A 72,089-nucleotide genomic window follows, 5' to 3' on the forward strand; every position below is an offset into this window, starting at 1 on the left:
TCTCTGATCTTCCGAATTACTTGAGGTAGGAGGATAAATGGAGGGAATGCATACGCCAGGTTGAAATTCCATGGAGCTAGAAGGGCGTCTAGTATGTCTGGGTGGTCTGATGGAGATAGGGAGGCAAATGTTTTTATCTGCCTGTTCTCCTTTGTGGCAAAAAGGTCCACCTCGGGTTGTCCCCATAGGGCTACTATGTCCCTGAAGACCTTCTGATTGAGGCACCACTCTCCTTGCCGCAGAGTGTGTCGGCTTAGGAAGTCTGCCTTTTGATTGCTCTCGCCTCTGATATGAAGGGCCGAGAGGGACAAAAAATAGTTTTCTGCTAAGTTTAAAATTCTTGCCGCTGAAGACAGAGTCTCTGATCGAGTTCCTCCTTGTTTGTTTATATAGGCCACGGTGGTGGTATTGTCCGATAGTATCCTGACATGCTTCTGTTGGAGCTGCGGAAGGAAGTTGTATAGAGCATAGAACACTGCAGTCAGTTCTTTTAAATTGGATGAGTATTCACATTCCTCTCTATTCCACTTTCCCTGATGAAACTCATTCTCCATGTGGGCTCCCCAGCCCCGGGGACTGGCATTGGTGGTTACGATACAGGATGGAACTATAAGCCATGGAACTCCTGAACATAAATGGTCATCATCTAACCACCACTCTAGAGAAGTCAAGACTTCTTGTGACAGGGTTATTTTGCTCTGTAAATGCCCACTATGTCGCTTATCCTCCTGGAGGATCTGGTGTTGTAGTGTACGGACATGGTACTGGGCCCACCGGACTGCCGGGGTGCAAGAATTTAGTGATCCTAATAGTGACATTGCTCCTCTCAAGGATACCCGTGGTTTATCTATAGCTGCTCGTATTTTTTGTTTCGTGAGGGTGATTTTTACCTGAAGTAGTAGACATCTCTGGGTCAAGGAATCTAGTTGAAATCCTAGAAATGTCTGGAGAGATTGTGGATCGAGTCTGGACTTTTGGATATTGATGATCCAGCCAAGGCTCTGAAAAGACGAGATTGCGTCAGTCACGCGTTCGGCACATTGTTTGACTGAATTCCCAATTATTAGGAAGTCGTCTAAATATGGCACGATCAGTGTATCCTTTTGGCGAAGGTAGGCCATCACTTCTGCCATCACCTTGGTAAATATTCTTGGTGCCGTGGAAAGCCCGAAGGGCATGGCCGCGTATTGGAAATGACGAATCCTGCCCTCGACTTCCACTGCGACTCTTAGGTATTTCTGGAATCTATTGTGAATAGGGAGATGATAATAAGCATCTTTTAAGTCAATCCCTGCCATTATGCAATTTGGGAACAGAAGCTTTATAGTGGATCTAATTGATTCCATTTTGAAGTTATAATTTTTTATAAATGAATTAAGCTTCTTTAAATTAATAATGGTTCTAAATGTACCGTCTGGTTTAGAAACCAAAAACAGGGGAGAATAAAAGCCTCTACCCTCTTGTCCCTCAGGGACATCAACTAAAACTTTTTTAGCTAGAAGCACTCGAATCTCGTCTTCGAGAGCCTTTTGCTGAACTGAGGAATTAAGGCGAGTTATAACAAAGAATTCATAAGGGATCTGAAGGAATTCAATCTTTATTCCTTCCCTGATTATGTTCAAAATCCATGGGCTTAACATAATTTGTTCCCATTTGGTAACAAAAAATTTTAATCTACCCCCAACTGGTGGGTCTAAACTTTTAATTTTTATCTCTCCTATATGTTGGCCCTCTGAAGATGGTACCCTTCTGTTTTTCGTCTTTCGTGGCCCATCTATTCGTTCTGTCCGACTGTCTTCTTCTCCCGAATGGCCGTCTCTTAAAGGTTTTCCTATAAAACGGAATGGGAGAATCACTGAAGGCCTTTTTCCTCTCTTTTGCCTTGGCGAGAATTTTGTCTAAGGCTTTTCCGAAGAGGAACTCACCCTCGCATGGGGTTGCACTAATTTTGGATTTTGATTGTGCGTCCCCTTTCCAGCTTTTTATCCACAGCGCGCGTCTGGCGTTATTCACCAGGGCTGCCGACCTCGCTGCCAGTCTTAGGGTGTCCGCTGAAGCATCTGCCATAAAGGCAGCTGCACCTCTTATCAACGGGATGGCTGCACGCAGTTTCTCCCTTGACATTCTTTGTTCGATTTGCTGATCTAACTGATCTAGCCATACCAGCATTGATCTAGCAGTACATGTGCTGGCTATTGCAGGTTTGAATACCCCGGTGGTGGACTCCCAGGACCTTTTGAGCGAAGATTCTGCCTTTCGGTCTAATGGGTCTGCTAACAATCCTGCGTCCTCGACCGGGATCGAGGTCTGTTTAGAAGTGGAGGCTATGACAGCATCCACTTTTGGTATTTTAGTCCATTTCAATAGGTCTTCATCAGTGAACGGATACTTCCGTTTTGAGGCTGATGGGAGAAAACCTCTCTGGTCGTGCTTTTCCCACTCTCTTTTGATGAGGTCCTTAATTGCCGGTATCACCGGAAATGATCTCCTCTTTTTTTCTGCCAATCCCGCAAACATAATGTCCTGCGCGGTTTGGGCGCCCCTTTCCTCTTCACACCCCATGGTATTTCTGACCGCTTTTACTAGATTATCTACGCTGTCCAGTGGAAAACATGCGCGTCCTTCCATCTCCGAGGATGACGATGAGGACGTGGATGCGGAGCCTGAGTTTAACTCCTGTTCTTCCTCTGACTCTGAACTAACAACGGCCTGTCTCTTATGACTGGACTCTGAGGGAGTGCTGGCGCGGTTGATGGCTTGTATCTCCTCCCTAATTATGGCTCGGATATCTTTAGAAGATATCGTCGACCCCTGCCTGGTCTCTTTCATGCATTGTTTGCAGAGTTTTTTGGGGTAGGAGTCAGGGAGAGGCTCTGAACATAATGCGCATTCTTTATGTTTAATTTTTTCTTTTTTCGTTGACTGAAGTAGGAGGTCAAAGGAAAGGAGAGAGGGGGGAGGGGGGGGGAGAGGTTTTAGCTTAATAGGTAGAGTATATACTTTGCACACTCACCCAGTGAAGCTTAATACCGGGTCGGATGGCTGAGACGGTCTGGATCGGGTTTCTGCTGCCTCGCTCCTGCGGGCAGTCTCTGTCCTGGCGCTGCGGTCCCTGGTGGAATTGCCCCCAGCTGAATCCCCTGCGACTCCGTGGGGGACGACATGGTTCCCTCGTTGCAGCGCTGTTTTATCTTCTCCTGTCGTGCCCCCGGAAGTTGCCCTGTGTCAGGGCGCATGCGCTGCGTCATCGCCATCCTACCCCGGAAGTTCAACCATTACTTCCGGGGTATAGGAGCGTCGGGCGCCGGCCGGCTCCTGCGCCCCCGCTACTCACACGCAAGGTTCGCGCGCTCATGGCCTCACCTCCCACACTGTGTCACCACCGAAGGGGGGGGCCCTCCGGATGCCAGACCGGTCCGCTCCCTGGTAAGACCGGGCGGCCATACCCGGACCCGGTCATCACCATTTTGCCGCCAGACGAGGGGGGAACCGTCAAACGGAGTCTCCCCTGACGCTGCTTCCGGACCGCAGCCCCTGCCGTTCCCGAGGAGACCGCACAGGTGGATGCATGGCCCAGGTAAGATCCTGCAGGATCCTGCTCCATTTGGAACAGGAAACCAAAACTGAGGAGGAAAGGCGGACCGCCCCTTTTATCTTTCCTGTAGGGTTTCCTGTTCCAAATGGGCGGATCCGATACCTCCAAGTGGGTGCTGTCGTGGCGAAGAGTAAAACAAAAAATGTTATGTCTTTGGATGTAGGCATTTGTTTGCTGTGTGTGGTCTGCAGAACATTGTTTTCTATGTGTTGTGTGTAGTGTGATGTTGTGTTTCTGTGTTTGATGCCAAAATCTTACCAATTGTGAGCCCACTCCAGGTGTCTGTCCACCCCTTCCTTCTTCTGGGAGCTCCTCTTCATCTTGTGATTCCTGTTTTGAAATAAAAGGCAATGAATAGACATATATTACAGAGATGATGGATTTTGGAAATAAAAACTTACCGTCAAACGCTGGCGATGCGAGGGAGGGCTCCCAGAAGAAGATGTGCTGTCTTCCTGCTGGCCAGACTCCATGGCTGTGGGTGGTGTTCCTGCTGCTGCCATTGCTGCTGCTGCATCTCTTGGGCGGCTGTTGAATAAAGAGAAACAAAGGGCCAATGAATATCTTGATATTCCATGGCCCTAGTTTGGAGGAATGGGGGATTTGATAATTACCGTCTCTCATCTGCTGCTGGACTCCCCTCCTCAGCATGTTCCATTTGCTGCTCCATTTGGCGGCGTGGTGGTGCTGCTGCAGATGTCTCCTGCCTTCTCCTGCTCCTGGTTCTTGGCTTGGGTGGCATGTTGGGTGTGGCTTGCTTTTATATATGTCTTGTGGGCAGAGCTACTGAGCATGCTCAGACCAAAAAAAACGGATCCGGCTGTCGCCGGATCAGGCGCATTGCGGCGCTCATAGGCTTTCATTGTGTGAAAAAGCCGGACGCGCCGGATCCAGCGTGTCCGGCTTTTTCGCCGGAGACAAAAAACGTTACAGTAGCTGTTTTTTCCAGACGCCGGATCGCGACACATTGCCGGATCCGGCGAAAACCGGATGAAACGCATGGCCATCCGGCTCGATCCGGCTCTAATGCAAGTCAATGGGGGGGAAACCGGATCCGGCATTGCATTTCGCCGGATCCGGTTTTTGTCAAAAGCGCCGGATCGCGCCTGACGGCGAAAACCTGATGTGTGAAAGAGGCCTAAGATGCTCCAATTCCAACACTTAGCCTCTCTCTTCCCACTGCCCTGTAGTGGTGGCATATGGGGCAGTAAGGGGTGACATTGTATTGTAAGGTGACATTAAGCCTGGCTTAATAATGGAGAGGTGTCAATAAGACACCTATCCAGTACTATTCCTAAAGTTTGTAAAGGGTTAAATAAACACACACATGCAGAATAAAGTATTTTAATGAAGTAAAAGAACACGCAGTTTTGCCATCTTTATTGTTCTGCTAAATCCAAACGATGCCCTCAATCTCCTGTAAAAAATTAAAAACAAAAAACCAACAATATACTATACCTGTCAGAAAAAAAGTCCCACGCAGTAATCCATATCTGGAGGTTAAATAATTTACAACTGGGAGCGGTGCTAATGCTACCACTGAAGAATGATTGAGACGCTGCTGGCAGCAGCAACAGTGACGTCAGCGCAGCCTCCCAGCCTGACCCAAGGTGAACTCTTGAGCATGGGAAAGTGACAGTCCATTTTCCCACGTGCAGAGGTCATAGCAAGTAAGGCTGGGCAGAATCAGTCTCATCACTGCTAAATATTTATACTTTACAAATACTTACTACTTTGTATTTCTGTATCACAAAAATTCACAATAAAATATATTTAATTTTGTGGGTTCAACATGGAAAAATGTGGTGAGGTTCACAGGGTATGAATACTTTTTCAAGGCACTGTAAATGGTTATAATCCAAAAGATTGCAGATAATGAAGTCTGGATTTCACCTATATCAACCTTCAACTTAGTTTAACCTTTTCATGTTTGACAATCGCATTTATTACAACAGGAATTTGAGAGCATTTCTTCCAATGTTGACAGTGATGTCAGTTTCAAAAATATTAACTTGTCATATTATCCCTTAGAATCCAGGGCTCCTACCCTGGATTTATTTAAAATATTAGTGGTTGATGATTTAAAAATGTTGCATGATGATACCTTAAGCACTCAATAATTACATATAACATTTTATCTAAGTCCCAATATAAAGTCAGACATGAATTAACCCCTTTAACCCCCAAGGGTGGTTTGCACGCTCATGACCGGGCCAATTTTTAGAATTCTGACCACTGTCTTTTTATGAGGTAATAACTCTGAAACACTTCCATGGATCCTGGTGATTCTGACATTGTTTTCTCGTGACATATTGTACTTCGCAATTTTCCAATTTTGAATTTGTATGCCCTTAAATCACAGAGATACGGCACACAAAAAACTTAATAAGTAACATTTCCCACATGTTTTCTTTACATCAGCACACAAAATTTTTTTTTGTTAGGAAGTTATAAGGGTTAAATTTTGACCAGCGATTTCTCATTTTTGCAACACCATTTTATTTTTATGGACCACATCACATTTGAAGCCACTTTGAGGGGTCTATATAATAGAAAATACCCAAAAGTGACACCATTCTAAAAACTGCACCCCTTAAGGTGCTCAAAACCACATTCAAAAAAGTATATTAACCCTTTAGGTGCGTCACAGGAATTTTTTTAATATTTAAAAAAAAAAAATGAACATTTAACTTTTTTTCACAAAAAAAAAAACTTCAGGTTCAATTTTATTTATTTTACCAAGGGTAACAGGAGAAAATGGACTGCAAAAGTTATTGTGCAATTTGTCCTGAGTACGCTGATACCTGATATGTGGAGGGGAACCTCTGTTTCAGCGCTGTCATTTACTTAGGGAATTTTCGCTTGCAGCGAACAAAAACCAGTTCCGGCACGGATTTTCCATCAAATCATACAGTCCTTGCGGTTTATTCACGTCCAGCGTCGGACTGGCCCACCGGGGAACCGGTGGATTCTCCGGTGGGCCCTGGCATCTGGTGGGCCCTGGCACCTGCTGGCATACAGGGCCAGCAGTTGCCTAGGGCCCCCACTGCTCCAGGGGCCCCCAGCCAGTGGTGTGTCGCACACCATGCAGCTGCTATGGGGGCCCCCGCCAGCGGAGCAGCAGCGGGTGTCAGGAGGCAGGAGCCCATGTCCCCGCTGCTAAAGAGAAATGAATATTCACTGCGAAGCAGTGAATATCATTTCACAGTCTCCACCCCCAGAGGCCCCGCCCCCAGCCCAGTAAGCTGCTCTGCATCAGGGCCGGCGCCGCCCTCAGTCCTCTCTGCTCCTGGCTCACAGCCAGTGCGCGATGACGTCACTACATCGCGCACCCGCTGTGTGTCTGGCAGAGGGGACAGCTCCTGACACTGAAGCCGGGATCAGCGTGGGAGCGAGGAGTAGAGGTGAGTATTGTGGTTTGTTTTTTTTTTTATATCTCTCTCGCTCTCTCTATCTGTCTCTCTCTATCTATCTATCTCTATTTCTCTATATATCTCTCTCTATCTCTCTTATATCTATCTATCTTTCTATCTCTATCTATTATATCTATCTATTTCTATATCTATCTCTATCGCTCTATCTTTATATCTATCTTTCTATCTCTACATCTATCTCCATATCTATCTATCTATCTCTATATCTTTCTATATATATCTCTATATCTATCTATCTATCTATTATGTCTATCTATCTATCTCTATATCTATCTATCTTACTCTATCTATCTCTATATCTATTATCTCTATATTTATTATCTATCTAGCTACCATCTATATCTATCTATCTTTATCTATATATATCTCTATCTAATATCTATATCTATCTATCTCTATACCTATCTATCTATTTATCTATCCGTTATCTATCTCTATATCTTTTCTCTGTATCTATCTATCTCTATATCTATATCTCTCGCTATCTATCGCTCTATCTCTATATCTATATCTATCTCTATATCTATATATCTATATCTATCTCTATATCTATCTCTATTTCTCTCTATATCTATCTCTATATCTCTATAGCTATCTATCTATATATCTCTATCTCTATATCTATCTCTCTGTATATCTATCTATCGCTCTATCTCTATATCTATATTTCTATCTCTATATCTATCTATCTTTATCTATTTATCTCTATATCTTTTCTCTGTATCTATCTCTCTCTATATCTATATCTATCTATCTCTATATATATCTATTATCTCTATATCTCTCTATATCTCTCTCTATATCTATCTATCTATCTATTTATCTCTATCTCTATATCTATCTCTCTGTATATCTATCTATCTTTCTATCTCTATATCTATCTCTATATCTATCTATCTTTCTCTATCTATCTATCTATTTATCTCTATCTATTATCTATATCTATCTCTATCTATCGCTCTATCTCTATATCTATCTTTCTATCTCTACATATATCTCTATATCTATCTTTCTATCTAAATCTATCTATATCTATATCTATCTATTATTACTATCTATCTAGCTATCTCTATTATCTATATCTACCTATCTCTATATCTTTCTATCTTACTCTATCTCTATATCTATCTGTTATCTCTATATTTATTATCTATCTTTATCTATCTATCTCTATCTATTATCTATATCTATATCTATCTCTCTATCTATTTATCGATCTCTGTATCTATCTCTCTCTCTATCTACCGCTCTCTCTATCTCTATCTATCTTTATATCTATATCTATCTATCTCTATATCTATTATCTCTATATCTATCTACCTATCTATCTCTATATCTGTTTCTCTCTATATCTATCTCTATATCTCTCTCTATAGCTATCTATATATTATCTCTATATATATCTATCTATATATTATCTCTATATCTATCTATCTATCTCTATATCTATCTATCTATCTCTATATCTATCTATCTCTATATCTGTTATCTCTATATCCATATCTATCTCTATATCCATATCTATCTCTATATCTATCTATCTATCTATCTCTATAGCTATCTTTCTATCTAACACTATATCTCTATATCTATCTCTATATCTCATTATCTATCAATCTCTATCTCTATCTCTCTTTATCTATCTATCTATTGATCTATCCATCTATCTCTATATCTATCTCTATATCTATCTATTATATCTATCTATTATATCTATCTATTATCTCTATTATCTATATCTATCTATCCATCTATCTATCTAGCTATCTCAATCTATCTCTATATCTCTCTATATCTATCTTTCTAACTCTATATCTATCTATCTCTATACATATCTCTATATCTAGCTATTATCTCTATATCTATCTCTATATCTATCTTTCTATATCTATCTGTCTCTATATCTATCTCTATATCTATCTATCTATCTATCTATCTCTATATCTATTATCTCTATATCTATCTATCTCTATATATCTCTATATCTATTTTTATTTATAGCCATGTATCTATATATATTTATCTCTATATCTATATATGTCTATATTATTATTATTATTATATCTGTATATCTCTATCTATTATCTATCTCTATCTATTATCTATCTCTATCTATATATCTATCTATCTCTATATCTTTCTATCTATAGCTATCTATCTCTATATCTATCTATCTATCTATCTATCTATCCATTATCTATTTTCTATCTATCTCTATATCTATCTACCTATCGATCTATCTATCTATCTTTCTTTCTATATCTATCTTTATATCTATATCTATCTCTATCTATCTCTATGAATCTTTCTATCTATATCTATCCATTATCTACTTTCTATCCATTATCTGCTATCTATCTCTATATCTATCTATTTCTATATCTATCTTTCTATCTATATCTATCTAACTCTATATCTATATATCTATATAGCATTATACCCTATGAGGGGGTGCATTATTCCCTATGAGGGGGGCAGCATTATACCCTATGAGGAGGGCAGCATTATTCCCTATGAGGGGGTGCATTATACCCTATGAGGGGGTGCATTATTCCCTATGAGGGGGGCAGTATTATACCCTATGAGGGGGGCAGTATTATACCCTATGAGGGGGCAGCATTATACCCTATGAGGGGGTGCATTATTCCCTATGAGGGGGGCAGTGTTATACCTTATGAGGGGGGCAGTATTATACCCTATGAGGGGGGCAGTATTATACCCTATGAGGGGGTGCATTATACCCTATGAGGGGGTGCATTATACCCTATGAGGGGGGCAGTATTGTATTCTATGAGATGGCTGCATTATATTCTATGAGATGGCTGTATTATACTATGTGAGGGGGCTGCTTTATATTCTATGAGGGGGCTACCCCAACTCCTGCTACATAATTAAGACATGTACAACCTTATATTATACCCGGATATTAGCGTGTTTTACCACATAATTGGTGGTCTGGTATTTAACTCTATGCAGCTACATAGTGGGCCCCAAGAATGATTTTCTCTGGTGGGCCCAAGGTGTTCCAGTCCGACGCTGTTCACGTCTCATAAACCACAGCAGCAACAGAAAGTTCACTTAATAGCATTAGCAGCATAGCATCCATTATAATGCTTCACTCTTATTATCAATGTCCAGTACGCAGGCTCACTTAGCCTCACAATTATCTCACCCACGTCAGGGTTCCTCATGCGGCTGCAGCATTCCGCACACGTTCGTTCCCTCCAGGGAACTCTCAGGCACACATCGCCATTGCTCCCAGCCACTTCACACGTGCTGTCTCGGAGGAAGCTCCATCTCTGCAGGACCTTCCACACTGGAGCAACCAGGTCCCAGCATTCACCACATGTGACCTACCCTGGCCACATTATATGGTCCATAGCCACGCCCACCGGGTCACGTGACTATGACCTCATCACAGGTCCTTCACACACTCACATAGCTTTTTTAATACAGGCGTTTTCAGACACACCCCTGGGTGGGTTTGTAGGTAACTGGCCCGCCCAACTCCCAAGCTACCTAGAGACTTCTCCCTTAGACCTTGAAATAACACCTCAGCAATACCATTGCTGATCAATACGCATAACTAAGTCTCCATCTCAAAGCCACCCCCTTTGAGATACACAACCATCCTTCAGGATTCTGCCACTCATCCTCTCCCTTGGAACCTCAACACAGCGCCCCCTAGCAGACATAGTTGTTACTACACCACATACCTCGCCCCTCTGTTCAAACTTGTGGGGTTGAACACACAACATTACATCAGGCTCTCAAGACCGGGCACTCATCACACCTTGCCCTACAGGTCGAGAGAACCTTTTCCACCTATCATACGGCCTCCTCTCTACGTTGGGCCTCCCCCGCCCCCAGCGGTAAGAATATCGGTCCTGCTCTTTGACCCTCCAGTTACAGCCTGTCTGCGTCATCAGACACTGTCTAGTCACCACCTTCCTCTCTCTGTTTGTTCGGTTCCCCGACCAGCTCCCCCGGTTGGTATGGTCCTCCATCTTACTTGAGTCTACTGTCTGGCCTGAGTCTGACCCACTCAGCGTCTCAAGGGAACTAGGGTCTCTCAACGTCATCCTGCCAGTCGAACTACTACTTGTTGACATTCTTCGGCCATCTGCCCTGTCACTTCTTGGCGGAACTCTTCGGGTCCTTACATCTTGTTGGGTTGCAGGCGGCCGCCACCTGGTATTCCGTACTTCTTTATTAATTCGCCGGCGGTCCTGCCTCAACTGCTCAATCTCTTGCAGGTACCTCACTCGATACTCCAAGAGCATCCGAAAGTCTCTCAGGCTCTCCACGGAGCCAACCACCAGGATGGGAATCCTACCCACCTCACTGGATACTTGGTCTTCATCATCAGGAGGAATCCTCACTCTCACCACACCGGAGATATTCACAAGGTCTTGCACTACCTTCCCGGATCTTCCAATGATTCTCCCAATCAGAGCTTTGGGTACCGGCACCACATCTTTCCGCAAACCCAGCTGGTCCATAGCCTCCCTTGCTAATTCTAGGCATCGAGCAGCCTTCACATTACTCTGCCTGACCCACTGTTTAGTGTGGAGACACTGTAGATGCATCTCTTTCAGGACAGCTACTCGGTTTGATGTATCTTCTCTATCCGATACTACCACCAACTGCTGAGTCTCAGGTGCCCAGCGCACCTTACACGCTTTGACCGCTTGTTTGAAAGCCTCATGCACACCTTCCTCCGCACAGGCTTCTTGCATGTCCTCTGGTACGTCAATCACCAACTGGAAGGTTGTGGTCTTGCCCTCTTCCTGGACCGAAGGCTCTAGCTTTACCATGGACACTTCCCTCACTGCCATTGACCCGACCGGGTGACTGTCTTTTTCAGTTTTTAACTCACCAACTTCACCTGACTTGGTCACTTCATGACCCTTTGCCACGAGGGTTACTGGCCGTTCTGTCCTGTTATCACTTACGCTCACCCGCGGTAAGTCTTCGTCCAATTTCTCCCGCAGAAGACTTTTAACTACTACTCTGAGTTCTTCCATTTCTTCTGTAAGGGTCTTGTTCACACTGTGCCACGTTGACAGGTGACCTCTGAGGTTCAAGACTTCTTTCTCAAGCTCTTTCACTCTGTGCTCGGCCGTTTGTCTCATCACACTTTCACGTTCGAGATGTTCTTTTACTGTCTCTTTTATTGACTGTATCTCCTGCTCTAGTTCTCTTTTGGCCAGTATGTGTTGCACTACTACTTCTTTAATTATATCGTCAAAAGGTACCCCTGGGTTAGTCCCGTCAGTCGAGTGAACCCCCCAGTTACCCTCTGACTGTGTCTCCACTCCCGTTATCTTCTCGACCAGGTTACCATCAGTCCTGTCACGAGTTTCAGTCAGCACAGCACTAGAATCTGTCCTAGGGGTGGCTACTGGTAATAACATGTCACAGTCACACCACACCGTACGGTGAACCCCCAAGACACTCTCTTTCCGTGTGTCAGCTCTGCTCTTTTTGTTTACCACACCCTTCTCATTCACACTGATGTACCCTTCAGGTGACGTCAGGTTAGTAAATTTGTCCGATGCCATTCTTTCTCCGGTCGCCCCTACGTCTGGTCTGTCCACGTTAGGAGGCGTCAGCGTCTCAGTGTCTGCTAGCCCTACAGTAGACATGTCTCCATCCTCCTGGCATAGGTCATCAAACCTGACCAAGTCCCGGCCGCACTCCAAGGCATAAACTAAGTCTGGTGGTATACTGCCGCCTTGGCACTTACTGCCTCCGAACTCCTTAAACACTACTCTGTCTACCGCATAGTTCACTGTGACCCCATGTGCACAGTGAACCTGGACCATTTTCTCGGTCACACAGAGAGTGCGAGGAGTTCCTACCAGAGTCACCTGACTGTTTGAGTCTAACCGTCCCAATATCCCTTCCCGGTGTAGCATCACGGTACACACTTGCGGCCCGTCATCATTCGGAAAGAATATCCCACATTCTGGAAATGCCATACACATACACTGCTGTACTCCAGACATACCCACTGAGTCAACCAGTGCTGCCATTCCTTCAAACTTGGCCCCTTTCTGGACCACCACACCACTTTGGGTTGCCGCCCCCTCCTGGGACTCCACCCCTTTTTGGGTTGCCACCCCGCTTTAGGTCACCACCCCCTTCTGGGACTCCACCCCCTTTTGGGATCTCCCCATGTCCGTTATACCGGTCTTCTCAGACCTCAGTTCACACAACACAGTCTATGTCTTAACGATACCACACAAGTTCTTGTTGGCACCACCACTGCTCCTGCTGTCACCGATCACCGACAGCACAGGCTGCTGTTCACACACACAGCGGCTGGAATCACTGCAACTCCTGCTGCGCTGTCTTCGTGGACCCGCCGATCCACCGGAAGCCACTTGTCACCTTCGTGACCCCATTGAGCCACCTCAAGCTGCTTGTCACCTTCTTGACTCTCACTGAGCCACCGCCGGCTGAGTTGAGAAAAGAAGAAAAGAAAAACACCACAAAAAAACCTCAAAAACTCACGTGTCCTTTCTGTGTGCTATTCAGGACGTACCGTCTCCGCCTGAGACCGTCCAACACATAGGGCGCACCAGGTGCTATTCAGGGAGCCGACCCTCTCACCAGGTCCAGGGGCTTAGCGAGTGCTATTCAGGACATCCGTCTCGGCCTGAGACTGCCCAACACTTACGCCTCACCAGGTGCGCATTTTTGAAGGTGCACCGAGCACGCCGAAATGCAACATGCTGCGTTCGGCTCACACAGGCGCACCTTCAAAAGTGCGCAGCGCACGCCAAAATCCTACTAGCGCACGGCCAGCGCACGATCTGCGCACCCTATGCTAAAGATAGGGTGCGCAGATCACAAGCGTCCATGTGCGATAGTGGGTGGTGATGACCGGATGGGGCGGGCAGGGAGCTGGCAGGGGGCGGGGCTTAGCGGCGCAGTTCGCTGCGTGGAATAAACGCTAGTGTGAAACTAGCCTAATACCTTGAAATAACACCTCAGCAATACCATTGCTGATCAATACGCATAACTAAGTCTCCATCTCAAAGCCACCCCCTTTGAGATACACAACCACCCTTCAGGATTCTGCCACTCATCCTCTCCCTTGGAACCTCAACACAGCGCTCCCTAGTGGACATAGTGGTTACTACACCACAGCGCATGGCAGTGCTCAGAAGGGAAGGAGCGCCGTTTGACTTTTTCAAAGCAAAATTGACTGGAATTCAGATCGGACGCCATGTAACGTTTGGAGAGCCCCTGATGTACCTAAACAGTGGAAACCCCCCACAAGTGACCCCATTTTGGAAACTAGACCCCCCCTAGTAACTTATCTAGATATGTGGTGAGAACTTTGAACCCACAAGGGCTTCACAGAAGTTTATAACGTACAGCGGTACAATTAAAAATCATATTTTTTCCACAAAAATGATCTTTTCACCAACAATTTTTATTTTCCCAAGGGTAACAGGACCCTAAAAGTTATTGTGCAATTTGTCCTGAGTACGCTGATACCCCATATGTGGGTGTAAACGACTATTTGGGAGCATGACAGAGCTTAGAAGGGAAGCAGCGCCATTTGACTTTTTTGGCTGGAACTGAGATCGGACACCATGTCACGATTGGAAAACCCCAGATGTACCAAAACAGTGGAAACCCCCCACAAATGACACCATTTTGGAAACTAGACCCCCAAGGAACTTATCTAGATGTGTGGTAAGCACTTTGAACCCCCCAGTGCTTCATAGAAGTTTATAACGCTCGGGCGTGAAAATAAAAAAATCATGTTTTTTCAACAAACATGATCTTTTAGTCACCAAATTTTTTATTTTCCCAAGGGTACCAGGAGAAACTGGACCCCAAAAGTTGTTGTCCAATTTGTCCTGAGTGCGCTGATACACCATATGTGGGAGAAAACTACTGTATGGGCACACGTCAGGGCTCGGAAGGGAAGTAGTGACGTTTTGGAATGCATACTTTGATGGAATGGTCTGCGGGTGTCATGTTGCTTTTGGAGAGCCCCTGATGTACCTAAACAGTGGATACCCCCCACAAGTGACCCCATTTTGGAAACTAGATCCCCTAAGGAACTTATCTAGATGTGTGGTGAGCATTTTGAAACCCCCAGTGCTTCACAGAAGTTTATAACGACCGGGCGTGAATAAAAAAAATCGTATTTTTTCAACAAACATGATCTTTTACTCCCCATTTTTTCATTTTCCCAAGGGTAACAGGAGAAATTTGACCCCAAAAGCTGTTGCCCATTTTGTCCTGAGTACGCTGATACCCCATATGTGGGAGAAAACTACTGCATCGGCACACGTCGGGGCTCGGAAGGGAAGTAGTGATGTTTTGGAATGCAGACTTTGATGGAATGCTCTGTGGGTGTCATGTTGCCTTTGGAGAGCCCCTAATGTACCTAAACAGTGGAAACCCCCCACAAATGACCCCATTTTGGAAACTAGACCCCCTAAGGAACTTATCTAGATGTGTGGTGAGCACTTTGAACCCCCAAGGGCTTCACAGAAGTTTATAATGCCCGGGCATGAAAATAAAAAAATCATATTTTTTCCACAAACATGATCATTTAGTCCCCAATTTTTCTATTTTCCCAAGGGTATCAGAGAAAATGGACCCCAAAAGTTGTTGTCCAATTTGTCCTGAGTACCTGATACCTCATATGTGGGAGAAAACTACTGTATAGGCACAAGTCGGGGCTTGGAAGCGAAGTAGTGACGTTTTTGAATGCAGACTTTGATGGAATGGTCTGCGGGTGTCATGTGTGTTTGGAGAGCCCCTGATGTACATAAACTATTGAAACTCCCCACAAGTGATGCCATTTTGGAAACTGGACCCCCCAATGAACTTATTTAGATGTGTTGTGAGCACTTTGAACCCCCAAGTGCTTCACAGAAGTTTATAACGCCCGGGCGTGAAAATAAAAAAATCATTTTTTTCCACAAAAATTATATTTTTGCCCCCAATTTTTTCTTTTCCTACGGGTAAAAGGAGAAATTGGACCCCAAAAGTTGTTTTGCAATTTGTCCTGAGTAGGCTGATACCCTATACCCTATATGTGGGGGTAAAACACTGCTTGGGCGCATGGCAGAGCTTGGAAGGGAAGGAGAACCATTTGACTTTTTCAACGCAGAATTGGCTGGAATTGAGATCAGACGCCATGTTGCATTTGGAGAGCACCTGATGTGCCCAAACTGTGGAAACCCCCAATTATAACTCCAACCCTAACCCCAACACACCCCTAACTCTAATCTCAGCCCTAACTCTAGCCCTAGCCCTAACCCTAGCCCTAGCCCTAACCCTAGCCCTAACCCTAGCCCTAATGGAAAAATGGAAATAAATACATTTTCTTTTAATTTTATTATTCTTCCCTAACTAAGGGTGTGATAACGGGGGGTTTGATTTACTATTTATGGCGGTTTTTTATTTTTGGCAGCTGTCGCACGCTAAAAGACGCTTTTTATTGTAAAAATAGTTTTTGCATCGCCACATATTGAGAGTGTTATAGCTGCTTTTGTTCTGACCAAACGTCAGCTGTCCAGATCACCAGTGAGTCCGAATCGTGAGGTTTTTCGCCCTTTCTGTTCACAAGCGCTTGGAGACAAAGTGACACACACACTGGTCGTGGCTAAATCACTTTATCTGACGTAATGAAATATAAGACATGTTTTTATACCATTTAAAACAATATGTGACTCTGGAGCTCATTTGGCCCCCACCATCACCTCAGGGTCGTACGTACCTTGTTTACAATATACCCAGAACACGTTGTTGAGAACAAATATGATAACAAGTATAGTTTCCTTGAAGACAGAGACTACTAGTCTACATAAGAATAATTCTAGCAATAATAAGGCAAAAGGCAATTGAAGTCTTAAAGGCATTTAAAGGGATATAAAAGCAAACCATTAACTCTTCTATATCAATTTCCCCCTTTTGTAAATGGTATAACCTTTGCCACAGGGTCAAGTGATGTCCACAAAGGAGCTACTGTCTCATGGGTCTAGTACCCATAAGGGGGCTTCCTACCTGCTTCGCCCATCCACCCTCAGTGTGGACACTCACCTTCCCCATCAGCAATGGCTACCTGGGGTCTATGATACACTACAGAAGGTTCAGCCTTAGATTTTTTCTTTCCACACATACATTATTCAGTAGCTTAAGTAATACATATATTAGCGCTTTTACGGCTACATAAAACAATAAGCAAAACAACAAAATTTGCATACAAGTCTGCAAAATGCCAAAAATCCATCCTGCTAAGCCATTAAACCAATTTTCTGGATTTAGGAAAGAGCATGTGTTACCTCACCAGGAGTATCTGTTTGCACTGTGTTGCTTTAACCATTGGTCTCTACGTTCACCTATTTTGTCTATACCGGCCCTGATCTGGAGATTGCCAGCAGGGCCGATATAATTACAACAGGTGGGACCAATTACTGACACATTCCTCCTTCTTTTGCTGTCAGGTAATCTAGTACTATAGTATGCTGGATAGTAACTATGATTAATTGTCTCTGTATTGTATTAGTCTCATTTAGAACTTCAAGAATCTGGAAAATCTGATCGTCCAGGTAGTCGGTACCTTCCACTAATTTATCCCACAGTTGTGTTATGAAGGGGTATATTAGCATACTACTGAATATTTTGTTATCCCCATCTCTACTAGATGCGGCCTACCATTTGGCTGGGGCTTATTGTCTGCAGCCCTTCTATACAAAGTGTGAATTGGGACTGCTGATGTGTCTATTTTACTATGAGGAACTATGAAAGTGGCTGGTGTCAGTTTAGCAAGAGTGCAGACCCCTCTTATGTCTGGCCTTCCCACCTGTAGGCTCGATGTCCACAAACCAAGAATACTCCTTCAGGGAGAACACAAACGTGACCCGGGGTCTGTATACATTGGTATAAACTCAAAAGTCCTGACCTACTGCAGGCTTATGGGCACACCAAGTATTATTCATTGGTTTTCCCCTTATACCAGATGTACATTTACCCCTTTCTTTCCTTATTATTTTACCCATAGAAGCTCTACAGCCTTCAATACCATCCTGGTACATCGTCTTATTAACCTGTGTTTGATCATGAGTGTATATGCGGAAGCAATTATTGTCCTCACCACAGGTGTCTGCTCCAGTGTGTTGAAGACTGAACCACCGTCCATCATTGGGAATAGGGTCTGAGTGAGGGATTTCAGTCCTCCTCCTGGCGACCATATTTCCGACATCTGAATCATATTCCCGCCACCACATTTGTACCTTTAGGCCGCGTTATATTAAACTGAAACCAGCGATTAGCGGCCCATTCGACTATAGTCATTGAGGCAGATATATCACGGGGCACACCTAGATTGAGTCCAAGTCTCATTGTATATGCAGTGTGGGGTTAATACTTCCCATGTCTCCAGAGGTAAGGCTAAGAACGGCATAGTCCTCGCGGATACAGGGCTGTGTATACAGATCCAACAGTCTTTCGGTTTCTGTCCTTCCATGTCCTTTATAAGAAGAGCATGATGCCGAATAAGTTTGTTGTCCCAATCAGCATTTAAGAGTTTGTCCTGTGTCTCTGTAGAGTGCAGTAACCCTGTCACTGCCAGCAAGGTGATGAGGAGAACAGTCATTCTGCTGTTGACAGGACCTTCTTGCAGTGACTGGCGTGGATCCAGGTGGACTTTCCCTCAAGTTTTACTGAAGTGGATGTGGTCAGCTGGACTTGGAAGGGGCCGTCAAATCGTGGGTCCCGGATCCTTCTCACGTGCCTGCGTATAACCACCCAATCACCTGGATTCAGCTGATGCACATCTGCACTGGCATTAGGATCTGGAATGTATGAGAACACATGTTTATGCACCACATTAAGTCTTTCCTGCTAGGCCTGGACATACAACCGTGTTGCATTTGTAGCACCTGTGGGAAGTACAGACCAGTCTTTGGTGCACTACCAAACAGGACTTCAAAGGGAGACAAGCCTCTCTTTCTATTTGGAGTGTGTCTAACTGAAAAGAGTGCAAGAGGCAAGCACTCTACCCAGCTCTTTCCTGTGTCTGCCATGGCCTTTTGAATTTTCAGTTTAAGTGTCCCATTTAGTCTTTCCACTTTCCCACTACTTTGTGGCCTATATGGTGTATGAAATGTTTGCTGTACACCCAGGGCCTGCATGACTGCCCTCATTATTTCTCCCGTGAAGTGTGTACCCCTATCTGTTTCTGTGGCTTCTGGGACACCATACCTGCAGATCAGTTCTTTCATCAGTTTGTCTGTAGTCATTTTAGCATTTGCACATTTTACCGGATATGCTTCCGGCCAACCAGAGAAGAGATCTACACATACTAGGATATTTGCATACACTCCTACCTTGGTAGCTGTATGTCGTCAATCTGCAGTCTCTGAAACGGGTAGAGAGGCCTAGATGTCGCTTTCTTAGGGACTTTTACTGTTCTACCTGGGTTGTGCTGTGCACAGATGAGGCATGATTGTACAAGTTTCGCTGCGTAACTGAAACCAGGAGCGATCCAGAAGGCATCTACCATGGCACACATGTGACTTTTTGAGATGTGAGTGGGGCCATGAGCTGCTTGCGCCATGATTGGGAACAGGGACTTTGGTGGGCACAATTTATACTTATTCTCCCATACTCCATTTGAGTTCAGCTCAGCTCCCAGTCTCCCCCGGTGTACCTTCTCTGTTTGGGCAGCCTTTTGCGGGAGGGATTTCAGGACATCTAGACCCAATGTGGCTGGATTACGCTGACTCCCCGCCACCATCCACTGCTCTCTCTAGGCCACCTTGTGCTATTTTAGCAGCCTTGTTCGCCCTTCTATTGCCCTCTACCTCCACGGAGTCACCTTTGTGTGTGCTTTTACCTTGACAATGCCAACCTGGACTGGTAACATCAATGCCTCCATCAATTGTTTCACCAGCTCTGCATTTTTAATGGGCTTCGAATCTGTGAAAATATTAGCGACTTTACCTGCAGCGGCTCTACACGCCTCAGTGAGTGCCTTCAACTCTGCCTCCTACGCCGACATGTGAGGAGAGAGTGGTTCCGCTCGGATTACCTCATGTGAGGATACTACTGCATACCCAGTGTAGAATCGTCCATCCTGGTGGTATCTGGGGCCATCTACAAAAAAGAAACTCAAAGTCTGCATTAGGAACAGGTTTTTCATGAACGTGTGCAAACTCAACTGTCTCCTGACTCATCAGTTCTTATGCAGACATGTTCATGCGTCATGTCAAAGTATCCTTCCTCACTCACTAATACGGTCACCAATTCCCCCTTTTCTGAATCCACAGGCAGGAGGGTGGCTGGATTCAGAACGTTACATCTTTTGAGGGTGACATACTCAGGAATTAGTAGAGCACACTCAAGTCGGAGCTGTCTGGCCATAGACATGTTTTGGTTGAACTTGTACGAGTATGGCATGGATGTCATATGGGGAATAGATTGTCAAAAGAAACGTCAGTGTGATCTCACATGCCTTTCCTAGTAATAGTGCAGCTGCTCCTACCGCACAGACACAATCAATTGTATTTTGTGTGAGGTCCCGGGTCTGATGACAAGCAGTCATAAAGTGGTTGGAATATTTGTGAAGCGGACCTTATCCAAGGCCTACTGTAGGTCACTAAACCTAGGAAAGTACATAGATGCTGATGTGACCTGGGTAGAGGGAGATCTTGAATTGCCTGTTTCCTGTCAGGTGTGTGGTACCTTCGGCAATACAATGTCCCAACAAATGTCACCTTTTGTTTGTAATACTGTAATTTGTCACGTGAGACCTTGCAACCCATAGGGTCATCCACGTACTGTAATAGTACAATCAGCGGAAGAGGTGATTGCCACTACTCAAGGATCCCTGCCATTGCTGCTGAATAGATGGCAGGGGATTTCTTTCCTCCTTTGTTGGAGGACTGTCCAACAATATTGTTCACTTCTATGAGTAAAGGAGAAAGACACTGACAGTCAGGGTGCAGGGGTACAGAGAAGAATGCACCTGCTAAATCAATGACTGTGAAACATTCTGACATTACTGGGATCTGTGACAGTATTGTGTGTGTGTGTTAGGGACGATTGAGGTCACACTCACTGTATCATCATTAATAGCCCTTAAGTCATGAACCTTTCTGTAAGTGTCAGCAAACCCTTGAGTCCTTTTTTTCCTAATGGGATACAAAGAGGTGTCGCAGGGGGAAGATCTTTGCAGTCCGGGGGGGTGGGTATCTTTGCACCAGAACCCCTGCCTTAACATACTCTCTAATATCTCTGCTCGGGGTAATTGATTTGGCTAGGCTCAAGGGGTATTGCTTAAAGCAATTCAATCATGACAGGGGGAATGGCAACCGACCCACATCATTTTTCCCCACTTGCCCAAACAGTGTCTGGCACCTGTCCCATTTCTTCATCCTCAGGCATTTTGGTGTCAGGTGTTAGTTTCACCGTTTTTGTCATATACACCATTGCCACAATCTTACACAAATGTTTATCTGAGAGGGGACTTGTGACTGTAATACCCTCAGGAGAGTACTGTATGATGGCCGGGATCGCACTCAGCACATCTGCTCCCAGTAAATTCATAGGGGTATTGTCACTAACAATAAGTTTTGTAAGTACCACAATTCCAGCACCTCACTGTTTCTAGGTCCTTAGGTCCCTTATTACGTCTCCACTTTTTTCCTTGTGCTCCAGCATACATGACAGGTTGTCTTATCTTCCTTGTTTGCTCAACTTCTTTAGCTACCTTAAGGAGGTCTTTCGGATCTACATATCTCCATTCAGGTCTGGCTGCCTGTACTGCGTCTCGTAAGTCTTTGTTCATACCGTCAATGAATGCATTCACCAGTATTCTAACATCAAGTGGGTTTATGCAAATGTACCCCATGTCTGCCCATTTCAGCTGTAACTGTCCAAAGTACATCTCTACCCTCTCTCCTTTTTGCTGTGTCACATTAGTCAGGTGTACGGACTGCTCTGATTGTTTCACTATAGCCCATTGTTTTAGTGACTCACAGTACGTCTCCCCAGATCGTGCAGATTTATCATCCATGCCCCAAGCCGGATTCTTTGTCACATCTGTGTGTGTCTTAATTATATGTCCTAGTGCGTCACCTGCCTTTAAACTCACCAACCTCTCTAGGTCTGCCCAGGTACACTTATATGTCTGCTGTACTCCCTTTATGAGTCTGTAAAACGGGAATGGTTGGTCTTCAGGGTCAGGCAGCTGCTTCAGCAAAGCTAGCTGGTCAGAGGGGCTCCAGGGATAATACACCTGCATCTTTCTTATTCTAGTCGCACTTCTAGGTCCTGATGGGGTTGGTCGTCTGATGTCTACTGTCAGCTTACTCCTCAAGGGCCAATGTCCCCACTACCCACTATCCACACTATTATGTCAGCTTCTTATGATCTTGTCTGGACAGGATTTAGCGCAATTCGCTTAGGTCAGTAGCACAGGTCACACAAGTAGCTATTCAGTCTGGGTTTGTCTGAGTCTGATCACAGTGTTTACAAGTCCATCTGTTTTGTCTGGGTCTCTGGTTACACTTTGTCAATCAAACATTCATAATACACCTTTCATACTGCTGCACATTCTCAAGCATCATTTATTCACCTGCTATTTTCTTCCCTTGTCTGTGCCTTTTTGTACATCCAAACATTCACACTCTGGTATTTTTGCCTTTTTCAATATTTGTCCAACCTACCTGTTTCACTGCTTCCTTTCTGCTCTGTCTTTTACAATTTGCATAGCTGTCTTGGATCTCATTGGGGGCACCGACTGTACACAGAAAAAGTTGCCATGGCTTCAACCTTTTTCTGCCGACAGCTCACCTTTCTTCTGAAATGCCCTCCCAGTGTGCCTGGACCTCTGTCTTACAGGCCACACTTAGCAAGTCAGAGAGAGCCTGCCAAGGTGTAGCAGGAAGGCTCCTTGCCTCTCACCCGGTAGACCTACAGGATGTAACGGGAAGGCTCTCTGCCTCTCACCCGTTAGATCAGCTGGCTAGAATAGGATCAGGCCTGAATCCTTCCATCCCAGCTCCATGGATTGTTGTGGGAAGGCTATTTCAACTTTAGACAGCTCACCTTTCTTCTGAAATGCCCTTCTGTGTGTCTGGACCTCTGTCTTACAGCCCACACATAGCAAGTCAGAGTGAGCCTGCCAAGGTATATCCAGAGGAATCCTCGCCCTCACCTCTCACCCACAACAAAAAACCCGCTGACTAAAGTAAGAAGGCCCAGGTGTGATAGGCCTCTGACCTACTTTATCAGCCGTACAGTCGGCTACCTCCTCTGTTGATACACAATTTGCTATACAAATCAATCACACAACTAGAAGCAGGTTCAAACACATTAATGACCAAACAATCACTTACACTTACAATTCCCTTCTAAATTAGGCACCATATTTTACTTTTAACTTCCAACTTCAATTAAGTACTGTTGCTTTAAAATGCACAAATCTTTCAGCGTGTACCTTACGGATAGAATTACAGAGAATTTTGAGCACAGCTCACACTCAGCAGATTTAAGAGCGAAGGGAGAAGAAAAACTGCGCAGCGGTATCATTCCCCCCTCCCATCAGAGCGTCCTTCACAGAGTTCCGTAGTTCTTTAGACTTATCAAAATCAATTTCTACAAAGAAAACTCAAAATCACGGGATTTCACTGTAAGAGCAGATAACTGTATAATGAGATTAACCATGCCTTGCCCTTTTTCTGGCCAAATGCATTCAGGAAACTTTACAATGTAATGCCACATATAACACGAGCTATATCATTACTCAATTCATTCAGTCTCAGATGTAGATTTGAAATATCTATAACGCATCTGTCCGGGATTCCCCCACAACTAGAAAGGTAACAATCTCTTGACACAAAAATGATGTGTGATGATTCATTCATCACATTCAGGGACTTTTTTATACTCAATTACTCATCTCTCATCTTATTCAGAGGTTCTCATAGACATATATACAAGGATTCACACAGCCTGACTATCTTGCACTTTGGATTTGATTGACGCTTTAACCTACAGCAGTGTCCACTGACACTCCGAGAACACCAAAGCCAACTTCTTAAACAACAAGAAACATTGAAAACCAGAGCAACCAAAAACCACAGCCTCATACAAAACTGCACAGAGTCTATCCCAGACTTTGTGCTACACAGTGCACCAGTGCACAACCAGTTAGTATATTAGTATATTGCCAGATCAGTTTAACAGATAATACAGATGACAATTATTATCTTATTACTCTATTATTCAACTCTCATACAGACATACTCACCACTCACTGGTGATGTGGGTTCTTTTTGAACCGTGCTGTTACAGTCTTACCCAGAGATATGTAGACATCCTTAGAAAGGTTGTAGATGCAGAATCAATGTAAGAATAGATGTTCTCACCTGCTGCAGCCTGGATTCTGCATTTTCAACCTCCCAGGAAGCTCCCACATACGGATTCCGAATAGACTGGTTTCCACGGTCCCCGTCGGGCGCCAAAACTGTTGTAGCTGCTTTTGTTCTGACCAAGCGTCAGCTGTCCAGATCACCAGTGAGTCCAAATCGTGAGGTTTTTCGCCCTTTCTGTTCACAAGCGCTTGGAGACAAAGTGACACACACACTGGTCGTGGCTAAATCACTTTATCTGACGTAATGAAATATAAGACCTGTTTTTATACCATTTACAACAATATGTGACTCTGGAGCTCATTTGGCCCCCACCATCACCTCAGGGTCGTACGTACCTTGTTTACAATATACCCAGAACACGTTGTTGAGAACAAATATGATAACAAGTATAGTTTCCTTGAAGACAGAGAGTACTAGTCTACATAAGAATAATTCTAGCAATAATAAGGCAAAAGGCAATTGAAGTCTTAAAGGCATTTAAAGGGATATAAAAGCAAACCATTAACTCTTCTACTGTATATCAAGAGCTATAATTTTTCCATATTTTGACCCACCGAGTCATGTGAGGTCTTATTTTTTGCGGGACGAGTTGACGTTTTTATTGGTATCATTTTCGGGCACGTGACATCTTTTGATCGCTTTTTATTCCGATTTTTGGGACGCAGAATGAACAAAAACCAGCGTTTCATGAATTTCTTTTGGGGGGTGCGTTTACACCGTTCCGCGTGCGGTGAAATTGATAAGACGGTTTTATTCTTCGGGTCAGTACGGTTACAGCGATACCTCATTTAGCTTTTTTTTATTTTTTGTCGCTTTTATGCAATGAAAACATTTTTATATAAAAAATAATTATTTTTGCATCGCTTTATAACTTTTTTAATTTTTTTGCTGATGATGCTGTATGGTGGTTCGTTTTTTGCGGGACAAGATGACGTTTTCAGCGGTGACATGGATATTTATATGCGTCTTTTTGATCGCGCGTTATTGCACTTTTTGCTCGGCGGTATGATAATAAATCATTATTTTTTGCTTCGTTTTTTATTTTTATTTTTTAAGGGGTTCGCTAAAGGAGTTAACTAATGGGACATTTTTATAGGGCGGGTCGTTACGGACGCGGCGATACCAAATATGTGTAATTTTATTGTTTTGGTTTTTTTATTTCCAAAAAATGAATTTATTAGGGAATATTTTTTTTTTAATTTATTTAGCGATTTTTAAAAAATTATTTTTACACTTTTTTTTTAACTTTATTACATTGTCCCAGTGGGGACATACCTGTCATGTGACAGATCGCTGATCTGTCACATCACAGATCACTGTGACAGATCAGCGATCTGTCACAGGCACTGCACTTGGCTTCCTCGTGCCTGCGCTTTGCAGGCACTGAGGAAGCAAGCTCCCTGCAGGCCCCTGAAGGTCCCCGTCGCCATCTTGGATTCGGGGACCTGCAGGGATGGAGCCCCCCCGCAGCAGAGCTCCACATTGCGCTGCTGTGGGGGGCTCAGGGAAGCACGGAGGGAGCCCCCTCCCTGCCGAGGATTTCCTTTAACCACCGGTACACCGCGGTCGTGTTTGATCGCGGTGTGCAAGGGGTTAACGTGTCCGGGGGGGCGGTCTATGACCGCCCCTGACACATTGTGCCGGGTGTCAGCTGTGACAATCAGCTGACACCCGGCCGCGATCAGCAGCGCTCACCACGTGGGCGCCGCTGATCGCTATGACGTACTATCCCGTCCCTGGGAATTAAGTCCCAGGGCACATGGACAGGATAGTACGTCACATGGCAGAAAGGGGTTAAAAAATAGTAATTTTATTATTCGTCAGTCTTACAAAGATGGCTGTGAGGTACTTATGGATGCTCAAACAGGCATACTGTATCCTAGACAATAATGCCACACAGAAGACAATCTCACGATCTTACCGCCATTTTCAAAAAGGGTCTGAGTGTTTGGAGGAGGGCAATGCATTATGTGTTTACATAACAAAACAAAAAAATGCTTATTCAAAGTTCAACCCAGAACTCCCATTTCCCATGGACTACCCAAAACGCACAAAAATCTATTTCTACCACCACTCCGCCCTTTAATCTCAAGTATTGACTTCTTAAACTAATAAATATTAAAATTAATAAATGAAGGTCTCAGTGCATAGGTTGATGTGAACCTTCAAGCTTTGACTATTAGATGACCTGGTTTCTTAAGACAGTTCCTCAGCTGTTTTTTAACATGTGATGTCATTAAGCTTTATACTTGCGATCCTCACAATATGGCCATTATTGCAATACCATATTATCTGAATAGTTCCAACTCATATTCCAATTTATTCTTACTGCTACAGATTATGTGTTGCTCTATTCTATTATATTTTAATGTTTAACAACATTTTTTTAATAAACAGGAGGAACTCAATGGGGTCTACATTTTCCCCTTTTTTAGCCATATTTTTCATGACATAGTGGAATGAGCAGTGTTTATTTAATATCCAGAATCCCTTTGCCTCTTTTGTAGTCTTGTACGTCATCTATGTGGATGACCTTCTATTTGTTTGGTCATGTATCACGGCGACAGTGCCAGACTTTATCTCTTTTTTTGAATGATAATGCATTTAATTTAAGGTTTATATCCACTCAGCCCAGTACCACGTTCCAATTCATGGACATTGAATTATGGGGAAATGCTCGTTCAGGGACGTTCAAACAACACTTTTCAGAAAAAGCATTTCAGGCCAAACTATATGGCAAGCTCCCAGCTGTTCACACCACCTTTGCTATTCCCTAGAGTGAATTTTTACGAGCCAAACATAGCTGTTCAGAAAACCGCACTTTCATTTGCCTATAGAGGAAGGTTATACAAACAAGGCAGTCTATTAATCCCTCACAAAAGTCAATCTGTAAGTATTTTTTCTAACAATAGCAATAAAAAACTGAATTTTAGAACCAATGTACGTGATCAACCTATTACATTCAGTACATCTTATAGTCTGCAGTTTAGGAAAATTAAACAAATAATTATAAAATACCTGTGCTAAATCATGACACCACTCTTAGACAAATAGGTTAAAATGGTTGGAGATGTATGGTCGCTCTTTAGGCAACATTTTGTCCCCAAGCATATATACAAGCAAATAGACAGGGACCACCTGGCTTCCACAAAAGGGCTTTTCTAAGTGTGGAGGAGAGCAATGTAATGTCTGTTCCTCTATGGAAAAAAAACACATTCTCTATACCGCATGTTGGTGATAGCAACATTAACGCCTTTATCAATTGCAATTCCCACCATGTGATGTATTGCATTGAGTGGAAGAAATGTAATGTTCGCTACATTGGGTGTACCCAAAGCTCAAAAAGGCACAAAGGAGGGTTTATCTAACATTTACAGCAAGATCAAATCATATTCTGGTACAAACATTTTGTATAAGAACATAGCAGTAATACAAACTATATTGCAGTTATGGCATAGAGAGGGTTAAACTGCCAATTAGAGGAGGCGGTTGCCAGAAGCAGAAAACAATAATAGAATTTATTTTTTGACATTAAATATCCAGATGGCATGAACTTCAAAAACGGTTTTATTTCTTTTAATAAATATTGCACATTTTCTCTTATTTCCCATTTTGTTTTTTTTGTTTTGTTTTTTGCTTTCCTTGCCAATATGTCTGTTCACATGTGTTGTTCATCAGTAATTATATACGTGGTCCCTTTTGATAGGTCTTATGTCTTTTAGAAGATATTCCTGTGATTAATTACAACTAAGGGCGTACTACACACCAGAAATATGTCAGGTTTTTTTTTTCCATATGGGAACACTTTATTACTCTTTTTTCAATAAAGACTGAAGATTTCATCAGTGACTGGGTCCATAAAGTTTCTCCACCAGTTATACATTCTCTATCATAACTCGTCATTTGTTGTGAGAAAAGCATCCAGCGCTTTTTAAATGCTGTTATAGTATCTGCCATTACCACGTCTTGTGGTAGGGCATTTCACAGTCTGACTGCTCTGTAAGGAATCCTATTAATATAAGGAAGTGAAATAAACTCTGAATCACTTTTTCTTATAAGTATGTGCATGTAAAGAAAATAGATAATTGCACCCGAACTATAAAGTTCAGGGTTCATAACTTGTGACACGTAGTGTCCGTTACCCAACCCCGAACACTGACTTTTTACCAGATGTCTGGTTTACTGTTTGGGTTCAGATGCCAAATGAGGTTTGTTGAAAGGCACCAGTGCAGCCAATCAACAACCTTTTAGGCCGTGAGCACTTCTGGAGCCATCACAGCTATGCCAAGTAGTAGGACTGAATACCGCTACATGAATGGTGAGGCCAGAACATGTTGAGGCTGTGTTACATTGGATGGCTGACAGTGGCTCCAGTTCCTTTGCATTATCTTCCACCCAGTCCACTGCAGAAAGCACAGAGTTAGCACCTGCATACCATGGTCATCTGGCTTCCACCTTACCCCCTTGCAAATCAGCCACACAGTCTGAGCCCCAAGTCATGCAACAGTATCTTCTGCTTTTTGAGTCTGCTGGCTGGGGTTCAATGCCCATCCACCTGGCCCTGCCCCAGAAGTGGAAGACACTAAGTGCATTGAGACTTAACAACTTGTTCAGTTGGAGGATGAGTACATGAGAGGGCTAGAGAACACGGTAAGCGGACCACCGCAGCACATCTCTGATGATGATGATAACGAAACACAGGTACCAACTGCAGCATCTTTCTGCACTGTGTAGACCAGCAAATAGGGCAGGCGTGATGACAGGGTGGAAGATGATGATGGGGGGATGATGAGGTCCTAGACCCCACATGGAACAAAGGCCATCCTAGTGAAGTGCGCAGTTCAGAGGAAGAGGAGTAGGTCACACTGACCCAGCAGCACAGCAAAACAAGGAACAGGGTGCACAAGCCCAGCTGGCAGCCCCTAGCAGTACATCAGCTGCTACTGCCCACCTCACTTAGGAAATACTAGCACAAAAGCCAGCTCAAAGAAGCTCCCTGGCGTGGCACTACTTCAGGCACGGTGCTGACGACAAAAGACAGGTGGTTTGTGTTTTTCATTCCTGTCATGCTTTTTTTTTTACATATTTCCATTGGAGTTTTAATCAGTCTCTAAACCAAAAATCGAATCGATTCCATCCAATTCTAACATGCACATATTCTAATAGTTATGGTGCATTTTTCAATGTGGTTTTGACTAAAGTATGTACCTGTTCAGATGCAGAACTTATGATGTTGAGGTTTTTTTGGGGGTTTTTCTAGAGCTCTCATAAGATTTGAATCATAAAATAGATTCTATATATCCAATTTCAATATGTACATCTTTTGAGATGTACTAGTTATCGGACACATATGCTGTCAGGACTAAGAGCAGTTATTCTTGAAAAGTATAGACCCCTGTCCTTTTATTATGTTTGCATGTTTTGATTTTTTTATTTTTCCCTACTGTTAACTGTGTTGCTAATAAAATAATCTTTTAATACACTTACTGTACGTTTCCTGTGAATGCTGGATTTTTCCATTTTGCTGCTAAACCTACACCCAGAAGTCGGTCTGGAGCCTCCGTGCACCGCACCTCGATTCAAGGCATTTTTCAACAGTGGGTGAGCTGATATACAACTTTTCTATTTTTTTGCCCATTAAAATGAACCATGGAGATCAACATCCAACACTGTGGAGACACCATCACATGTTTCTCAACGCAGTGATTCTAGAGCAATGCCCCCATCCCTTATGGGAAATATGTAAAATATGCAAAACACAAGCTGCAGAGATACCATCACGTTTCTCAACGCAAGCAATGACTAGCCAGGTCTTTCCCCGGGAAGGAACAACCACGGGAAGGGCAGTCTCCAATGAAGGAAACCACCTATGCCAAAACATGGCATCCATCCACAGACAGCTGTTTCGGGGTATTGCCCCTCATCAGTGTGGAGTAGGAAACTGGCTGTTAGGAGTCAGATTTCTGCCCTGTCTACGCAGAGATCTAGACCCTTACATCCTGCAGTCTCCTGCTCTCCGTACACTGCAGGAGAGATTGCAGAGGAGATTGCTTTTCAGCAACTCTCCCGGAAGGCTGAGTTCATCATCCCATCCTCTGAGCATGCTCGTGGGACAATCTCTCATTGGAGCTCAGGAGTCAGGTCCTGCTCCTGATTCCATTGGTCCAGCTTAGGGTTATGGAAACTTCCGGAAGGTCCCGTCCGCTATAAAAAGTACGCATGGCCGTTCCGCCATGCGCTAGTATTTTCATACTTGCTGCTGTGTGTATGGTGATGGATGCTTGGACTGGTGACTGACTTATTAAGAAACCCCTTCCCTCTGATAATACGTCTGTGTGAGTGTTTGGGTATCAGCCACTAGCAGCGCTAGCGCCAGCGCGCTTAAGCACCATCTACTTCAGCAGCTAGCGTCCTGCATCGTGCTTGCGACATAGCGGTGCTTTCTCTGCGGCTCAGTTCACGCCGCGCTGCGGTAGCAGTCCTGTCGGGCATTCGCAGTTGCGACGCCACGCACCTTATTTTACGGTAGGTCTAGACGGAGTAGTCCTGGAATACCATGTCTGTATCGCCGGCTGTCTGTGACCTTGAACAGACTCAGCGTTTTGTATGCTTTATGCCCGCAGCTCTGTGAAATATAACAGAGCTTGCTACAGTGCACTAGGTGCAGTTAACCCTGTGCACACTACCGCCATAGTGCTCTGCCTCTTCTAGCAGCGTTTTTTCCATCTACCGCACGGTGGACCCCGAGTGGCGAAGGCACTCTATTTATATTTTTATTTGGTGCCTTCCGCCACTCCTAACACTGGCCAGTAGGAGCAATGCCTAGTAATTTGGCCCATAAGGGATGGGGGCATTGCTCTAGATTCACTGCGTTGAGAAACGTGATGGTGTCTCCGCAGTGTTGGATTTTGATCTCCATGAGTTCATTCATCCTCATTTTTCACAGTCTTCTACTAGGCATTGCTATTACTGGCCAGTTTCCTACTCCACACTGATGAGGTGCGGAGTTTCCTGAATACCTTGAGTGCTGTCTCTTGGCCTTCCGGCATCGCCACTTCGGTGGCTTAAGCCGGTCGCTGCTTTTGGGAGATAGCCAGGAGGTTTCGGGGAGGAGACCCTTGGAGTTGTGGACGATGGGAGTCCGACTTCAATTCTCTGGGATCGGTGATAGCCGGGTTAAAAATGGATTCAGGATTGACATCGCTGAAGATAAGAAGTTGCATTTTTCCCTGGGATATTTGGTCAACATGGTGTTTTATGACATCCTGAAGATTCGGAAGACCGATATAATATGCCTGCAGGAGTTTAGGAGAGAAGGCAGGTATGTACTGGTGCTATCTTCTATGGTGGCTTGCCAGAATTTGTTTACTGCCCTGAAAAATGGAGTGGCAAATCTTTTGCTGGAAGGTCTTACCTTTACTGTGCTGTACTCTAAAGGACCCGACAGCGAGATCGCTGTGTGTGACATCCAGCAGCAGCGATCGGCCCCCCCGCGGGGTATCGCTGATCGTGCTGGATCGTCCTGGTCCGATTTTTCATCGCTGGTCTCCCGCTTGCCAGCGCGCATCGCTGCATGTGGCAGCGGGAGCCAGCAATGAGCGACGCTGTACGCTGGTTACCAGTGCAAACATCGGGTTTCTAAGGGCTGCGGGGCCCTTAGAAACCTGATGTTTACCCTAGATACCAGCGTGCACTGCAGGCAGGGCGGGGGGTGGAGGCAGAACGGCACACAGACCGGAGTAGCTCTGCTCTCTGCTACTCCAGTCTGTCAGACCGGAGTAGCAGATGGCAGAGCTACGCCTGTCTGTCTGCGCCGTTCTGCCTCCACCTCCTGCCCTGCCTGCAGTGCATGCTGGAATCTAGGGTACACATCGGGTTGCTAAGGGCCCCGCAGCCCTTAGAAAACCGATGTTTACGTTGGTAACCATCGTGCTCGCTGGTCCTGATCGCTGGAGGGGCTGTCTATGTGACAGCTCACCAGCGATCAGTTAGCAATGTCCCAGCAATCCCATCCACGTCGGATCGCTGGTGGGATCGCTGGGACATGGTTATATGTAACGGTACCCTAAGGGAGATATCCCACTTGTAGTTTTCATGCACAACCCTTTTGTTTCCCTGGAGGACATTGCTTTATTTTTGAAAAGACATTGCATTTATGTTCAGTACTCCCACAGGGTCCTGAATGGAGAAGGGCTCTGGACTGGGAAGTACAAATTTTTTGTGAGATTTGGGATGGACCCCCAAGGCCCGGGAGGCATCCATTACCCCCCTCTTAATTTTTCAATTGGGAAAAATACTGTTTTTTTGTTCTTTCCAGATGCCCCGATGTATTGCAGGAGGTGTAAAAATTTCGGGCATACCCAGGATAGTTGCAAGGAGATGCCCACTTGCAGGAATTGCAAAGCTTCTGGCCATATGGCAAAAGACTGCACAAATCCTGTTATGTGTAATGCTTGTGGTGAGGAGGGCCATAAGTATCGGGACTGTAAGGCCAGGATCAGTCCTAGGTCTTACGCTGAGGTCTCAGGTGGGGCAGCTGCACCCCCTGCTGCTGTTGTTGACATTCCACAGGTTTCAGACCCGGAACTTATTGAGGAACCTGAAATCATGGATGCACATGAGGAGGCCCTGCCCCAAACGGAGTCTCCCAGCCCAGAGGTGGCAGTTTTGGAAGCTACTGATGTTGAATGTGAGCTCCCTCTTCAGTCTGATGTCTGTGGGGAGGGGGAGTTGGAGAGTACTCTTGGCAATACCCCCAGTGTATCTTGGTTTGCTACTGAGGAGGAGTTGGCCAGTTGTGGCTATCAAGGTGACTTCACTCTTGCGAGGTCCTCTGAGGATGAGGAGCCTGGAAATTCCTGTAAGAAGCCCAGAACGGATTGGGCAGACCCCGGTGAAGTTGGTTTAAGGCCGGTGAGTGAACGTAGTTACCATCAGAATGTCTTCTCTCCTGACACCAATGCTTTTTTAGGCATTCCCGCAGACGTAAACAGATTCAAGGAGTTGCAGTTCCAGATGGAAGACGAAAACGGCTGAAGAGGAAGTGGCGTGTTTGTCGTCATGTAAATAACACAGTCATGTTATGGCTCCCCAAGCTGGTTGGGGCATCGCGTCCCTGAATGTCAGGCAAATTAGATCCAAATTCAGGGGGGCAATCGTTCTAGATTATATTAAACAGATGAATGCTCACATCTTTTGTCTTCAGGAATGTGGGATTGTGGACGCTCCAAGCGATAAGGACTGGCCTTACGGACAGCATGCATGGTCTGGCTCATGTGTTAATAGGAATGATGGGGTAGGGATATTAATGGGTAACAGGGAGATTAGTTTAGATAGCTACACGGTGGTAGAGGTGGGTAGATGTATAATTGCACATGTTAGCTATAGGGGGTGGCGGGCTAGAATTATTAATGTGTACTGTCCATCAGGACACGACAGGAAAAAGGAGCGTCTGGCTCTTTTGGAAAAATTAAGTTTGTTTCTTCCGGGCAAAATGCCTACAGTTTTAGTTGGAGACTTTAATTGCACCACAGAAGGGAATTTTGACATAACTGGTAAAAAGTTATCCAATCTTATTTCTGATTTTTCCCTTCTAGATGCTGCTGCTCTGAAATTTGGCATCCCACCACCGCCAACGTACCATGCTGATAGGGGTGGTATTGCATCCAGGATAGATAAAATGTTGTTTTCCAAAAATATGTTGTGTATGAATTTTGAACAAAATGCTGTACCTTTTTCTGATCATGAGTGTTTGAGAGGTGTGTTTAGTGCGATTGATGACCGTGTGTATGGGGGTGGGGTTTGGAAGCTGAATGTAAGATTGTTAGAAGATGAGGATGTGATGAATGAATTAAAAATAAAGTATAAAGAGTGGAGAGTGTGTAAGAGGGATTTTGCGTGTGTACTGGAATGGTGGGACTGGGTTAAGGTGTGTTGCAAAAAATTCTTCAAAAAGTGGGGCTATAAAAAAGCTTCTATTTATTGGAGTAGATTTAATGAGTTAAACAGGCGCTTAGACTGGTTAAGGAAGTGTGGAGAAAGTGGCATGGATGTGTCTGATCTGCTGGCTGAGACAAAGAGTGAATTAAAGAGTGTTATGGATGAAAAAGGGAAAGAAATCATCTATCGCACCAAAATAGAACATCTTGAGAAAGATGAAAAGTGCACAAGGTTCTTTTTTAAGAAAATGAATGGGAGAAAGGCTGATATGGATAAAATCCTGGATAGGAATGGTTTGTGTGTGTCAGGTGACAATGTGATAAAGGAGGTGAATAGGTTCTATAGCAAGTTATATGAAAAAAAATGGATTGATTCTGGTCTTGTTTCAGAAGTGCTGAATGGGTTAGAGAACAAGTTGGATAGTGGAGAATGTGATATTTTGAATGAGGACATAATTATGGAAGAAGTAGAAAATGTGATGAAGAGTGCTAAAAAGAATAAGACTCCAGGTAAAGACGGATTGCCGGTAGAATTTTATGTGAAGGCGTGGGATTTTCTGGATGCTGATTTGACTGAGATATGTAAGTATATGTGGGAGAGTGGTAAGTTATGTGAATCAATGAAAGAGGGGGTGGTTGTGCTTGTGCATAAGAAAGGTGAGAGAAAGTGTTTAGAGAATTGGAGACCTATAACATTGCTGAACGCAGATTATAAAATCTATAGCAAATTGTTGGCAAATCGTATGCGTGAGATGATTGGTAGTGTTGTGGATGAGGATCAAGTGTGTGCTGTGCCTGGAAGAAGTATGAGTGATAACTTATTGTTATTAAGGGATTTGATTGGAGACTGCATGGGAAGGAAACGGAAGTGTATGGTTCTGTCAATTGATTTTGAGAAAGCGTTTGATAGGGTCTCGCATGTGGTTTTGTTTAAAGTTCTGGATAGAATGGGATTTCCTCAAAAATTTGTGAATGGGATAATGTCTTTGTATGATTGTGTGTCAAGTGAGTTTCTTGTTAATGGGTGGTTGAGTGAGAAAGTGAATATTAAGTCTGGTGTAAGGCAGGGGTGTCCCATGTCCCCTGTCTTGTTTGTATGTGTGATTGAACCTTTGTTGTGCTTGGTGAGACGTGATAAAATGATGCGAGGTTTGTTGGTACCTGGGAGTGGTGGGAAGCATGTGAAAGTTCTTGGATATATGGATGATGTTGTGGCTGTGAGTGAAAGTGTTGCGTCTATGAGTAGGGTTAAGTTGCTTCTGGAGTTTTTCTGTGGTGCATCTGGCCTTAGAGTGAATTGGAATAAATGTAGTTTTAAATGTTTTGGGGATGACAGGGTTAAAATAGAGGGGGTAAAGTGTGAGGAGGGTGCTATCAAAGTGCTGGGAGTATTATTTAATAAGGACTTGGAAGGTAAGGAGAGCTGGGAGGAGTGTGGATTGCGCATAGAGTGTAAGTTAAATTTTTGGCGACTGAGAGACTTGACCTTGAGTGGTAAGATTTTGGTCATAAAAGCGGTGATTCTTCCGATTTTGCTTTTTATTGCAACAGTTTTTCCACCATCATGTAGGAAAATAAAAAGAGTGGAAAAGTTAGTTTTTACTTCTTTCTGGAGCAGTAAAATAGAGAAACTTAAGAGAGAGAGTCTTTTCAAGGCGTGTCACCATGGTGGCATGGCCTTTCCAAACATTGAGATTTTTCTGGGTCTTCAGTATATCAAAACTTTTGTTATTTTGCTGAATAAAGGAAATAAGGGAGCGTATATGGCAAGTTATTCTGCTGGTTGGATGTTATATGGCTTATGTTGGAGAAAGAGGGATGCTAGAGTGCCTGTTGCTTTCAAGTGTCCGGTCTGGTATGAGGTGATTGAGAAGTTTGTGAGGAAGCATGATTTGCTGAGTGTACCGATGAATGATTTTAGAATGGCTAAGAATGTGATGAAAATAATACGTAAGAATGGTGTGGAATGTAATATTGTGGGGTTGAGAGGGAATGAAGTTTCGGTTGAATGGAAGAGTTTGGAAATGCATGGGATGTCTAATAGACAAAGGGATATTGTATGGATGTCCTTGCACAATATTTTGCCTGTGCGACAGGTTCAGAAGAGACGAGGTCTGACCAGAACTGATGTGTGACCAAGGGAAGGATGTGGTGGATGTGAAACTGTGTGGCATACTATGTGGGACTGTGATTACGCGTGCAGTGTGTGGAAGTGTGTAGGTGGGTTGTGTAAGGAGTTAGCAGGTGTGAGTTTTATTGACTGGCGTGTTGTGATGTTTGGAATTGGTGCATGTGGTCGTGTGAAAAATAGAATCCTATGGTTAATTATGACTTGTGTGATGCAGAGTTTGTGGGATGTGAGGAATTTAGGAATTTTCAAAGAGAAGCATGTATCTGTGAATAAGTGTGTCGGGCTGATCCTTTCTAGATTATACTTGATTTATAAATTAGATGGCGAAGGCGGTGGTGGTTCTGATGCAGAGGGTGTCTGGAAATTTAAAAAATGGCAGCACCTGATCAAATATCAGTGAATTTTAGTGATGTTTATTGATGTTTAGGATGTCTTTCTGTATACCCTTGGTTTGTTATACTAAAATAAATATGAACCATGATGATGAGAGTTGAAACAACGACGTTTAAGTTGATGAGCTTATATTGAGTTGTTTATAACTAACCTGAATGGTTTAAAAAAAAAATAAATAGAAACAGCTGTCTGTGGATGGATACCATGTTTTGGCATAGGTGGTTTCCTTCATTGGAGACTGCCCTTCCCGTGGTTGTTCCTTCCCAGGGAAAGACCTGGCTAGTCATTGCTTGCACTGAGAAACATGTGATGGTGTCTCCGCGGCTTGTGTTTTGCATATTTTACATATTTCCCATAAGGGATGGGGGCATTGCTCTAGAATCACTGCGCTGAGAAACATGTGATGGTGTCTCCGCAGTGTTGAATCTTCATGAGTTCATTCATCCTCATTTTTCACAGTCTTCTACTAGGCATTGCTCCTACTGGCCAGTTTCCTACTCCACACTGATGAGGGGCAATACCCCGAAACAGCTGTCTGTGGATGGATACCATGTGTTTGGCATAGGTGGTTTCCTTCATTGGAGACTGCCCTTCTCATGGTTGTTCCGTCCCGGGGAAAGACCTGGCTAGTCATTGCTTGCATTGAGAAACATGTGATGGTGTCTCCGCGGCTTGTGTTTTGCATATTAAAATGAACCAGGCATGGATCTCACAGGACTTATCCATACCTTTTGGCTGACTGGACAACTATACCTGCCGCATCCAGCCAGTGTTCATGTCTATTTGCCATTTATTTCATTTGAGTGTCTCCTCCACAAATAAAAAACAAAAAAAAATGTGTTTGCTACCTCCTCCTCCACCTCTTCCACCTACATTGCCATATCCACCTCCTCCACCTCCTCCAGTTAGACCACCGCCCCCTGGTTGCAGCTTGTTAGCTTATTTTTTGTTCATTCTATGTTATTTTAAGTCAGTTCCCTAAAAAAAACACCCCAAAAGTAAAAAATAAAACAAGAAACCAAAAAACCCCAAAACACAAACTGTTGGAATACTTTTCCTTTGCCTCTTCCTCCTAAACCGCCACATCCACATGTTCCTCCACTTGGACCTATGACACCTGGTTCTAGATTTCTAGTTTTAGTTTTGCTAATTCTAGGTTATTTTAAGTCAGTTCCTTAAGAGAAAAAAAAACTGAAAAACAGAAAAAAAACACAAAAACAGTGTTGTATTACTCCTCCCTTTCCTCTCCACCTACACTGCTACGTCCACCTCTTCCTCCACTTGAACCTACGCCACCTGGTTCTAGATTGCTAGTTTTAGGTTTGTTAATTTTAGTCTGTTTTAACCCGTTGATGATCACCGATACTCACTAAAATGGCGTCTGTTAAGGGCCTTATTCCCTCATTGCAGTTTTCAAAACGGCAATCAGGAATAAGGGTATTGCCCCCAGTGTTGGAAATTCTCCAGGGTTTCAGCTACACAAACATGATCAGGGCTGGTGTTTCCAGTTCACTATCACATGATTGCCGTTATTCATGAATAACGGTGATTACATAAAAAAACAGTGCTATTAAAAACATGTCTCTCTTCTGAAATGATATACATGTGAAAAGGGTTTACATACAAAATACAAAGTACAAAGGGGGAGAGGAGCCTGCCACCGCTGGCTTATAATTTACAGGTTAAAGGAGAAGGAGACATTAGGTCAATGGTTGCAGCAGTGTTGGTGGTAGTGGAGTGATAGCAAGGTCACTGCAGACTGTAAGCTTTCCTAAAGATAAGTTTTCAAGTTCTGTCTGAAGGTTCCAAATGTGGGCAACAATCGGTCGGATGTTTTGGGGCACAAAATTCCAGAGGATGGGGGATATTTGGAAAAAATCTTGGAGTTCACTGAGTAAGACACATTCAAGAGAGGAAGGAAGTATTGTGAAGACTAGAGATTACATATGGGGTGATATCGGGAGTAGTTTGGAGACGTATGGGGGAGACAGATTTTGGACAGCCTTGTCGGTCATTCTTAGCAGTTTAAAATTGATTTGTTGCAGAATTGGAAGCCAATGAAGGGATCTTCAGAGAGGAGAGTGTTATGATTGAGTCACCGAGGAGGAAAAAACAAAAATGCAAGCTCAGCCCAGAAAATCAGAGAGGTTGGAAACTAGCGGATTGCAGACCCCTAATCCTATCACACAACTAGCAGTAGCCGTGGAGTGTTCCTACGGTGATCCTAGACACCTTGTCACAGCCGGAGATCTAAATAAGCCTAAAGAGAGAAAAGGGAAAAACTGACTGCCCCAGAGCAGACCCCAAAGCAATAGGCAGCCCCCAACATATAATGACGGTGAAGGAAGATGAAAACACTAACACAGATAGAAAGATAGGATGAGCAAACGATGGGGCCCAAGCTAACTAAAAAGGACGGGACAGAAAAGCTGCTGTCTGCAATCCGAGAAAACCCTGCTAAAAATATTACCAACACAACTGATAAGCAAAAAGAACCCTGAAGTCACTAGACTTCAAACCCTATATCAGCACTAAGAATATTCTGAAAGCAGAGCAAAAGAGAACACTGATCAAGGAATAAGAATCCAGCACACCCCCAGCCGGGGATGGCTGAACTCCAAAACAAGGTAAACAAAGCCAAAACTAATAAGTTCAATAGCAGAGCAAAAACTTATCTTTGGGAAGCAGGAATCAGACTGGTCTCCAAGAATCCAGCAGAGAAATCACCAGCCACTTAGAAGGGCGTCGGCTGCCTTATACCCAGTCTGAAGTTCCTGTTACCCAGTCACAATCCACCTGATCAGGTGTTTGGTTTCTTTCATCCAAATCAGCCTCACTACCTTCCTTCACCAGAAGAGGGAGATCCTTGGACACAAAAGGTGAATGAACAGATGAGCTCACAACAGTACCTCTCCCTTGAGGAGGGGGTCACCCAACCCTCATCCCAGCCACCAGGCCGATCAGGATGAGCCCGATGAAAAGCACGCACCAATCTTTCGGCATGAATTTCAGAGGCAGAGACCCAGGAATTATCCTCCTGACCATAACCCTTCCACTTAACCCAATACTGGAGTCTCCGTCTAGCCAGACGGGAATCCACTATCTTCTCTACCTCATATTCCATGTTACCTTCAACCAAAACAGGATCAGGAGGTGCCGCCATAGGAACCACTGGTTCAACAAACCTTTTCAACAAGGACTTATGAAACACATTATGAATCTTAAATGTGACAGGAAGAGCCAACCGAAAAGAGACCGGATTAATAATCTCCAAAATGTTGTAAGGTCCAATAAATCTAGGTTTAAACTTTGGAGAAGCCACCTTCATAGAGATATTCTTTGATGACAACCAGACCATATCACCCACCTTAAACAGGGGACCAATGGTCCTATGCCGGTTAGAAAACTGCTGGGCCTTATCCTGGGAAAGAGATAACTTATCCACCACTTGGTCCCAAATCTGCATTCTTTCCACCACAGTGTCAACCCCTGGACAGGCAGAAGACTCCACCTGCCCTGAAGAAAATCGAGGATGAAACCCAAAGTTACAGAAAAAGGGTGACATCAAAGTGGCAGAACTAGCTCTATTATTTAAAGCAAATTCGGCCAAGGGTAAAAATGAGACCCAATTATCCTGATCAGCAGATATAAAACATCTCAAATAAGCCTCCAAAGTCTGGTTTGTTCTCTCCGTCTGCCCATTGGTCTGAGGGTGAAATGCAGAGGAGAAGGACAACTGAATTCCCAACTTGGAACAAAAGGTCCTCCAGAATCTAGAGACAAACTGAACTCCTCTGTCCGATACAATGTTCTCAGGAATCCCGTGCAAGCGAACCACCTGTTGCAAAAACAAGGGCACCAACTCTGAGGAAGATGGCAACTTAGGGAGTGGTACAAGATGGACCATCTTAGAGAATCTATCACAAATCACCCAGATAACAGTCATCCTCTGAGAGACAGGCAGATCAGAAATAAAATCCATTGAAATATGGGTCCATGGCCTCCTGGGCACCGGCAAGGGCATCAACAACCCACTAGAACGAGAACAAGGCTTAGATCGGGAGCAAGTCCCACAGGACTGCACAAAATTTCTGACATCACGAGACAAGGCAGGCCACCAAAAAGACCGACTCACCAAATCTCTAGTACCAAAAATACCTGGATGACCAGCCAACGCGGAGTAATGAACCTCAGACATCACTTTCCTCCTCCACTGGTCAGGAACTTACAACCTACCACTGGGACAATGCTCAGGCTTATCCTCCTGAAACTTCTCCATAGCACGCCTCAAATTGGGCGAGATGGCAGAAAGAACCACCCCCTCACCTAAGATGGTAGCAGGCTTGGTCACAATAGGAGAATCAGCCAAAAAACTCCTAGTGAGGGCATCAGCCTTAACGTTCTTAGTGCCCGGAAGAAAGGAGACCACAAAATCAAAACGTGTGAAAAACAAGGCCCACCTGGCCTGTCTCGGATTCAAGCGTTTAGCCGACTCAAGGTAGATCAAATTCTTGTGGTCAGTGAGGACCACAACTTGATGTCTAGCTCCCTCCAACCAATGTCTCCACTCCTCAAATGCCCACTTCATGGCCAACAGTTCTCGATTCCCCACATCATAGTTGCGTTCCGAAGGAGAGAACTTTCAGGAAAAGAAGGCACAGGGGTTCATTTTAGATGTTACAGGATCCTTTTGGGACAAAACAGCTCCTGCACCAGTCTCTGAAGCATTCACCTCCACCTGAAATGGAAGTGAGACATCGGGTTGTCGCAAAACCGGAGAAGAAGTGAACCTCCGCTTCAGCTCCTGAAAAGAAGAAACAGCCTCTGGAGACCAATTCAGCAAATCAGCACCCTTCTTAGTCAAATGAGTCAATGGTTTGGCAATAACAGAAAAATTGGCTATAAACTTACGATAAAAATTAGCAAACCCAAAAACTTCTGGAGAGCCTTCAAAGAAGTGGGCTGAACCCAATCATAAATGGCCTGTACCTTGGCCGGGTCCATTTCAATAGTTGACGGAGACAAAATAAATCCCAAAAATGAAATCCTCTGTACACCAAAAAGACATTTCGATCCCTTAACATACAGGGAGTTTTCCCTCAAAATCCGGAACACAGTCCGAACATGTTCCACATGAGAGTCCCAATCCCTGGAAAAGATCAAAATATCATCCAAATAGATGATCAGAAACTTATCCACAAAGTCCCGGAAAATATCATTCATGAAGCACTGGAAGACAGAAGGGGCGTTAGTGAACCCAAAAGGCATCACCAGGTACTCAAAATGTCCCTCCGGAGTATTAAACGCTGTCTTCCATTCATCCCCATGCTTAATGCGAATAAGAATATACGCCCCCTGATGTCAAGTTTGGTAAACCAGCAAGCACCTTCAACTCTAGAAAATAGGTCAGAAATCAGGGGTAACGGATACTGATATTTAACAGTAATTTTGCTAAGGGAGCGATAGTCAATACAGGGCCTTAATGAACCATCCTTCTTGGCCACAAAAAAAAACCCAGCACCCAAGGGTGAAGAGGATGGTCTAATATGACCTGTTGTGAGTTCATTTTTCCCTTCATTACTGAGGCCCGAGGAACTCCCTCTTCTGGTAAAGAAAGGTAGTGAGCCTGATTATCAAACACCTGAGGCTGATGATGATGACTGGCTGAGTGGAGTTACTGACTGGATATAAGGCTGCCGACGCCCTTCTGCCCTGCGGGTGATTTCTCTGTGGGATCCTTGGAGACCAGTCTGAATTCCTGCTCCTCTAAAGCTAAGTTTGCTGCTCGGCCTTTTGCTTTGTGCTTTGACTTTGTTTTGCTTTGTTTTTCTGGATTTCTGCCATTCCCTGCTGGGGTGTGCTGAATTCCTTTAGCTCTGTCTTCTGAAAATACCTGAGTGCTGATTTAGTTTTTGAAGCCTAGCTGCTTCAGGGCCTTTTTCATATCAGCTTGTTGGCTTATGTCTTTGATAGGGTTTTGGCAGATTGCAGACAGCAGCCTTCCTGTCCTTTCCTATCTAGGTAGTTTTGGGGCCCCGTCTTTGCTCAGTCTATCTTTCTGTCTGTGTTAGTGTTTTCATCTTGCTTCACCGTCATTATATGTTGGGGGCTGCCTATTGCTTTGGGGTCTGCTCTGGGGCAGTTTAGATTTCCCCTTTCTTTCTTTAGGCCTATTTAATTCTCCGGCTGTGATCGAGGGGTCTAGGGCATCGTAGGAACCCCCCACGGCTACTGCTAGTTGTGTTGATAGGTTCAGGGGTCTGCAATCTGATAGTTGCCAAATTCTCTGGTTTTCTGGACTTAGCTTGTATTTCTGTTTTTGCCTCCTACGGTGACTCATTCATAACAGAATCACCCGCCATACCGCAGATCCTAGGGTACTCAGTAGCAGGAAAGAATTGTAAAAAAAAAAAAGGGTGTATATTTTTTCCTCTATATCTCTGAGGCCGTAGGGGGAATTTTTTTTTCTCTCAATGGAGATAAAGCAATTGTCTGATCGTGTGGAGCAGCTCGCTGCGGAAGTGCGGGGGATTTCCGCCTACCTTGCTCATTCACATGCTGCTGAACCAAAGATTCCTACACCTGATGTATTTTTTGGGGATCAGTCTAAATTTTTGAATTTCAAAAATAATTGTAAATTATTTTTTGCCTTGAAGCCTAACTCGTCTGGGAGCTCCGTGCAGCAGGTTAAAATTGTCATCTCTTTGCTGCGTGGCGATCCCCAGGATTGGGCGTTTTCTTTGAAACCAGATGATCCTATTCTGACTAATGTGAACGCATTTTTTCAGGCCTTGGGGTTGTTGTATGACGAACCTAATGCCATTGATCAGGCTGAAAAGACCCTGCTGGCATTGAACCAGGGTCGTGATTCTGCAGAATTGTACTGTCAAAAATTCCGAAAGTGGGCAGTACTTACTACCTGGAATGATAATGCCTTGGCTGCTCTCTTTCGGAAGGGGTTGTCAGAAGCCGTAAAAGATACTATGGTGGGATTTCCTGTTCCCTCTGGTCTTGACGATTCTATGTCATTAGCCATTCAGGTTGATCGGCGTTTGCGCGAACGCAAAGCTGCACGAGAGGTGTTGCCACCTGTTGAACAAATGTCTGAACCTATGCAATGTGATAGAGTTTTTTCCAGAGAGCAGGGTCAGGAGTTCAGAAGGCGTAATAAGTTGTGTTTTTTCTGTGGAGATGCCTCGCATATTATTTCTGTCTGTCCTAAACGAGAGAAACGCTTTGCACACACGTTTTCTGTTGGGGGTGTTCAACCCAAGTTTCTTCTGGCTATTACTCTGATCTGCTCCCTGTCCACATTTTCCGCCAAGGGTTTTGTGGATTCGGGAGCAGCCCTAAACCTAATGGACTTGGATTTTGCGAAACGTTGTGGATTTCCGATGACACCTCTGCAGACGCCTATCCCTTTGAGGGGGATTGATGCTACTCCTTTGGCTAAAAATAAACCTCAGTTTTGGACCCAGGTGGTAATGCGGGTCGCCCCAGACCATCAAGAAAATTGCAGATTTTTGGTGTTGCATAATCTGCATGATACTATTGTTCTGGGGTTTCCCTGGTTACAAATTCATAATCCAGTTTTGGATTGGAAATCTGTGTCTGTGGTGAGTTGGGGTTGTCGGTGTGCCTTTAGTGAGGCTCCAGTGTTTTCCACCTCTCCTCAGTCGCATGATGTTCCTGATTATTTGGCGGACTTTTATGATGTATTTAGTGAGAATGAGTCTGCGTCTCTGCCTCCTCATAGGAGTTATGACTGTGCAATTGAACTGAGCCCGGGGTGTACATTTCCCAAGGGTCGGCTCTTCAATTTATCTGTACCCGAGCACGAGGCTATGCGATCCTATATTAAGGAGGCGTTGGAGAAGGGTCATATTAGACCATCCTCGTCACCCTTAGGTGCCGTTTTTTTTTTTGTAGCCAAAAAGGATGGATCATTAAGACCTTGTATTGATTATCGTGCCCTCAACAAAATTACTGTTAAATATCAGTATCCGTTACCCCTGATTTCTAATCTATTCTCCAGAGTTAAAGGTGCTTGCTGGTTTACCAAGCTTAACCTCAGGGGGGCGTATAATCTTATTCGCATTAAGCATGGGGATGAATGGAAGACGGCATTTAATACTCCGGAGGGACATTTTGAGTACCTGGTGATGCCTTTTGGGCTCACTAATGCCCCTTCTGTCTTCCAGTGCTTCATGAACGATATTTTCCGAGATTTTGTCGATAAATTTTTGATTATCTATCTGGATGATATTTTGATCTTCTCCAAGGATTGGGATTCTCATGTGGAACATATTCAGACTGTGTTCCGGATCTTGAGGGAGAATTCCCTGTATGTCAAAGGATCTAAATGCCTTTTTGGAGTACAGAGGATTTCTTTTTTGGGATTTATTTTGTCCCCGTCAACTATTGAAATGGACCCGGCCAAGGTACAGGCCATTTACGATTGGGTTCAGCCCACTTCTTTGAAGGCCCTCCAGAAGTTTTTGGGTTTTGCTAATTTTTATCGGAAATTTATAGCAAAATTTTCTAGTATTGCCAAGCCATTGACTGATTTGACTAAGAAGGGTGCTGATGTTTTAAATTGGTCTCCGGAGGCTGTTTCTTCCTTTCAGGAGCTGAAGCGAATTCACCTCCGCCCCGGTTTTGCGGCAACCTGATGTCTCACTTCCATTCCAGGTAGAGTTGGATGCTTCTGAGATTGGTGCAGGAGCTGTTTTGTCCCAAAAGGATCCTGTAACATCTAAAATGAATCCCTGTGCTTTCTTTTCCCGAAAGTTCTCTCCATCTGAACGTAACTATGATGTGGGGAATAGGGAACTGTTGGCCATGAAATGGGCATTTGAGGAGTGGAGACATTGGTTGGAGGGAGCTAAGCATCAAGTCGTGGTCCTCACTGACCACAAGAATTTGATTTACCTAGAGTCGGCTAAGCGCTTGAACCCTAGACAGGCTAGGTGGGCCTTGTTTTTTACACGTTTTGATTTTGTGGTTTCTTTTCTTCCTGGAACGAAGAATGTCAAGGCAGACGCCCTCTCTCGGAGCTTCTTTGCTGATTCATCTGTGGTGACCAAGCCTGCTACCATCTTAGGCGAAGGGGTAGTTCTTTCTGCCATCTCGCCCGATTTGAGACGTGCTCTGGAAGAGTTCCAGGAGGACAAACCTGAGCGTTGTCAGAGTGGAAAGTTGTATGTTCCTGACCAGTGGAAGAAGAGAGTGATGTCTGAAGTTCATTGCTCTGCTTTGGCTGGTCATCCAGGTATTTTTGGTACTAGAGATCTGGTGAGTCGGTTTTTTTGGTGGCCCTCCTTGTCTCGTGATGTCAGGATTTTTGTGCAGTCCTGTGGGACGTGCTCCCGGTCTAAATCGTGTTCTCGCTCTAGTGGGTTGTTGATGCCTTTGCCTGTCCCCAAGAGGCCATGGACCCATATTTCAATGGATTTCATCTCTGATATGCCTGTCTCTCAAAGGATGACTGTTATTTGGGTGATTTGTGATAGGTTCTCTAAGATGGTTCATCTTGTACCACTCCCTAAGTTGCTGTCTTCCTCTGAGTTGGTGCCCCTGTTTTTACAACAGGTGGTTCGTTTGCACAGGATTCCTGAGAACATTGTATCTGACAGAGGAGTCCAGTTTGTGTCTAGATTTTGGAGAACTTTCTGTTCCAGGCTGGGAATTCAGTTGTCCTTCTCCTCTGCTTTTCACCCTCAGACCAATGGGCAGACAGAGAGAACAAACCAGACCTTAGAGTCATATTTGAGATGTTTTATTTCTGCTGATCAGGATGATTGGGTTTCATTTTTGCCCTTGGCCGAATTTGCTTTAAATAATAGAGCTAGTTCTGCCACTTTGATGTCACCTTTTTTTCGTAACTTTGGGTTTCATCCTCGATTTTCTTCAGGGCAGGTGGAGCCTTCTGCCTGCCCAGGTGTTGACACTGTGGTGGAGAGAATGCACCAGATCTGGGACCAAGTGGTGGATAAGTTATCTCTCTCCCAGGAAAAGGCCCAGCGGTTTTCCAACCGACATAGGACCATTGGTCCCCAGTTTAAGGTTGGTGATATGGTGTGGTTATCATCAAAAAATATTGCCATGAAGGTGGCTTCTCCTAAGTTTAAGCCTAGATTTATTGGACCTTACAAGATTGTGGAGCTTAGTAATCCGGTCTCTTTTCGTTTGGCTCTTCCTGTCACATTTAAAATCCATAATGTGTTCCATAAATTTTTGTTGAAGAGGTTTGTTGAACCTGTTGTTCCGGGGGTGGCACCCCCAGACCCTGTATTGGTTGAAGGTAACATGGAATATGAGGTAGAGAAAGTACTGGATTCCCGTCTGGCTAGACGTAGACTCCAGTATTTGGTTAAGTGGAAGGGTTATGGTCAGGAGGATAATTCCTGGGTCTCTGCCTCTGATATTCATGCCAACAGATTGGTGCGTGCCTTTCATCGGGCTCACCCTGATCGCCCTGGTGGCGTAGTTGAGGGTTCGGTGACCCCTCCTCAAGGGGGAGGTACTGTTGTGAGTTCATTTTCCCCTTCATTACTGAGGCCCGAGGAACTCCCTCTTCTGGTAAAGAAAGGTAGTGAGCCTGATTATCAAACTCCTGAGGCTGATGATGATGACTGGCTGAGTGGAGTTACTGACTGGATATAAGGCTGCCGACGCTCTTCTGCCCTGCGGGTGATTTCTCTGTGGGATCCTTGGAGACCAGTCTGAATTCCTGCTCCTCTAAAGCTAAGTTTGCTGCTCGGCCTTTTGCTTTGTGCTTTGAATTTGTTTTGCTTTGTTTTTCTGGATTTCTGCCCTTCCCTGCTGGGGTGTGCTGAATTCCTTTAGCTCTGTCTTCTGAAAATACCTGAGTGCTGATTTAGTTTTTGAAGCCTAGCTGCTTCAGGGCCTTTTTCATATCAGCTTGTTGGCTTATGTCTTTGATAGGGTTTTGGCAGATTGCAGACAGCAGCCTTCCTGTCCTTTCCTATCTAGGTAGTTTTGGGGCCCCGTCTTTGCTCAGTCTATCTTTCTGTCTGTGTTAGTGTTTTCATCTTGCTTCACCGTCATTATATGTTGGGGGCTGCCTATTGCTTTGGGGTCTGCTCTGGGGCAGTTTAGATTTCCCCTTTCTTTCTTTAGGCCTATTTAATTCTCCGGCTGTGATTGAGGAGTCTAGGGCATCGTAGGAACCCCCCACGGCTACTGCTAGTTGTGTTGATAGGTTCAGGGGTCTGCAATCTGATAGTTGCCAACTTCTCTGGTTTTCTGGACTTAGCTTGTATTTCTGTTTTTGCCTCCTACGGTGACTCATTCATAACAATGACCCTTCTCCAACGACTCCTTAATATAAGAACGCATAGCCTCATGTTCGGGTACAGATAAATTAAAAAGTCGACCCTTGGGAAATTTACACCCCAGACTCAGCTAAATTGCATAGTCATAACTCCTATGAGGAGGCAAAGACGCAGGCTTACTCTCACTAAACACATCATAAAAATCAGACAAATAGTCAGGAACCTCATGCGACTGGGGAGAGGTGGAGAAAACAGGAGTGTCACTAAGAGCACACTGACAACCCCAACTCACCACAGACACAGATTTCCAATCCAAAACTGGATTATGGATTTGCAACCAGGGGAACCCCAGAACGATGGTATCATGCAAATTATGCAACACCAAAAATCTGCAATTTTCTTGATGGTCTGGGGCGACCCGCATTACCACCTGGGTCCAAAACTGAGGTTTATTCTTCGCCAACGGAGTAGCATCAATACCCCTCAAAGGAATAGGCGTCCGCAGGGGTGTCAAAGGGAAACCACAACGTTTAGCAAAATCCAAATCCATTAGGTTCAAGGCTGCTCCTGAATCCACAAAGGCTTTAGCAGAAAATGTGGACAGGGAGCAGATCAGAGTAATTGCCAGAAGAAACTTAGGTTGTACACCACCTACAGCAAATGTGTGTGCAAAACGTTTCTCTTGTTTAGGGCAGACAGAAATAACATGAGAGGCATCTCCACAGAAAAAACACAGCTTATTACGTCTTCTAAAGTCATGACGTTACGCCCTAGACAAAACTCTATCGCATTGCATAGGTTCAGACATTTGTTCAACAGGTGGCAGCATTTCCCGTGTAATTTTACGCTCACGTAAACGCCGATCAACCTGAATGGCTAATGACATAGAATTATCAAGACCAGAGGGAACAGGAAATCCCACCATTGTATCTTTTACGGTTTCTGACAAACCCTTCCGAAAAAGAGCTGATAGTTGACATCTGTGCCAGAAAGATAAATTTGAGTGTCATCAGCAAACAAATGGTACTGGAAGCCATTTATGAGTTGTCCCAGGCCAAAGGGGTAGACGGAGAAGAGTCGATGTCCCAAGACAGAGCCTTAAGGTACACCAAGGTAGTAGGGGAATGGTAGACGCTAAATGTACAGTTAGTGACCATTTTATAGTCATTATCCTGTACAACATTGATTTGTGTCACAATGTTTAAGAAGTGCCAGGAAAACGAGTGCCCAAATATACCACAGAAAAATGTATATTTTGACTAGATTCTTGAAGGAAGTAAGAAAGATCTACACAACACTGCTTTTAATACAGTACATTTATATGCTGTATACTGCATTCTGGTTAATGAACCCAGAATAAAGCTCCACTGAATCTAACTCACAGAGACATACATGCGTGAGTTTTTTTATCTCCAAACCTAATTGAATTAGGACAAGTAAAATTCTGAATTTTCTATATAATGATTTCAGAAATACTACTTCCATTTAATGCAATATGATGGCATTTTAATACTGATGATTTTCATTCTGATTCCTTTGTACTGTCACATATCTTATTGTGAAGTGTGTAAATATTAGGAAAATATGTTTTTATTCAATTCTCACATGTACCTTTGAGCGGATGTGACACTAGACTTTTGCTTGCAGTCCCAATTAATCGTTACTGCCAGGGATAATGGCTGCATGTAAATGACTTGTAGTACTCATTTATAATTGTAATTAATCTGACATGTAAAAAAAAAACCTGCATTGTCAGACAGGCCGTATTGGACTGATTGCCAAATGTAAACTTGAGTCTTTTTCAGTCATCAGCATAGAAATGACTGGCCTACCAATGTCCTTCTCATTGTTAGATAAGAACAAAGGAACATTCGTATCTGTGCAAGTACCGGTAAACAAATCGTCATAATCGGATCTCAAGTCTGATCCGCATAACATCACAGAGTATAATGTATTATGTTTCTATAGTTTTATAAATACCCTTTCTGGCACCCACATTGCAGGCAGCACTTCTCATCAAGTATTGTGATAAAAAAAAAATTCTTGCTCTAAAATGCAACAATGGAAACTCGCTAAGGTCATTGTTTTAAATACTTGAAAGCAAGCATAAAACACTGTCTTCCATAGATTCAATGTTTGACATACTGTGCTATGCAGATTGATATATTTGCATATAAATATGGCCCCTGCGATTCAAGAAAACAAGTTTCACCTTCAGTAAATGATTCTTTGAGGGAAGGACAGAGTGTTAAATTAAGCAGTCAGATTTATTTAATGCAATAATTTTATTAATGATCATATACTTCTTATGTGTCCCTCTACAATGTTAAGCTGGGAGATTCTGTCATTGCTCAGATAGCAATACCTGTTCCAGCGTGTCTCCTGATTTGGACTAGCTGCCTCATATAAGGCTGGAAGGGTTGCACATGCTAAGGCATTTTGTTGCAACTCTGTAATTTACTACTGTTGCTTGCCACTCAGGCCGCATGCCACACGAGCAACGCATGATATGCAGTGCACAAATGTAACAGGAACCCTAAGGGCTCAAACTCTCGGCACGGTGGCTCAGTGGTTAGCGCTGCAGCCTTGCCGTGCTGGGGTCCTGGGTTTGAATCCCACCAAGGACAACATCTGCAAGGAGTTTGTATGTTCTCCCCGTGTTTGCGTGGGTTTCCTCCGGGCACTCCGGTTTCCTCCCACACTCCAAAGACATACTGATAGGGAATTTAGATTGTGAGCCCCATCAGGGACAGTGATGAAAATGTGTGCAAACTGTAAAGCGCTGCTGAATATGTTAGCGCTATATAAAAATAAAGATTATTATTAATATCTGTGTATAAATCGGATGGGTGCAATTGGCTAAAAAATCATATTGCTCTCTGACTAATGTTATTCACTGATTCACTGCTCATCTGCAATTTTCTTCTCAGCTAGAATCTGGATGAGAAAAAAATTGCAACATGCTGTGATTGACCATGCACAGATCTACTCAAAAGTTTACATACCCCGGCAGAATTTTTGCTTTTTTTCAGAGAATATGAATGATAACACCAAAACCTTTTTCTCCACTCATGGTTAGTGGTTGGGTGAAGCCATTTATTATCAAACTACTGTTTTCTCTTTTTAAATCATAATGACAACCCAAAACATCCAAATGACCCTGGTCAAAAGTTCTCATACCCCATTTCTTAATACCGTGTATTGCCCCCTCTAACATCAATGACAGCTTGAAGTCTTTTGTGGTAGTTGTGGATGAGGTTCTTTATTTTCTCAGATGGTAAAGCTGCCCACTCTTCTTGGCAAAAAACCTCCAGTTCCTGTAAATTCCTGGGCTGTGTAACATGAATGTGACGTTTCAGGAGCAGACAACATCTAAGAGTTGGCCCTCTGGGTCGCGGATCTGGAGCCCCTGGGCCGAGCACGCCAGGTGATGACCGACCCCGATACAGGAATCGTTAGGGGCAGGACCACAGAGGTCAGAACCGCAACAGCCAGTACCAAGAGGGGCGGCTCACAGGAGGCACGGATGGGTGTATGGGAACTGGGTACCAGGAACACAAGGAGTGTATACGGAAGTGCGCCAATTACAGATAGTGCGAGACAGGTAGCCGTGAGCACGTATGGCATATAGCGAGTAATACGTCCGGAGGTAAACAAAGCAGGACACGTGCCAGGAGCACAACAGAGTACTGAATGGAGCAGCAGTCATGCCAGGAGGTGTTACAGAGCACAGGGACAGAGAGTACCAGGAGGTACGACAGAGCAAGGGACAGAGACAGGATACTAGAGTGTGCCAAGAGGCACTACTGAGCAAGAAGCAACGTAAAAGTTCAGAGCAAGTGCTAGGAGCAAAATAGAATACCAGACAGAGCAGAGGACCTAAGAACAGCTCACGGCCTGACTGGGACTAAGCAGACCCAGCCAGGAATCACAACAATAATCAGGCACCTTCCATAGGGGTGGATGGCCTGATATAGCACATGACCAAGACAGGTTCCGGGTCAGATCCTAGACAGAAAGCACATGACCACTACAGCTTCCGGGTCAGGTCCTCCATTACCATAGAGGAGACTGACCCGGAGACAGCACTGACAGGAGCGCGCAAGTGCAAACGTGACGTGGAGGAGGAGCCCCTAGGACGAGAGCTGCATGTGCGCACCTGACGGAGGCCCCGGAGGGACCGCCGTACCGGAGGGAGTGACGTCGGGACTGAAGCCCCGCCTCCTGGTGAGTGCGGCATGACATTGAACTGCGCTCAATGATATTGAGGTCAGGAGACTGAGATGGCTACTCCAGAACCTTCACTTTGTCCTGCTGTAGCCAATGATAGATCGACTAGGCCTTGTGTTTTAGATCGTTGTCATGTTGGAACATCCAAGTATGTCCCATGCACAGCTTCCTAGCTGATGATTGCAAATTTGCCTCCAGTATTTGCTGATAATGCACTGCATTCATCTTTCCTTCAACTGTGGCCAAGTTTCCAGTGTCTTTATAGCTCTCACATCCCCAAAACATCAATGATCCACCTCTGTGCTTTACAGTAGGAATGGTGTTCCTTTCATCATAGGCCTTGTTGACCTCTCTCCAAATGTAACGTTTATGTTTGTGGCCAAAAAGTTCAAATTTGGTCTCATCACTCCAAATTACCTTGTGCCAGAAGTTTTGAGGCTTGCTTCTGTGCTGTTTTGCATATTGTAGGCAAGATACCTTGTGGCATTTGCACAGTAATGGCTTCCTTCTGGCAACTCAACCATGCAGCCCATTTTTCTTCAAGTGTCTCCTTATTGTGCATCTTGAAACAGCCACACTGCTAGTTTTTAGAGAGTCCAGTATTTCAGTTGAAGTTGTTTGTGGGTTTTTCTTTGCATCCCGAACAATATTCCTGGCAGTTGTGGATGAAGTTGTTGGTCTACCTGACCGTGTGTCATGGTTAGGACATGGTTAATGTCCTGTTCTCACAGGGTTAACTTTTGCCGGCCTCTCTTTGGATCTGGGAGGGGTATTTATACTCACTCCAGACTAGCATTCTGTCAGTTATACTGTTATTCTGGCTGTGTGTCTGACCGACCCCCCTGGTGTGCGTGTATTCTGCATTGCTTGTTTGATTCCCGTGTATGACCCGGCCTGTTCCCTCACTCTGTACTCCGTCTCTCATTTTGGTATTATTGTCTTTTCTGGTTCTGACCTCCTGGCTTGGATATTGTTACTCCGTTGCAGTTTGTCCCTATTGTACCATCCATTGCCTGTTCTGGTTTTCTGATCTATTGCTACATCCTGACTATTCGCTCTGTCTAACCCTTTGGTACTGTCCTGCTATCTCGTGCATTGACCCTGCTTGATCTGGTTTCTGTCTCTGTCTATGCCCCTTGGTAACATTGTCCTGTAGTTACCTTTCTAGGAGTTTCCCTGCCGCTCCTAGCTCTGTGGAGCTTAGGCCACGCCCCCAGCAGTCACGTGCTTCAGGTCCTGGAGCATGCATCGTCACCGCTGCTGCCCGCTAAACAGGTATCTTTGAGCACTGTTTTTGTACTCAGGACATGCGCACTGGCTCAGTGAGCAAGTGTAGTGCGGTGTTCCTGACATTATAGCTGACCATTTCAGTTTTTTTTCTCTGAAGAAAAAAAAAAAAGTGTGTTATCCTCATGGATCCCATACAAGCTTTGGCTGATCAGGTCAAGCATCTGACCCAAATGTTCCACAAACCTAATGTGGAACAGCGCATGATTGCTCATACCCAGCCACAGTTGGTGGATACTGTGCAGGGGGCTGTCACTGCAGGGCCTTCTAGTGCTGGGGATAGAGATGTGTCATTAGCATCCCCCGAATCTCCGGTCAAATTGCCAGACCCTTTCTCAGGGGATAAAAGGGAGTTCAGGTCGTTCAGAGAAGGATGCAATTTTTTTTTTCTCTGAGGCCCCGCTCCACCGGGGATGAGTTCCAGAGGGTGGGGGTTGTCATTTCTCTACTTTGGGGGGCTCCACAGGCATGGGCTCTCTCTCTCTTCCTCTGCCCCTGAACATATGTCTGTGAATTTGTTCTTTGAGGCTCTGGGGCACATTTATGATGAGCCTGATAGAGTGCTTCTGGCAGAGGATATGGTGATGAGTGTGACACAGGCGAGGCACTCTGCTGAATGGTTCTGCTCAGAGTTTAGATGTTGGACCGCCGAAGTATCCTGGAATGACGCCGCCCTGAGGGGGTTGTTCCGCAGGGGCCTGTCTGACCGTCTGCAGGATGCTCTGGCATTACATCCTCCCCCTGATACCCTGGAGGATGCCATGATGCAGGCAGTCTGTATGGACCGGAGACTCCATTGTACCCCAAATTGTGTGACACTGCACCTGTATCTGAGCCAATGGAGGTTGGGTCAGTCTCGGTTAAGAAGAAAGAGAGAAGGCACCGTAGAGACAACCTACTTTGCTTTCACTGTGGAGCCTCTGGACATTGGAAAAGGAATTGCCCCTCCTGCCCTTCTTCAGAGAAACCATCAGAGAAACGACTGAGTCTGGGCAACAATCGAGGAGTTTGTCCAGACTCCCAGGTACATTTTTTTCATGTACAAAGATGGTGCTCCAGGTTGAATTGGAACTTGCTGGCGGTCCTGTTATGACTACCGCCTTTGTTGACTGTGGTTCCTCCATTAATCTGATTGATGCCCAAGTTGTGACTCTTAATAAGATAGGGACAGTCAGGTTAAAAGACCCTGTTAAAATTGTGGCTGTTGATTCATCCCCTCTTACCCGGGATGGAATTTGTTTTATGTCTGAAGTTTTTCCTTTGAAAATGGGTTCCACTCATGTGGAGAAGTTAAGTTGCTTTATTATGAATAATCTGCCTGCAGGACTGGTATTGGGAATGCCCTGGTTGCAACGCCACAATCCTCTCATTGATTGGGTGAAGGGGGAGATTATCCGATGGGGATGTAAAGATAATGGTCTGTGTTGTAACCCTGTTCCTTTTGTCAATCCGATAAGATCTGTATCTGTGTCGTCTGTCGGTCTGGAGGGTATTCTGGAGTACCTGAGAGACTTTGAAGACGTATTTTCTGAAAGCGAGGCTGAGGCGTTCCCACCACATAGACCATTTGATTGTGCTTTTGATTTAGTACCTGGAGCAAAATTACCCAAGGCTCGTTTGTTTAATTTGTCCGGGCCTGAGCGCCAAGCTATGAAAGAGTACATCAAAGAGAGCCTTCGCAAGGGGCATATTCAGGCCTCGGTCTCACCCGTGGCAGCGGGGTTTTTCTTTGTAAAGAAAAAAGATGGTGGGTTGCGACCGTGCCTCGACTTTTGGGAACTGAACAAAATTACTGTTAAGAACACGAACCCTCTCCCGTTGATTCCTGATCTATGCAACCAACTCACGGGGGCCAAATGGTTTTCTAAGCTCGATCTACGAGGGGCTTATAACCTTATAAGGATCCGGGAGGGGGACGAATGGAAAACAGCGTTCCTGACAACTGAGGGGCTGTTTGAAAACCTGGTTATGCCCTTCGGCCTCACTAATGCTCCTGCTGTTTTTCAGAACTTCATTAATGTTGTTTTTTCTGACTTGATTGGGCGTTATGTAGTCATCTACTTGGATGACATCTTGATATACTCTGAGGACAGTCAGTCACACTTACACCATTTACGTACGGTTCTTATGAGACTCTGGGAGAACGATTTGTATGCTAAGCTGGAGAAGTGCTCATTTTTTATGCAAGAACTGTCTTTTCTGGGTGTAATTGTATCCGGGGAGGGATTCCGCATGGATCCAGGGAAGGTTCAGGCCATTACCGATTGGGTGCAGCCTCATGACCTGAAGGGGTTGCAGCAATTTCTGGTCTTCGCTAATTATTATAGGAAGTTCATTAAAGGGTTCTCGCAGGTGGTGAAACCCTTGACGGACCTCACTCTTAAAGGGGCAGATGTAAAAAATTGGTCCGTGGCCGCAAAAAATTCATTCCTTACACTAAAGAAGTGTTTTACCACAGCCCCTGTGTTGGTACAACCCGATTCGTCAAGACCTTTTATCGTCGAGGTTGACGCTTCGGAGGTGGGGGTGGGGGCAGTATTGTCACAGTGCCCCTCTACCCTGACTAACCTCAAACCCTGTGCCTTTTTCTCTAAGAAGTTCTCTTCAGCCGAGAGAAACTATGATGTCGGTAACAGGGAATTGTTAGCGGTTAAATTGGTCTTCGAAGAATGGAGGCATTTTTTGGAGGGGGCCGCTCATCCCATTACGGTCATCACTGATCATAAAAACCTGGCCTATATCGAGTCTGCTAAGAGACTGACCCCCAGACAGGCTCAGTGGGCACTTTTTTTTTTCTCGATTTCATTTAACCATTATGTTCCGACCAGGGTCTAAAAATTTAAAGGCAGATGCCTTATCCCGAAGTTTTGATTCTTTGTCCCCTCCAGAACCTCCTTCCTCCATTCTTCAACCGGGAGTGGTTGTAGCTGAAATCTCCTCTGAGTTACAGAGAGAGATTCTGGAACCACAAGCACAAGCTCCCAGAAATAAACCCCCAGGTAAATTGTTTGTACCCGAACAATTCCGTCTCACACTTCTTCAAGAATTTCATGATTCTGTGTTAAGTGCACACCCTGGTATTGCAGCTTCCCGGGGGGCAGTAGCTAGGGGTTTTTGGTGGCCCTCTATGGGTACTGATATAAAAAGGTTTGTAAATTCTTGTGGGGTGTGCGCGCGCTCTAAAAGCTCTCAGGGCCGGCCGGCCGGGGAATTGGTGCCTTTGCCAATTCCGGATAAACCATGGACACACCTGTCTATGGACTTTATCACTAATCTTCCATCATCCAAGGGCAACTCAGTGGTATGGGTAGTGGTTGATAGATTTTCTAAGCAAGCTCACTTTGTGCCATTACCTGCGTTACCATCTGCTGAAACCTTGGCCCGCTTAGAACTTATGTTCTTAGTTTTGGAGGGGCCAATATCCATGGCACATTCTAGGCTATTAACCCCTTTCTGACATCGGGCGAAGTAGTACACAAATGTCAGACTCACTCCCTTTGATTTGGGCTCCAGCGGTGGGCCCACATCTTTCCTGGGACATGTCAGCTGTTTTGAGAGCAGCATTTAAATGGCGCTTCCGGCAATAGTGCCGGAAATACGCACACCGGTGATTCATGTCACATGATCGCGGGTCACCGGTGTGTCGGCATGACAACCTGAGGTCTCCTGAAGACCTCTATGGTTGTCAGTGCCAGATTACTGTGAGCGCCACCCAGTGGTCGGCGCTCATAGCAAGTCATCAATTCTACTACATTGAGGCGATCTGACCATCACCTCTATGTAGCAGAGACAATCGGTTTATGGCAGCTTCTAGTGTCCTATGGAGACTATTGAAGTATGCCAAAAGAACAAAAAAAGTGTTTAAAAATATAAAAAATAAAAAAAATAAAAGTTCAAATCACCTCCCTTTTGCCCTATTCAAAATAAAACAATAAAAATAAAATCAAACATACACATATTCGGTATCACCATGTTCAGAATCGCCTGATCTATCAATAAAAAAAGGATTCACCTGATTGCTGAATGGCATAGTGAGAGAAAAAGTCAAAACGCCAGAATTACGTTTTTTTGGCCTCTGCGACATTGCATTAAAATGCAATAATGGGCGATCAAAAGATCGTATCTGCACCAAAATAATATCATTAAAAATTTCAGCCCGGCACGCATAAAATAAGCCTTCACCCAACACGAGATCATTAAAAATGGAGATGCTACGGGTATCGGAAAATGGGGCAATTTTTTTTTTTTTTCTTTAGCACAAACCGCAGCTATCTGTTTAGCTTTAGCTGGTTATTAAATATATGGGGGACTCCACATCTTATTATCTTATTTTTCGAGGGTCTCCCCTATAATAACCAGTAAAGGCTAAGCAAACAGCTGTGAGCTGATATTAACTATTAACCTTTAGGTCTATTGGTCCATTCCCAGAATATTAACATCAGCCCCCAGCCGTCGGCTTTTCCTCAGCTGGTTATGAATATTACGGGGAACCCACACCATTTTTTTTCCTTTTTTTTTATTTGAATGGGGACCGTGTTTGGGTTCAAGTTCGGGTACCGTTTCAGTACCCGAAACTTTTTTAAAATGTTCGTCTGAACCCTAACATCCACAGGTTCGATCATCACTACTAATCATACATGAAAAAGTTTCATATTTCTTATGCATTGTCAGATTACTATTCTTTACACATTTATTAGTGAAAAGCAATTAAAATAAAACGGACTTAACTTTTACATGAACATACTTCCTTTGCTCATCTGGTGTATACAGCAGCTATACAGAATATGGTACAACTCTGATAAAAAAAAAACTTGAATAAAAAATAATTCAACACATAAAAATGCAGCAAAAATACTTTAAATGCAGGAAATTTGGCTTTAAGCAAATTGATGGAGTGATATTATTGGAACACAGGCAAAAAGCAAGTGTCAAGAACAGCAGGTAGATATGATGGAAGAGATGGCAGGATCTTGTAGAAATAATGAAGACAGGCAGAATTTGGCATAAAGAAGCAGAGAAATGAAATAGAAGAGATATACATGAAAAAGTGTGGAGAAGGAGGAAAGCTTGACTGGGAATACATGCTGCAGGGGGGTTGTATATTTGATATGTAATACATCTGTCTACATCTCTGCTGACATACCGTCCTTCCATATGGACACATATTTACCTCCTATACAAGAGCATGCCAAACCTGAATAATACTGAGCATGTGCTAGCTCTGCAACAGACCTCACATCCCTGTACTATTTTTACCACCTGCTTCGGAGAGAGATAATTGTTCTGTAGAATTTCTTGTGCCTTATGTGGTTAAGTGACCTTTGTGTTATGGGTAATAGGGATCCGAAAAGCTGAATATGACTATTAATTTTGAATAATTGGACCATATTTACATTTGAAATATGTACGAGGGGCACCTGAAAACTTCGAGGCCCACCCATGAAATCTTTTTTGCATGGTCTTGTTTTGCAATGCAATATGTTATTTAGTTAGTTGAATGGTCTCCTGAGCAATCTGGATTTATTTTGATTTTTTTTGTTTCCGTTACAGCATTTTAAAGTTGGGTCGCAAGGCTGAAATATGGAAATGGAGAAGTTGGCAAAGTTCACACATCGGCTGTTGCAATGGCTGCAATCGCTGCAATTCCACCTTCCACCAAGGTGCTTTTTCATCTGTGGGAATAGGTGATAGTCAGAGGGAGCCAAATCAGGGGAATAGGGTGGGTGCTGAAGCAGTTGGAAACCACAGGAGTGAATTGCAGCAGCCAATGTATGAACTTTGCCAACTTCTCCATTTCCATATTTCAGCCTTGCGACCCAACTTTAAAATGTTGTAACGGAAACAAAAAAAATCAAAATAAATCCAGATTGCTCATGAGACCATTCAACTAACTAAATAACATATTGCATTGCAAAACAAGACCATGCAAAAAAGATTTCATGGGTGGGCGTCAAAGTTTTCAGGCGGCCCTCGTAGCAGTATTTCTTTATTCAAAAGTTGATTGTTCCAATGTTTTCTACATCTTCATCACATAACATCCAACACGTAGATTACATTTTTTTCAAAGCTAAGCTATGATATTTTCAAGGTGGGGGGGTTACAAACAATGATGGCAGCCAAATATAGATATTTGAGAATGATGATCGATGGAGAAAAATATATGAAACTATATAAAGATATTTTACAACCATAAATTACTGGGACTTGAAGGAGGGGTTATTGCATAAAATGATGAAAAACATATATTTCTCACCTAATAAATCCACTGACTTTCTTGTGCCTCACTTGTGTGACCTGTAATAGTGATGTCACCGACTACCCATGAGATCGCTGCAGCCAATCGCTGTCTCCGGTGACGTATCATTGCAGTTGTAATGTGTGGTTTGACTACATTGCTGCAGAGCCAGTGTTTCTCAGCTATTGTGGAAACATTGCACTGATGATGTCCTCGATTACTCACATAACCGCTGTACACCGCTAAGGTCTGTGATTGGCTGCAGCGGTCACTTGGGCATGTAATCACTGTGAGACAAAACCGACTGCAAAATTGTCATTTAATGTACAGCACATTTAATCATTATATTTTGCAATTTTCCCCCACTGACACATTTTTTTAAAAGTTGGAAAACCCCTTTGTGGTGTTACATATACAGTTGCAATGGAAACTGTGAGCAATGCACACATCAGTACTATCTTAGCACTATATAGAAGTATTATATGGGATAAGTGGACAGTGTTACATGAATAATTGTATTATTAAGGCATTGGACACTGAACATCACGTACTGTATATCTGACCACGGGAAGGCAGTATTATGCTAGCTGTATTATATGGGCAGTATATATTAGTATTTATATACTACATGGAGTTAATATATAAGCATTCTAAGTAACTTTTATTTGGCTTTGTCCAGCTCTATTGGGTATAATGATGCCAAAAACACATGTCTATTTTATTTGATGGTGGACATATCATTGGAGCAACCTGTGCAGCCACTCAAGAGGTACAGTAAGGGGGACATTTCTACCTCTAACTGGTGGAATTGTGCATTATGATGACCTATTGGACTGCAAAGGGCTCATGTACTGTTCCTGCATAGGGACCTATTTCTATCTGTGTTTGTCGATAGATAGATAGATAGATAGATAGATAGATAGATAGATAAATTCCTGTTAGCATTGTTCAAGTATTTTCTAATATCTGATGCTGGATTTGTTCTCTTTTTTTAAATATAGAGTAAAACGTAATTCTAACTTTACTCCATGTAGACTTCACTTGGTTATATGCATGAGAGAAAAGTCTGTTACAAACTGCTTCAGCCTATAACCTGATGTCTATGGGAGCCTTTTAACTTTCCGCAGACAGCAGATCTAGGTAGAGAGAGGGATCAGTTATGCTTCCAACCCTCCCGTCACATCAAAGCTTTTTTTCCCCAGCTTCTATACTCACCTCTCTTCCCTCCAACAGCTCTGTAGTGCCTCCTCCTCGGGGGAAGGGCTGCTCTCTGCATAAACTAAAGAGTTTCTCCTTCCTGTTTTCGGTCTCCATGTTCGCAAGCAGCAGCTCCTCCAATGAGCGACAGCTTATAATGAGGTAGATAGGTGAATTTGGTAATCCTGACTTCTGTTGCAGGCAATGAACCCAGAAGCAGGTTATACATGTCTATAGAGATACATTGTATATATAACAATGTATTTCTATGGTCCCGTTATACTGAGGGGAAGAAAAAAACTTTTTTCTTCCTATAAAAATAGTAAAAATAATAAGCAATTATTAAAAGGCCATTTTTTGTGAGTCTCCCCAGGTCTTGAACCCACAACCTTAACATTACAGGTAGATGCTTAAACTACTCTGGTGATGTAATGGGGAGAATTTTGCATACTTGATCTGACTCCACAGGCAGATTATACTGATAGAAATATACTGCTATGTACAATGTATGTATTTGTATAAAATTACTAAAAATAACAATTAAAAACACTTGTTAATGATAAAATGTAATTTTTCTTGCAATTTTTTTTAAATAATAAAAATCACAACTCATCAAATAACACGGACATATTTAGCGTCCCTGTAATCGTAACGACCCTCACATCAGAGCAATCAGATTATTTATGGGAATCGCATTATATGTAAACAAGCAAAGAAAAGATAGGAGGGCAGACAATATGTGCACACCTAATACTGATTTGAAAAAAAAATATCACGCAAAATGAAAGGTAAAAACAACATAGACATTACAAATAAAGAATCATAGAATGGTAGAGCTGGAAGGGACCTCCTGGGCTTTCTAGTCCAACCCCCTGCTCAAAGAAGGATTCACTAAATCATCCCAGACAGATGGCTGTCCAGCCTCTGTTTGAAGATTTCTATTGAAGGAGAACTCACCACCTCTCGTGGCAGCCTGTTCCACTCATTGATCACCCTCATAGTAACATAGTAACATAGTTATTAAGGTTGAAGGGAGACTTTAAGTCCATCTAGTTCAACCCATATCCTATCCTAACTTGCCCTAACATGTTGATCCAGAGGAAGGCAAAAAAAACCCATGTGGCAACAAGTAAGCTTCACATTGGGGAAAAAAATTCCTTCCTGACTCCACATATGGCAATCAGACTTGCTCCCTGGATCAACGCAATATTAAGGAAACTAGTGTATATACCCTGTAACATTATACTTTCCAAGAAAGGCATCCAGTCCCTTCTTAAATTTTAGTAGGGAATCACTCATTACAACATCATATGGCAGAGAGTTCCATAGTCTCACTGCTCTTACAGTAAAGAATCCGCATCTGTGAGTATGCTTAAACCTTCTTTCCTCCAGACGTAGAGGATGCCCCCTTGTCCCCGTCACAGGTCTAAGAGTAAAAAGATCATTAGAAAGCTCTTGGTATTGTCCCCGCATATATTTATACATTGTAATAAGATCACCCCTAAGCCTTCGATTCTCCAAACTAAATAACCCCAAATGTAATAACCTGTCTTGGTATTGCAGACCCCCTAGTTCCCTAATAACCTTGGTCGCTCTTCTCTGCACCTGCTCCAGTTCAGCTATGTCTTTCTTATACACCGGAGACCAGAACTGTACACAGTATTCTAAGTGTGGTCGCACTAGTGACTTATATAGAGGTAAAATTATGTTCTCCTCATGAGCATCTATGCCTCTTTTAATGCATCCCATTATTTTATTTGCCTTTGCAGCAGCTGCCTGGCACTGGCCGCTAAATGTGAGTTTGTCGTCCACCCATACACCCAGGTCTTTTTCAGTGACTGTTTTGCCCAGTGTTTTACAATTAAGCACATAATTATACATCTTGTTCGTTCTACCCAAGTGCATGACCTTACATTTATCCCCATTAAAGCTCATTTGCCATTTATCAGCCCAAGCTTCTAGTTTACATAAATCCTCCTGTAATATAAAATTGTCCTCCTCTGTATTGATTACCCTGCAGAGTTTAGTGTCATCTGCAAATATTGAAATTCTACTCTCTATGCCCCCTACAAGGTCATTAATAAATATGTTAAAAAGAAGCGGGCCCAAAACTGACCCCTGTGGTATCCCACTGCTAACCGTGACCCAGTCTGAGTGTGCTCCATTAATAACCACCCTTTGTTTCCTATCCCTGAGCCAGCTCTTAACCCACCTACACATATTTTCCCCTATCCCCATTGTTCTCATTTTATGTATCAACCTTTTGTGTGGCACCGTATCAAAAGCTTTTGAAAAGTCCATGTACACCACATCCACTGCATTCCCTTGGTCCAGTCCGGAACTTACCTCTTCATAAAAGCTTATCAGATTAGTCTGACAGGAACGGTCCCTTGTAAACCCATGTTGATATTGGGTCATGAGGTTATTCTTCTCCAGATACTCCAGTATAGTATCTCTTAGAAAACCCTCCAGGATTTTACCCACAGTTGAGGTTAAACTTACTGGCCTATAATTTCCAAGTTCAGTTTTTGTCCCCTTTTTGAATATTGGCACCACATTTGCTATACGCCAGTCCTGTGGTACAGACCCTGTTATTATGGAATCTTTAAAGATTAGAAATAATGGTCTATCTATGACTGTGCTTAATTCCTGCAGTACTCGGGGGTGTATCCCATCCGGGCCCGGGGATTTGTTAATTTTAGTGATTTTTAGACGCCGCCGTACTTCCTGCTGGGTTAAGCAGGTGACATTTAACAGAGAATTTTTATCCCTGATCATGTTATCCGTCATGGGATTTTCTTGTGTAAACACTGTTGAAAAAAAGTCATTTAGCATATTGGCTTTTTCCTCATCCTCATCCACCATTTCACCCAGACTATTTTTAAGGGGGCCAACACTATCATTTTTTAGTTTCTTACTATTTATGTAGTTAAAGAATATTTTGGGATTATTTTTACTTTCTCTGGCAATGAGTCTCTCTGTCTCAATCTTTGCTGTCTTGATTTGCTTTTTACAGAATTTATTTAATCTTCTGTATTTAGTTAATGCCTCATCACTACCTATTTGCTTTAATTCGCTAAATGCTTTATTTTTGTCCCTTATTGCGCCCCTTACAGCTCTATTTAGCCATAGTGGTTTCTTCCTATTTCTCGCATGTTTATTCCCATGCGGTATATATTGTGCACAGGTCCTATTCAGGATGCTAATAAACGTCTCCCAATTTCTTTGTGTATTTTTATGTCTCAGGATATCGTCCCAGTTAATTGCACCAAGATCATCTCTCATCCGTTGGAAATTTGCCTTCCTGAAGTTTAGTGTCCTTGTAACCCCTCTACTACACATCTTATTAAAGGATACATGAAAACTTATTAATTTGTGATCACTGTTACCCAGGTGACCCCCAACCCTTACATTTGATATGCGGTCTGGCCTGTTGGTTAATATTAGGTCTAGCAGTGCCCCCCCTCTTGTTGGGTCCTGAACCAGTTGTGAAAGGTAATTGTCTCTCATAGTAGTCAAAAACCTATTACCTTTGCTGGAACTGCAAGTTTCTGTTCCCCAATGGATTTCAGGGTAGTTGAAGTCCCCCATAATAATGACTTCTCCTTGAGTCGCAGCTTCATCTATTTGCTTTATGAGGATATTCTCTGTTGCTTCCATTATTTTTGGAGACTTATAACAAACCCCTATCAGTAATTTATTATTTTTCCCCCCTCCCCTTATCTCTACCCACAGGGACTCTACATTTTCATTAGATTCATATATATTATCACGAAGGATGGGTTTTAAGGATGATTTTACATATAAACACACGCCTCCCCCTCGCTTATTTGTTCGGTCATTTCTGAACAGACTATAGCCCTGTAAATTAACCGCCCAGTCGTGGCTCTCGTCCAGCCATGTCTCAGATATCCCCACCATGTCATAATTATGTTCCAACAACATTAACTCCAATTCCTCCATTTTGTTGGCGAGGCTTCTGGCATTAGTATACATGCACTTTATGTATCTCTCTGTACCTCTATTCTTTCTTAAATTATTAACTGTTCTAACCCCACCCCCCATGCCACCCCCACCCCCAATGTCATTATTTGTACCCAGGTCTCTAGCTGCACTGTCTTCCCCTCCTATAAAAGGAATAACCTCCCCCCCGTCCCTAGTTTAAACACTCCTCCAACCTTCTAGCCATTTTCTCCCCCAGCACAACTGCACCCTCCCCATTGAGGTGCAGCCCGTCCCTAGCGTAGAACCTGTAGCCAACTGAGAAGTCGGCCCAGTTCTGCAGGAACCGAAACCCCTCCTTCCTACACCAATTCCTGAGCCACTTATTAACCTCCCTAATCTCCCGTTGCCTCTCTGGCGTGGCACGTGGTACAGGAAGTATTTCCGAAAATACCACCTTGGAGGTCCTTGCTTTAAGCTTACAGCCTAATTCCCTGAAATCATCTTTAAGGACCTTCCACCTACCTCTAACTTTGTCATTTGTGCCAATGTGCACCATGACTGCTGGATCCTCACCAGCCCCTCCCAGTAATCTGTCAACCCGATCAGCGATGTGTCGGACTCGAGCGCCAGGTAGGCAGCACACCGTTCGACGATCCCTGTCTTTGTGACAGAATGCCCTATCTGTTCCCCTAATAATTGAGTCTCCCACTACCAGAACCTGTCTGGCTTGCCCTGCTCTCCTATTTCCCCCCTTACTGGAGCAGACACTCCTCCGGCTTTCAGAGGACATGCCTTGCTGCAGCAGTGCTACTCCTGCACTAACACTCCCCTCATCTGCCAACTTAGCAAACTTATTGGGGTGTGCCAGATCAGGACTAGCCTCCCTGGTGCTCTTCCCTCTACCCCGCCTTCTAACTGTCACCCAGCTAGCTGCTTCACTGTCCTGCAGCTCCAACCGAGCATCCCCCCTCATCTATCCCATTGAGCGTCTGCTCAGTGAGCAGAAGACTCCTTTCCATATTGTCTATGGATCTCAGTGTTGCCAGCTGCACATTTAGATCCAGTATCTGGGCTTCCAAATGCACAATGTGCTCACATCTCGCACAGCAGTATGCACCCTCGACCGGCTGGTCAAGGATTTCATACATGCGGCAAGACGTGCACTGGATGGCATTGGCAATAGTGGAGCACATCCTAATGGGGATTGCACCAGACCCTCACTGTCAAAAAGTTTTTTCTAATATCTAATCTGTGTCTCCTCCCATTCAGTTTCATCCCATTGCTTCTAGTCTTTCCTTGTGCAAATGAGAATAAAGTTGATCCTTCTACAGTGTGACAGCCTTTGAGATATTTGCAGACAGCTATTAAGTCTCCTCTCAGTCTTCTCTTTTGCAAGCTAAACATTCCCAAATCCTGCAACCTTTCCTCATAGGACATGCAGCTCACCAAATGGCTCCTGGCCTCTTCCATGTTCTTATTGTTAAAGAGATATAAAAGCGGTGTAAAAACGGCGCACGGTTTACCGATGGCCTCCTTTCAGCTGCAACGGCCAAAATCCAGTGTTCTTTGAGCTCGCGGAGACTCTTCACTTATCCTAGAAGGCACTGGAAATATGAAAATTCTCTCCTCAGGACTCTTCCCCTGGTTCAATCAAAAATATTTAACAATGTATATACATGATAGTTAGGAAAGGCTTGGATAGGGTAGTCCAATTAGAGCCACTTCATCATGCAAACACTATGTAAAGGGCCCTGGTTCAAAGAGTGTAGTTACCATATAACTAGCAAGATTAAAGAGAGGTGTAGATGCCTAAAAGTAAAACATCAATATATATGGATAAATCAATGTGAAAAAATCCAGAAAATGCAATAACCATGAAGTTAATAACTTGTATAGTACATCAATAAGGCATACAAGTAAACATATTCACCGGGGGGATGAGCAGTGTCTATGCTGCTAACGCGTTTCGCCACTAACATCAGCTTCATCAGGGGTATTCTGTCTAGGTTACATGAATGGTATATATGGAGGCAGCACATCTCATTAGGATAAAAATTCAGAAGTTGAGTGAGCACAAAGATTTTTCCTGTTTAGCACATCCATGTGAAAGAGGAAATGGCGTATGCGGTCCACCAGAGTGTGATTCAACTTGACCAAAACAGGAAATGACGTGTGCGCTTCAGTGGCGGGAGACAGTGGAACGCAAAGAGGATATAACACAAATGCATAAGTCGGTCAGGTCGGTCAAACAGACATAAAATATTAAGACAAGGAGATAAGTTGGAGAATTGTAAGCAAGGGTAATAGAAATATTTATAAAGGAAAAAGAATTGTATTTTGGGTATTTTTGTAACAGCCAATCTTCTCTGATTATTATGTGTTTGCTGCATTTCTTTTATGCATTTTACCTGGTATTTGATGCAGATATGAAGCAGAGTTTTTAATGCTTTCTTTCATAGTACAAAAAAGCTTTGATTCTGCTCTTAAAAATGCAACGGCGTTTTTTTCTTCATACTTTTTTGTTATTTTTCAGAAGAAGCCTATGGAGAAAAAAAGCACCAAAACTGCAGCATTCAAAAGCGTCTTCAGACCACAGGGGGCGGAGATGTCATGGAATCACATCCACTTTGCTTGGACATTTAGACCTTGTTCACATGTAGCGTAAATGCTGCGTATTTTCTGATGCTTTTTTTTCACAGAACTTCTGCTGTGTTTTACTGTCCAAGCAAAGTGGATGTGATTTCTTGAAAACTGCGCCCTCTGTGGTTTAAAGACACTGCTGAACTGTGTGGTTTTGGTGCTTTTTTTTCTCTCATGTCTTCTATGTGGAACCTAAATAAAATGCAAGTAAAAAACTGCAGTTACTTTTTTAAGTGCAGAATCAAAACTTTTCTGTACTATAAAAAAAAGCACATTAACAATGCGACTTCACATCTGCACCAAGAACGCCTCAAATATGGGGGAGAAAATTGATATTGCATAGTTTGGTGAAAAAAAACCCACATTATTTCAGCAATGTGTGAACAAGACCTTACAGACACAAAAAAACCACAAGTCATATAGTCAAGCTACATAAAGATGAGAAAGTTCTGGCGGCTCTGACTGTGAAAGAAGGCACAAAAAATATATCCACAGGTCTACGGATGAGCAGGACGCACTGATGATGTTATGCTGCCTGGACTAATCAAAAGCCGCTCTGGGGACGGCGGAAGGTTAGAGATTTGTGACCTCAGGTAAATCTGCAGGTACCACTGATCTGGACCAGAGACCCGTGAATCAATCTGCTCATCTCTAGTCCCATCTGTCCCGGATACAGCAGACAGTCCTGGATTTGGGTCTATGCCCTGCAGTTTCAGGCGTGTGTTGAATTTCCCTCACTGCCACCGGCACTCTGACAACTCCTCCTGCTGGGAGAGAAAGAAATGGGCGTGGATTGGGGTGTGGCCAAAATTTGCCACTGCACGCTAAGCGCACTGCACAATGTGTCCCCCTTTCTGCTCTTCAAAAGTTGGGAGGTATGGTTATGCTAGAGTTCAAGTTTGCCGACTGAGAACAATCACATGTCATGTGTATGGCTTCAGTCTCACTCAGAATTCATGAGTATAAAATATACAATTGCTTGAGGGCAATATACAGTTTGCAAAAATAAAAAAGCAGAATGCTGAGACGTTCTCTTTAAATTTTCAGCATCCTTTTATTTTATATCCGTCACATTCCTCTAATTGCCGCACAGTACAGTCCTCTGTCTTTAGAGCTGCACCAATAAGATATCATTAATACAGTTCTCCCAGGTTACTTTTCTGTTTACATGCCTTTGTTGAATCCCTCTACTCGTAGCCTAGATCTGTATTTCATCCACTTTTCCTGGGCACAATATGTTATCCACAGTTTGTCTCCAATCTCCAATTATACGCAAACTTCTAATAGTGCTACTCCTTATTTAATGGTCCAGCAGTGAATCCCCAGTACAGCTGTCAAAGTGTCAGAAGCAAAGGAAAATCCTGACTTAGTTCACCTTATAGAATCCTTGTGTAAGGAGGAATGGACACATTCCCCTGATCCAAAGCATCTATCACTCCGTCTGAATCTCATCTAATGAAGGGCAGAGGCAGAGGCAGAATTCCCTTGTTTTCCTAAAATATCTAATCCACAAGATGTTTGATTTCAAAGTGACATCTTTGGGTCACTGCAAACGTCGTCTATGACAGGCACCCAGAACAGTCAGATTCCAAGAAAGTTGTGATATTCTGATTTACATAACCTCATACTTACCAACATATGAATGTAATTTTCAATAACAATTTGCTGGTTAGAGGAAAAAGTGATTCTTTTGTTTTAGTCGTCTATCTATCTATCTATCTATCTATCTATCTATCTAAATATCTATCTATCTATCACATATCTATCTGTCTATCTACTATCTGTCTATCTATCGATCTCATATCTATCTAACTATCCCATATCAATCTATCTGTCCCATATCTATCTATCTATCTGTAGAAGGGAGGACCGGGCTGCTAAGGCTGCTGAAGGGTCAGGTCCGGAACTGCTGGGGCCGAACCTCCTGTTCTTGGGGGGAACGAGATTGCAGGCAGAGCGAGCCAGTAACCAGGGTGAAGGGGGCGTGGCCAGTCAGTGTGAGGTAAAATGGGTTGCGCGGCAACGGAAGCATTCTTCCCGCCAGAACGCCGATGAGGTGCAGACCGCAACCGTTGTGAGGAGGTCAACAGGCTGTGGCGTGAACAGAAAGGGCTGCATAGAGAGGGACTCACCGAAACCAGCTGGTGCGCATGGGAACATGTGGTCGATGGAGCATCGCAGTACGAATGTCCGGTTGTCGGCAGAAATCCAGAGAGGCGCACGCTGGGCAAAGCATTGCAGCGCAGCCCTTCAGGTCACGGCGGCTGCTCAAGGAGACCCACGCCGAGAGGAATCTTGTAGAGAGCACTACTCTCTTACTCCACAGATATATGGACTAGGGGCTCAGCGGGCAAAACCGGAGACCGCCCGCTGCCACCAGAAGTAGGACCGTGTGCTAGGCAAGGACGCCAGCAGACATTACACAGAACACCACAGGCAGAGCCGCGCGTGTATGAGGTGTACGGAGCAGAGTCGCATGTGTGTGAGGTGTATGGAGCAGAACCGCGTGTGTACGAGGTGTATGGAGCAAAGCCGCATGTGTACAAGGTTTACGGAGTGGAGCCATTTGTGTACAAGGTTTACAGAGCGTGGCCACGTGTGTACAAGGTGTACGGAGCAGAGCCACATGTGTACGAGGTTTATGGAGTGGAGCCATGGGTATACTTAGTGGAGCCGTGTGTGTGCGAGGTGTACAGAACGGAGCCGTGTGTGTGAGGCATAAAAAGCGGAACCGTGTGTGTATGATGTATGCGGAGCCATACGTGTACAAGGTGTATGGTGGGGAGCATTCATACCTCCCAGCGGGACAGTCCCGATTTTGAGAGAGATTCTGCCCCATTGCCCTGGCTGGGAGCTTACTTTTCCCACGGACACAGGAGTACATGGCGGAGCCCCGAGGAGCACTTTAAAATTCGCACGTGACGTTCCACCGGAAGTGACATGCTAGAAGCTGACTGGAAATTAGGTAATTTCGGGAGGAGATTGTGGCAGAACCATGGAGGCACTTCAGGGAATGCTTCAGATCCATCACCGTATCCTCCCCCAACAGCGCGGACAGCAGGATCGCCGTGGACTCGGGATGCCGGCCATGTGAGCGGATCATGATATGTCCTGCATTGGGAGGCTCAGGTGGGCACTACAGTGGGAGCCGGGCTGCTATAGTATCTTTATAGAATCTTTCTTTCTCTCTCTATTTCTTTCCTTCTTCTTTCTTTCTTTCTCTGTTATTTCTTTCTTTCCCCTCTTTCTTTCTCTCTCTTCTTTCTTTCCCCTCTTTCTTTCTCTCTCTGTTCTTTCTTTCTCTCTCTGTTTTCTTTTTCTCTCTGTTCTTTCTTTCTTTTTCTCAGTACCAGTCAGTGTGCCCACAGTGCCAGTCGAATAAGAAGGGTAGGAAACTAGGTGGCACTGGTCACATTGAACCTCTCATACTTTTTACTGGTGTATAATCATATGCCCTGAGCACCCCCATAAAGTGGGCCAGCGCCAGACAACAGGATGCAAACAAATCACTATTACTATCAGTCCAAGTGGACAAGTATATAGGTAAAGTTAATGATGTCCCTGTGCCAAGCACTGCGGAGAATCAGAATACACTGAGGAGACCAGAACAGCGGGGTTTGGGTAGAAGAATTATATGGGGCCCATTACAGTGTTTGATGTAATATATGGTGCCCATTATGCTGTATGAAGTAATATATGGTGCCCATTATACTGTATGAAGTAATATATGGTGCCCATTATACTCTATGCAGTAATATATAGTGCCCATTATGCGGTACGAAGTAATATATGGTGCCCATTATGCTGTATGAAGTAATATATGGTGCCTATTATACTGTATGCAGTAATATATGGTGCCCATTAAACTGTATGCAGTAATATATGGTGCTCATAATACTGTATGAAGTAATATATGGGGCCCATTATACTGTATGAAGTAATATATGGGGCCCATTATACTGTATGAAGTAATATATGGGGCCCATTATGCTGTATGAAACAATATTTGGGGCCCATTATACTGTATACAGTAATATATGGGGCACATTATACTGTATGAAGTAATATATGGTGCCCATTATGCTGTATGAAGTAATATATGGTGCCCATTGTACTGTATGCAGTAATATATGGTGCCCATTATGCTGTACAAAGTAATATATGGTGCCCATTATGCTGTATGAAGTAAAATATGGCATCCATTATACTGTATGACGTAATACATGGTGCCCATTATGCTGTATGAAGTAATATATGGTACCCATTATACTGTATGAAGTAATATATGGGGCCCATTATACTGTATGAAGTAATATATGGGGCCCATTATACTGTATGAAGTCATAA

General features: G+C 43.9%; 1 long non-coding RNA gene across 1 annotated transcript; it reads right to left on the reverse strand.

The window, feature by feature from the left end:
* Nucleotides 1-16,666: 16,666 nt before the first annotated feature.
* On the reverse strand, nt 16,667-24,569 carry LOC141057953 (uncharacterized). The gene is made up of 2 exons (XR_012222055.1): nt 24,326-24,569; nt 16,667-18,863 (listed from the first exon to the last, which is right to left on the reverse strand). It is a non-coding gene; the product is annotated as an uncharacterized lncRNA (long non-coding RNA).
* Between the last annotated feature and the right edge of the window lie 47,520 nt (nt 24,570-72,089).

This window comes from Dendrobates tinctorius, unplaced genomic scaffold (genome assembly GCF_039654945.1).
Source record: "Dendrobates tinctorius isolate UK_male_01 unplaced genomic scaffold, ASM3965494v1 ptg000206l, whole genome shotgun sequence".
NCBI lineage: Eukaryota > Metazoa > Chordata > Amphibia > Anura > Dendrobatidae > Dendrobates > Dendrobates tinctorius.